The 72,089-nt window shown below is 42.6% G+C and overlaps 2 protein-coding genes and 1 non-coding gene across 3 annotated transcripts; all 3 read right to left on the bottom strand.

Annotated features, from left to right (window-relative positions):
• Positions 1 to 7,790: 7,790 nt before the first annotated feature.
• TRNAK-CUU (transfer RNA lysine (anticodon CUU)) lies at positions 7,791 to 7,863 on the bottom strand. The gene has a single exon. It is a non-coding gene; the product is annotated as a tRNA-Lys (tRNA).
• An 11,849-nt stretch (positions 7,864 to 19,712) lies between these two features.
• Positions 19,713 to 33,530, bottom strand: LOC146203953 (uncharacterized). The gene is made up of 5 exons (XM_084603755.1): positions 33,452 to 33,530; positions 32,710 to 32,771; positions 27,730 to 27,825; positions 21,169 to 21,195; positions 19,713 to 20,109 (listed from the first exon to the last, which is right to left on the bottom strand). The coding sequence occupies exons 1-5, from the start codon at positions 33,528 to 33,530 to the stop codon at positions 19,981 to 19,983; spliced, it is 393 nt and encodes a 130-aa protein (XP_084459881.1). The 3' UTR covers positions 19,713 to 19,980.
• Positions 33,531 to 52,904: 19,374 nt separating this feature from the next.
• Positions 52,905 to 58,201, bottom strand: LOC146203952 (uncharacterized). The gene is made up of 5 exons (XM_084603733.1): positions 58,129 to 58,201; positions 57,984 to 58,057; positions 56,654 to 56,746; positions 55,790 to 55,816; positions 52,905 to 53,045 (listed from the first exon to the last, which is right to left on the bottom strand). Exons 1-5 carry the CDS (start codon positions 58,199 to 58,201, stop codon positions 52,905 to 52,907), a joined length of 408 nt encoding a protein of 135 aa, XP_084459859.1.
• Positions 58,202 to 72,089: the final 13,888 nt, after the last annotated feature.

Here is a 72,089-nt window from a genome sequence, read left to right as displayed (position 1 = left end):
CCCCTTATCGAACACAACCAGCGTAGCGTTGTTCACCGGAGTTCTATAATTGGTTAACAGGAAAGTAAAGGCGCTGTATCTTTCACTCGCGGAATCTCGTTGACACACCATATCGTCTAGGTGTCCGTTAGCTTTAATTTTTAATGCAGCGAGCCCCAAATCCCCGCTCCGTCCTTCTGTCAGTTTCAAAGCAACGTTTTCAGCGCAACGTTTGAAAATGTTACGACGATGGCTCAGGCATTCCTTCCACCATCGGACAACCACACGTCCGGCTCTCTCTCTTTCTCTCTCTCTCTCTCTCTCACACACACACACACACACACACACACACACACACACACACACACACACACACACACACACACACACACACACACACACACACACACACACACACACACACACACACACACACACACACACACACACACACACACACACACACACACACACACACACACACACACACACACACACACACACACACACACACACACACACACACACACACACACACGCACGCACGCACACGCACACACACGGAAATGACTGTGACCTTGAATGAAATAAATATGACTGCAACTGCCCCGTGACTGGCTTCCGATCTTGCGGCGGCGCGAACAAATCTTCACTTGCCACTTGTCACTCTCTCGGGCTGTGCTTTGCATGCCGCCGTTGCCGGCTTCATCCACCTTCATCCATGCTCATTGGATCATAACGCACGACCATCGCATTGGCCTCCGGAGGCGCATCTAGCCGTAAAAAAAAATATTAGAACTCGCTAGCACTAACTTCTTCAGTCTACGATTTCGCCGACCATTGCCTGAAGCCTGATCTTAAAACAGTAGTTTCGAGCTGAAAGCGAAATTAATCTGGAAGTGCTAGCACACACCCTTCGCATCTGGGCGGCTAGCTAAATCGGCTTCATTTTTGCTGTAAATTTTATTTCAGCTTGAATGTCACTAATTGTACTTAACCATCTAAAAATCAACGCGTCGTTCGGTTTCCTTAAGTGCGTACGAAATGTGATCTGCGGTGAAAGGAGCAGGAGTAAGATGAAGAGGAAAGGCAGGGAGGTTAAGGCAGGGAGGTGGGTATAGAAGTTGTGGGTGAGAGAGGGATGGGTCAAGACAGTACAGTCACATCACAGACATGTCATATCACATTACGTCGCAGTCATATCACGTAACGTAAAAAAATCATAGCCTTTCGATCAGTCCTGTACTTTTCATAAAGCGGAGCAGTACCTGGGAGGCCTTCACCGCAGACGATCGCCGTGGCCAGGGACCTAGGATATCAATTTCAGTCAGTGGGCGTCCATCTAGAAGCTCCAGCGCACGGCATAGACACTGTCTTTCCTCACTGTATATGAGGCACACACAAAGAATGTGGCCTATAATCTCGTCGCACCCGTAGTTTGTACATGCAGGGCTGTTTGTCATACCTATCACAAAAGAATAAGAGTTTGTAATGCTACACCAACCAACAGGCGGCACAGCAAAGTTCCTTCACATCGGGGTAGGTCAGGTGCAAGCCGGAGCTTCAGGTCAGGGTCCAGGGATTTTAAGCGACAGTTGTAAACTGGCCAGAATTCCACAAGGAGAGGGTGAGTTCCAGCGCAAGTGCGCGAAGCCTGGCCGCTGCGTCTGCCCTGGAAAAGGGAATCGACACACAATCGCTGCCTTGGTGGGCTGTTCGTGCGACCTCGTCCGCTCGGAGATTGCCCGCTATGCCGCTGTGTCCTGGAAGCCATTGGTAGATGATGTCATGTCCTCCATTTATGGGTGAAAAACCACATAATAAGCTTAGGATGAGGCTTAGCGCCAGAAGAGCTGTGCGCGCAGGGGAATATATGTCTCGTTTGTTATAATTCTTTTACGCGCTGAGCAAAATGCGTCTGCTGCTATTCAAGCTTACAGTTTTCAGAAATTCGCAAAGCAGGAAAAATCAAATTTATAATTCACGTTAACTTTTAAACTCATTCAGAGATACTTGAAACTGGTGTGAGTACTTATGTATGCCCAAAATGTTTCCTACATCGGCATACTAGCTGTAACTTAACACATTTTATTTTCACGATTTCTGCGCTCATGTGGCTTACGGGGCATCACACGCTCGCTTTGTGATGATACAATACAGTAAATGATGTCGGAGCGCAAATTAATTGGTAGGATAAGCAGCATCGACATTTCGACAGCAACGAAGCAATGGAGTCGAGGGGTTAACCCGTGAAATAGCGAACACCCACACCCACACGCACACAAAAACCCGACAGGCATAATGTTAACTGCGGACTTCAATATCGCTGCACGGCAGTGTGTAACTGAGCACGTCATATTGCACTATCGTAGAGGAAGAGAGAGCTCTTAATTGTACCGGAAATGAGGACGTATTTAAAACTCGTGACATGTGCTTGTGCGGCGATGGTTACACGACAGGGAGGTGCCTGAGAATTATCACAAGGTCAGAAAGTGAGCGGCCTAAGAAAGGGATGAATAGTCAAAATAACAGATAAAAATGGTTAAAAATGGTACGCTTGAATTTCAAAACACGCACAATTTCAGGGTACCATGTGATGCAGATGGTAACTAACAGCAGACCAAGCGACGAAATTAAGGTTTGGAAATTAGGCACCAAGAGGTAGAAAATGTGAGCCATTCGCACATGCTATATGTTCGCATTAATGACAAAAAAAAAAAAAAAACATTTCACTGTACGGGAACCAGGCTTCTCCGCGACACCGCATATGACCATGATCTACCAGAAAATTCACGGGACCCCCTCCCCCCCTCCCCTTCCCCGTCGGGCTCTAATTAATGTCTCCGACTGCAAGGGCGGAGTGCTTCGGGACGGCTTATAAAAAGAAATGAAAATCGTATTTGTGTTTATGGCCACATGACCTGCCTAAGTTCGCATAGCATTTCCATCCTAGAATGGAAGTGTCGTGCATGTTTTCGTGTCTCGTGTGTATCGATGTAAGCAGCGCATGTGGTGACTATGGTGCTCGTTTTAAACTTCCAGCGATTGCGCGCATTCTTTCCAACTGCTTAAAAACTCCTTGTCGGCTGCGGCCTTTTCTAGAAGACGTTCCTACGTACGTTTCGCACTGAATTTTGATGCTGACTGTGGTAGGTTATAGGAGGGGATTATTAGTTAACTTCAGCGTGGATCCGGGCTGTATCGAAAATTATATTCTTTTCGAGGAAAATATATTGAAATACGGTGGGTCCTCAGGTTGGCCGATGATGAATGGGAGATATGTCTTGTCACACCTCTAGCTGCACGTTCATTTTCCTTTTTCTTTTTGTAGAAAACAGCTACTGCGGAGGCTGTGTCCCCTAATGCATGTTAGCAAACGTCTTCGTGAATGTAACCCATTTTAGCTTTTGCAGTGGCAAAAAACTGAGATGAGCTCTCTGAGCTACAAGATCGACGAACACGAAGAAGCAACCAAGTTAAGCGGCTGAACCCTTTTGGCTGCACTGCAGCCCAGTTGAAACCGAGCTTCCTCGCATATCTCTTTACGATATCTAAGAGCTTAGCTCGCCCTTTTCGTCTCAACTTATGCGGGCATGGGCTCTAGAAGTCAGCGTCCATAATCGCTAACAGACGCTTTGATAAGACGTCACTAGTTCTTGCGAAGCGTGCTAGGAACTCGCCTGAGCGCTGGACATTTCCCAAGGATTGCTAACTTGCTAGTGCAACGACTGCGTAAGAGCACCCAGTGGTGAGTCACGCTTCGTTCTTAGAAGGCCTTGTATGACCAGTTTAGTGTGTCGCATTACAAGTGCTCTCTAGATATATTAGTGGTTTGAATGAAGCGACTGGCTGGCTGCTCACAGCTTCTGAAATCTTTTTGAGAAAGCTTGTGGGAAAGTCAGGGGTCACGCTAAACGCGCATTCTCAACTTCATTTTTGGGTTACTCCTGCAATGTAGTACTACTGGCTAACCTAGCTTCTAGGAAATATTGCCGGTTTTTCGAGCTATTCAGAGAACAGAGCGTACATAAGTTTTTTTTTTTTTTACTTAATATATATATATTTTTTTTACTTTGAAGCCTCCTAATGCCACAAAACCACTCAACTTTCATTCCTATGCCAGAGCCTCCAAGCAAGCGTTCAAAACCCTTCTACATTTTATGAAGTCATCAAGGTTTTATGAATTATTCTTGTAAGACATCACGATTCCTCTCGTGTCCTGTCCCCCTACCTTCTGTGGGTGTCTTCTCGTGCGCTATCCACTATGTCCGAGTCTAGCAACCAACTAGCCAAATTAAACACCTTGGCAATAAAACACGGCCGCAGCAAGGCATTCCATCTTAATTCGAGCAATACCGACGTACGGTAAAAAGGAACGCATAAAAGCAATATCTCCCCGGTCCCAATCTGCGCCTTCCCATTTCCTGTCATTGGTTCCCTCCTTGAGTGCCCTGCGGCTCTGAGCCATTTTCGCATATGTCATCAATGTCTGTTCGACCAATGATAACAGCAGCAAAGATCCACTTCGCAAATAAAGTAAATCCGACATCACGAAGCATTTGCTTCATTTCAGATACACAAGTCAAGGTGCCATACAAAGTCACCATTTCAAAACTAAATTTTATATTGAAATAAATAAAATGAATCAACTTTGCAAAGCCAGCCCTGGAGGTGTCGTAATCATGTGAACACAAAGGCTATTTCGTCAAATTCAGGTTATGCCACTTTCATGATTGGCTGCAAGCCTAAATACATTTATGTATTTAGGCTCACTCCATTTCCAAAACAACTTACTTAGAATTTCCAAAGGCTGATGATTCAAGCATACTTAATTTTCTAATATTGGAGTTTGAATCATTTGAAGAACTTTATAATTGTCCAGGCACAGATATAGATACACTATGGCAAAGCTTCAAGGCCATTGTACCACACTGTGTTAACAAGTATGTGCCAAAAAAAACCAAACGAACAAATAGACATAACCCATGGATAACACGTGATGTTATTCACTCGAAACGCGATGTAAAACGACTGAAAAAATCTGTAAAGTTAAAAAATGACTCTCAAATAAAACAGGCTTACGAACGCCATCAGTGAAATGAAAGCAAAAATTAAGTCAGCTAAAAGAATTTATTTTTCAGATACCCTTCCTAATTTTATGAAACATTCACCTGGAAAATTCTGGACGTACCTTAACCCCCAAAAGCAAAAAAACAGTTTCAGTTCGCGAGACCAAAACGAAAAATTCGCCAACTCGTTAAACGCATATTTTCACTCCGTGTTCACAGCTGATAATGGCCAGATTCCGGTGGTTGATCATATCTGCCAGAGACCATTAGATATGCCAACGATAACTGAGGCTAGAGTACTGAACCTGCTACTATCAATTGATACGAAAAAAGGAACCGGCCCTGATAATATTCCTAACACTTTTCTTCACAGATATGCCGAAGTAACCGCCAAATACTTGCATTTAATGTTTCTTAAATCCTTATCTACTTGTTCTCTTCCTGAAGAATGGAAAATTGCGAAAGTAATTCCTGTACACAAAACAGGCAGCAAAAATGATGCTTCAAATTACAGACCGATCTCGTTAGCATGCACGGTAGGAAAATTATTAGAAAACATTATACTAAAGCATATCACTAGTTACCTTGACCAAGAGAGCACACTGTCACCCGTCCAACATGGATTCCGGAGAGGGCTTTCCACCATCACTCAATTACTAGAATTAACACATGATTTGTCCCAAAGCATTGATAATCAAAAACAAACTCACTTAATTGCATTAGACTTCTCTAAAGCTTTCGATAAAGTAACTCATAAAAAACTATTTACCAAACTTAGAACAACCTTAGGCAACGGCTCCATTGTCAACTGAATAGAGGACTATTTAACTAACCGATCTCAGTATGTTACAGTTAACCATGAAATTTCATCCACTGCATCGGTTACATCGGGAGTACCCCAAGGATGCGTCCTTTTCACCTATTTTATTTCTCATCTTTATCAATGATCTACCCACTAACATAAGAGTTAAAATCAAACTTTTTGCCGATGACTGCATTATTTATAATGAAATTAACTCTTTGAAGGACCACGAGGACTTAAACAACGACCTTCAAGACGTGAAAACATGGTGCAAGGATTGGCAAATGGAACTAAACATTAAAAAAAAACCGCCTTCCTAACTGTAACACGTAAAAAAAACAAATGTCCGACTTCACGTACAGCATAAATAACATACCACTAACAAGAGTTAATCAACATAAGTACCTAGGTTTAATCCTCTCACATGACCTAAGATGGGAAGCACATATTAACAGCATTGTATCTTCTGCTTTGAAACGGTTGTTCTTGTTGAGAAGACGACTTCGTGAAGCACCACCAGAAACTAAACTGTTATCATATAATACATTTATACGACCAGTTCTCGAATACGGTAACACAATTTGGTTTCCTTATATACGGCAGCTTATTAACAAAATCGAAGGAGTACAGCGAAAGGCAGTTAGATTTATATTTAACAAATATAGGATAACTGATTCGCCATCCTAATTGCTTAAAAAAGCCTCTATTCTTACTTTACAAAACCGCGCCAAACTTGCACGACTAAAATTACTCCACCAGGTATTACACAATGCACTAAACATAGATAGCTCGTTGTATATATCCTTAGATGAATGCAGACCTTCCCGCCATAAACACCCACAAACTCTCAAAGAATATTCTTTCCGTACCGAGTGTTTTAGATATTCATTTTTTCCACGTGCAACTACCGAATGGAACGGTTTGGATCCCCACATCACTAACAGCACATCGTTGCCGAAATTTGTAACCCTTCAAGAAGAACTACTACACAACACGTAAACCATTTCGAACCAAATATAACAAACCAATTACAATACTCTAAATGAAAGCTATTGTATTACAACATTATTTACCTTGTTTAACCTAGATATGCTGTGTATGAAATTATCACCTGCTACCTGTTTGTTTTTCTATATTCATGTATTTGTAACCTTTGTATCGCCATTATTGTAGTCATTGTTCAATTATATGCCCATCCTGTAAAAATCCCAATGGGGATTGACAGTATCTGAAAAAAAATTAATAAATTTATTCTCTCGAAAATTCCACGTAACTGTGTGTGATCATTTTAAAGCACGATAGTCGAAACAAATCACATCCTAATTTTATGCACAGAACTCGAGCAGATAAGAAAAATGTTCTTTACGATTTCTAATTTTACTTAGTACTGTTCACTCTATGTAGCTTCTTCACGATAAGGAACTTACAATGTCTTTCCTCGATTCTACGTTTTTATAGAATACGAGCGATAACATTCAAAACACTCAAAGCTAATTGTACCTTTAAAAATGAGTCTTCTTTAACAAGTTTTTGAACATGTGATGACATTAGCTAATTATGCATCAATAGAACTAAACTTTACCATTTCGACTACAAGCCACCCCATCAGTAACCGTCATGTTCAGAAATATTCCTCCTGCCATTTGTCTTTCCGCAGGACACAGTGCACACACACACACATATATATATATATATATATATATATATATATATATATATATATATATATATATATATATATATATACATAGGGAAATGAGGGTGCTCGTTATAATACATGAAGGAAAGAAGCCAACAGTCGGCGAGGCCAAGGAAAGCGTTGGGGATGGTATGTTTATGTCATTTTTTTTTTTAATGTTTACTTCGATAACCACAGAAATTAGTAATGTAATCTGTTTAGGGGAAAGATAATTAGACACAAAGTAGAAGAAAAAACAACGTGCCGATGGTGGGATCCGAACCCACGACCTCCGAATAAAGCGTCCGGTGCTCTACCAACTGAGCTACATCGGCCGCTGTCCCCCCTGCTACTTTCTTGGGTATTTATGGGAACACTCTCAAGGTTCGTATACAGAGAACATAAATACCCAAGAAAGTAGCAGGGGGGACAGCGGCCGATGTAGCTCAGTTGGTAGAGCACCGGACGCGTTATTCGGAGGTCGTGGGTTCGGATCCCACCATCGGCACGTTGTTTTTTCTTCTACTTTGTGTCTAATTATCATTCCCCTAAACAGATTACATTACTAATTTCTGTGGTTATCGAAGTAAACATTAAAAAAAAAAAATGACATAAACATACCATCCCCAACGCTTTCCTTGGCCTCGCCGACTGTTGGCTTCTTTCCTTCATGTATTATAACGAGCACCCTCATTTCCCCTTGATTGATCTGCTTGTAGCTTACGGGGGTCTCGGTTCTGGCAGTCTTGAAGCCATAGGTAGCGTAAGAGGGTTCTAGCACAGCTTTCGCCCTCGCTCTTGATCACGTTCTACGTGACGCTGGCGGTAACAAAGGACGTCCCACGTCCGCCGCTATGGCTGAGGGCGGCGCTGGTGAACACTCTCAAGGTTCGTATACAGACAACATAAATACCCAAGAAAGTAGCAGGGGGGACAGCGGCCGATGTAGCTCAGTTGGTAGAGCACCGGACGCGTTATTCGGAGGTCGTGGGTTCGGATCCCACCATCGGCACGTTGTTTTTTCTTCTACTTTGTGTCTAATTATCTTTCCCCTAAACAGATTACATTACTAATTTCTGTGGTTATCGAAGTAAATATTAAAAAAAAAATGACATAAACATACCATCCCCAACGCTTTCCTTGGCCTCGATGACTGTTGGCTTCTTTCCTTCATATATATATATATATATATATATATATATATATATATATATATATATATATATATATATATATATATATATATATATATAGTTGCGCTCAATGAGGTAGTTAAGAAAGTTTAATTATGCAAAATCTTTATGATTCCCTTTAGGGCCAAGTGCACTTCATTAAGTTCTAAAGGAGGAAATTTACAATCGATCCAGTTTTTTCTATTACCCTACCTCCCACGTGATCGTTTTTTCCAGTATTTAAAGAAAGCCCGCAAAATATGAAAGATTAGCACATGACATGCGGTCTTGCGCTACCGTATTGCAGCGCTTCCATGCGCGTTTTGAATTACCGAAGCGTGCACTCTCCAGGTCTCGAAATGTGCGGCCACCGGATGCACTATCTGCATAGTCTTAAAGCTGCGTCAGCATATTCTGCCGGAGCGCAGAAAGCCCGAGACACGATCAGGGATATGCAATGGGCCGGCCACCGACAGGAATCTTAGAGATTTTATCGCACTGACGAAAAAGGCAGGCTTGGTTTCTTTGTGTCATGGTGCAGCCCGTAAAAAGAGCGGCGGCCGCTCATGTGTACGTTGGCAAGAAAAACTGGGCACGTTGTTTCCGAGCCCCTTTCACAATATGAAGCTAATTTGGCCCGAAAGTGAATAATTAATAATTTGCAAAATCTCTTAGTTAAGTAACCAATTGCGTGGAATCTAAAAATGCTCTGAGGAGCTCTACATGACGGAAATGATGTACCATTGGTTTCTCCGGGCTTGGCTGTACGTTTTTAATTCAAATTATTGAAATCCTTGGTTCAACTTACATGAAACACCCTGTGTGTGTGTGTGTGTGTGTGTGTGTGTGTGTGTGTGTGTGTGTGTGTGTGTGTGTGTGTGTGTGTGTGTGTGTGTGTGTGTGCGTGTGCGTGTGCGTGTGCGTGTGCGTGTGCGTGTGTGCGTGTGTGTGCGTGTGTGTGCGTGTGTGCGTGTGTGTGTGTGTGTGTGTGTGTGTGTGTGTGTGTGTGTGTGTGTGTGTGTGTGTGTGTGTGTGTGTGTTATCTTAAGGATTTGCTTTTGCCTTTTGTTTTCTACGTAAATTTTAATAATAGTAATGCTTTGGAGATAATCACATCATGGAGATTCATTTGAAGACTGCAACCTTTGGTTAGGTACATTATAGGCGCAAGGGCAGTGTTTGCGAATACATTATTTGGTGAGTACATGCATTTTGAAACTTAATAACATATAGCCAAACGTCAGGATTTTGTCTCATGCCAACGAACGCGTGGGATGTTTCCGCGAAGCAAGGTAAATAGAGGAGACATCTCCTGGCCTCACCTTGCACGCGATATCTGTGTGGAACCATTCTGTTGCTGCAACGCAGTATTGGAAAATAAAAATAATGATAAGCCTAGTATGACAACAGTGTCCTGAGAAACTATCAGGACTGTCTCTGCGCCGTTGGGGCCAAGCATGGGGCTCCGATTGCATGACTGTTAAACTGAAGTCTGCCGTAGTACCAAATCGCGCAAACAAAAGGGCTTTGAAGCCAAGTACCCTACGAATGTACACTTAAAAGGCTGAGGAACACCACCGGCATATTCACTCTCGAAAACAAGAGAGTGCCTTGCGGGTATTGCGGCATGAGTTCTTGAGGCGAGATATGTCACGTAGCGCTTTATATCGAAGTTGCGCGCAAAACAACAACAACAAAACACACAACGCTGTTGTTTTCCCGTAGTAAATTTTCGGTCCTTTATTTTACAGATGTCTCCTCGCCAATTGGTACAAAATAAGTAGGAAGAAAGAAAAGATTGAAGCTAATTAATAGCATCAGCTAAAATACGCAAGAAGGCAGTCCTCCTGAATGCTGAGCCGAACGAGCTAAAAGTTGGAATGAAAACTTTTGTGCAAACTCCACTCACCAGCCTTGCAACAAAAGGGGGAGAAAAAGAAAACAAGCGCAGCAGGTAAACTGTGACCGTTCTGCGTGAACGTCGCAGCTCCTCCAGTGAACAAAGGGAGTAGACTTTTGTGTGCCCCGGTTTCTCTTCTAAGTACACCGGGAGAATACTGTAATCAAAGAAAATTTCCTCCATTATGATAGGGGCTTCTATATAAGTTGTCTGTTTAAACTTGGTTATGATAGATCCAATACCGAATTCGTTACCGAGGAAGCACGCGCGCGGTGTTAAACCGGACGCGTTTTATCCATTGGATTGCAAGTATCTGTATGCCATCTTTAACGTATTACTGAATCACACAGAGCCTGCTGCTAAAGCGCTCTATACAACCAAATTTTATCAATTCTATTTTATTAAATATATTTATTCATTTTTTCTTTAAGTCAGCGTTTATTCGCGCATCCTGGTGCGGCTTCACAGCACAGATAGACGCTCTATTCTTTCCGCACTGCAGCAGACCAGGAAAGCTGAAAACTGGTGAAAAAAAAAATGGAGTATAGAGTTCAACGTTCAAATAAAAGCGGAAGCAACTTCATTTCCACCGATGCTTCGGGCACTGAATTGTTGTGGTAGTAGAGATTACGCAGAAAGCGGTTGGAGAAAAACTGCTGTGTTGAATGGCATAATTGTGGTTAGTGTCACTACATCGCGCATTGAGAAAACTAGACAGAAAGAAAAGTGAAAGAAGAGAGAAAAGAGCTGGGTAGGTGTCGCAGTGCAGAAACCGCATTGCTCACTTCGTGCTTCTAGAGCCGGGTCGCTCAACTGTCAAAGTGACACGTAACCTGGCTGGTTGGTGCAATTCCGTTTGGGTGGGCCAGCTTGATCTTTTGGGCACGCACGTGGAGAGACAGACTGGCAACGAGTGAATCCTGCCTGTACCTCTACGTCCGTGCCTCATGGTGGAACTGGTCCTCCGAAATGTCACAGTGGCTAAGTGCCTTTGTGCTTCCGGTGTAATTCAGAGGCTTGGGTCACGGCGAAAACGAGAAAACAGCCAGACAACGAATACGTCTGCTGGACGAATCAGGAACCTTAATTTTGCGGTTTGTAGGTTTGGGCATGCTTGTACGATAACCTTCACTGTGTGGAACTAGATGACAAGGAACAAGCCGTAGAGAAGGCGTTAATGAGGAAAAGAAAGGTGCCCTACTGTTTTACTCTAGGTTGACACCCACGCCTAGAATTTAAGTAATTAGTGATCAGGAGGGAAGAGAGGGGTGAGAGTGGGGAGAGAAGAAAACGTAATGTAACCATGGTGCAATGGCCGTTGAAAGAACGGGATTGTGGGTATGAAATTATGGCATGGTCGCTTTAGCTGGTCGCTTGACGCGGTTTAACTTCCGTGACGTCACCTCTGACATTGCTATCCTCCTCTGGATTCCGATAGGTATCCTGACAGCATGAGAAGCAGAAGAGACAGCACGTAAACGCATAAACGCGCAGCCACACATACACACACTCACTTGTACGCCTGTGTGTGCAAATGAAAGCAGTGGCAAAGAATATTTGTGCAGCATTTAACTTACCGAAACGAGAGTCATCTATCACCCCGCCGGGGTGGCACAATGGTTAGGGCGCTCGACTACTGTTCTCAGGGCTGCAAAATCGAATCCCGGCCTCGGTGGCCGCTTTTCCATGAAGGCGAAAGCAAGGCGCCCGTTAGCTATGTAATGTCAGTGCACGATACGACCCCAGGTGGTAGAAATTTCTGGAGGCTTCCTCTACGGCATATGTCATAGCCTGAGATGCTTTGGGACGTTAGACCCTACAAACCAAACTGAACCGAACCATGGACAGAAAGGCACGAGAAATCATTGAAGCCTTGCACATTGTAAGTTGGGCCTGATAGGTATGTTAGTGAAGCATCGAAACTCCTGTATAAGAAAGAGCTTTACTTTCTTGGTTTGATAAGGTGATTTCGTTGGGTATAGTGCTTTGAGTGTTTGTGGCGCATACTTTTTGCTCTTGAAGGAAGAAGGTTTCGCTCCAATAAATAGGTTGTTAGTCTGAGCTCGCCCTGTTTGCTTCTCTCATGTATCTTGTCCCCTGCTCAGTTTTATGTTTTGTAATCAGTCTTCTACCGTTTTGCTGTGCCTCGTACACCTCTTTCCTTCCTGAAATGTGATTCCTTTGTTCTGCTAAATTATTTATTTATTTTTTATTTATTTATTAGAACCTCAAGGGCCCCCAGATGGGACATTAAATGAGGGGTGGGCACTTGAACGGCGGTTAACAATGGTTTTTGTGAAGTGATTACAAAGATGATGAGGCTTCTTCGATGGCAGTCTTGAAATGAGCAGGGTCGGAGATTAGGGCAAGGCTGCTCGGAAGGTCACTCCAGTCGCGAGCTGTGTACACGAAAAAAGACTTCTGGAATGTAGTAGTGTGGGCACGATGCGGGATGACGCTGTTAGAATGGCCTGTGCGGGATGTTCGACGTACAGGTTGGATGAGCTGGCTGTCACGAGGTGAACTATGAAAGAACTTGTGATAAAGGCAGAGGCGTGAAATTTGGCGACGGGAAGCGAGAGAAGGAAGTTGAAGTTGAAGCTTTAATGCAGATATGCTAGAATATCTTGAGTAGTTTGATAGGATAAAGCGAGTAGCACGGTTCTGTACAGATTCAAGAGCTGTGATAAGGTTAGTTTGGTGAGGATCAAAGATAGCACTAGCGTATTCAAGTTTAGGTCGCACAAGTGTTTTGTAAGTTCACAGTTTGAAGGAAGAAGGAGCCATACGTAGATTACGACGAAGGTAGGCAATTGTTCGGTTAGATGAATTTATTATGTGGTTGACGTGGTACGTCTATGAAAATCGCTAGTGAGGTTAATACCAAGGTATTTAAAAGAGTTAGTGAAAGTAACGGCAGAATCATTAATTTTATGAGCATGCGGAGTATAATTTCGCCGGCGATGGAAATAAAGTAGTACTGTCTTTGTAGTGTTTAGAGACATTAGCCACGTTGAACACCATTGGTGTACGCTAGTAAGATCATTTTGAAGGACAGCGGTGTCGTCGGTGTTAGTTATATGGCGGTATATTACACAATCGTCCGCGAAAAGGCGTATGGTAGACATTACTGTGGAAGACAAGTCGTTAATGTATATTAAGAAAAGTAATGGGCCCAGGACTGTGCCTTGAGGTACTCCTGAAAGAACAGCCGTGCTCGGTGAATTGCGCATATGTTCAGGTACCTCGTCAAATTCGATGGCTCAAGTTTGTCATCTGAATGCTGAAAAATGGCCTTCGCCCCTTTTTTTTTCTTTTGTTTTAGGGGGTGAGTTGAAAAAGCTTCGGGCGCTTGTATCGTTAACTTGTAAATCTAAGCAAAGCTCTGTCATCTTATCAGTTACTGAGCTTCCTATCTTGGGATTAACGGTGGTCTGACTGAGCTGCTATTAGGGTGCTTACGGATTGCTGCGACGTCCGCGGTAGGTAAGGTGTGTGTAGACTTTGATACTGTTGGTAGACGCGCAACCACTTGACAGCAGAGCGAGCAGCCGCGCTATACAGAATGCTCGAGTTCTGCCCTCGCCCGAGTTTTGCCCGAGTTTTCGCAACGGCAGTCGGTGAATGTAGATAGCACGGACATCTCGAAAGCAGCACACGTGCTTCCTGAATAAACCGCGCGCTCGCGCTGAAACTGCGCGCACGAGCGAACCCTGTGCGTGCCGCTCCCTCGTTTCATGTATAGCAGACAGAGAAATGGGACGCGCAACCACTGCCGCTTATTATTTAATATCATGACTTGCCCACTATATGTGCACCCACTCGATGGAAACCGCCCCGTTTTCGGGCGCGTTGAGGGCATGTCACCTAATTCAGTCCTCATCTTCTACACACTCGAAGGAAAAAAAGTGAACATGCAGTGCATTCTCGCGCCAAACCTTTCCCTTCTGTTCAATACGTTAAAGGATGACGTATTGGTCAAACATTTAGGGGAATCCCTCAAGGTGGAGTTGGTTTCTAATAAGGGAGTAAGGACTCATTGACATCCACCCAAGCGCAGCCGTATGTCAACGAGTCATTACTCCCTTATTAGGATAACGTATAATACACTGAAGCAAGATGGAAAGCTGTGTGAGCTGGTAGTTGTTCATCGTGGGGGGAACAGAGCGACCTAGACGAGATAAAAGAGGGAAGATGTCTGTGTGATCTTCCTGCTTTTGTCTCTCGTCTAGTTCATGATGTTTCACCAACAATGAATAATGTATAGTATAAGGAATATTTTGTTTAGGTAATCATGTGTTTTAGTTTTCTGTGCAAGCAAACTTTGGTAAAAAGCAAAGCGTGAGGCGAAAGCCAAAAAGTTGGCAGTATTAGCCTTGAGTGGCGTCAGTCAGACCCAGCATGCTATCGCCTAAGCATGATTATGTTAAGTACAATTGTCTTTGTAGTCTCGCGAGGTTTGTGGGGTGTATTTATTCTACATACACGGAACTAAAGGTTAGTTTAAATACTGGCATGGTCAATGAAGCAACTAGAGTATATAAGTGTTAGCTAGGAAAACAAATGAAAGAGGAAGAAACACGTACTTTAACTCGGTTAGCTTTGCGCTGAACGTGCAGAAGCAGGCAAGTTTTCACCGGTTCTCTGCCACTGCCGTACACGGTGAAGCAGAACTGTTCGCACGTGACTACACGAAATTAGCTTTCAGAGCCATCGCTCCATTCAAATCACGCGCGCAGTCTTCTAGGCCACGTGGTAAAGGGAGGCTATATCCCCCATGGAAATTGTGCGCATCATGTGGCCGTAGCGTTCCCTAGAAGACAATGCAAAACGTAACAAATTACAGGTTGTTCTAAAGCGCATTCAGAGCACATCTTGCACACTATATATAAAAGAATCTACCGTAAATCACCTAATAAGAACGCGCTAAGATATTTCGTCTATGATTTACCTGAACAAGTAATGCACTCGGTGGAATGGAAACAAGTGAAAGCGACGCCCAAGTGGTGATAACTTCAGAATGACTCTCCAACAAAATGATATAGCAACAAAATTGGAAGGCGTTCCGAGGGTTGAATTTCATATCATGACAGCATTATAGTTAGTCATCTGAAGGCGTCGCCAGAGCTTGGGGAGATGCCCAGTTTAGCCAAACTCGGAGCTACCTGTATAGCGCGGCAGATGTGGCATACAATATTCATAGACATAGCTTCCCGACAGCTCAATTAAGTAGTGAAGGAAGCAAAAAATACAGACAAGCTTTTCAGATGGAATTTGCGAAATTTGGTGATAGCTTATATTAGCGCTTCCAGGTGGCACCGCCATCCGTGAGCACTCCAAAAATGAGCCCTTGCACAATTCATCTTTCGAAGTGGAGTTTACCAGCTTGCACGGCCGCACCATGAGGATGCATTAATGAGCCGCTCATGGTCATTACCACAGCGTTGGTCAGAGTCAATGGGGTCTCGGACTGAGGACTCCACTTACTGCTACAACACCCTCTTCATCCCTCAATAAATGTTTGGTTCTGCTTCTTCCAACATTTACTATATAGCTTAAATGAGCTTGGCTGCAGGCCAATTGGTTGGACATTGTAAAATTAAAACTGCGGAAGCAGCAGGACGCCCTGTGTTGTCTTCTTACCTCCTTCCTAAAAAACAAACATTTGTTTGTTTTTTATCATTCTGAATGGCGTGCAAGTAATACGACACTCGCAAGGCCTGAATTACAAAGTGCCAATTGTTTCTTCACCTTTGTTTCAAGAATAAAAAAAAAAGAAGGTTACAAACTTTTTAGAGATACTGATATGCACGCAACACCAATCAGTCTTCAGCACCCCCATGAATTGTAGTGAGGTAAAGTTGCCCTATTAAAACAAGTTGGGATAGGTCTTCCATCCGGTTTCCATATTTCCTCTATTTGCACCATGCACAGTGGTATGTAGTGAAAGGTGCACCAAAGCCAATGATGCATAAAAATGTCCTTTAGTGTCCTGCACTAAACCTTGCAATGGAGGGGGGGGGGGGGGGGGGGGGAGCCGTTGCCTGATTGAGTGCCTGAAGCATTTGACCTAAGAAATAAAGATTTCGGTGGCCCCAGTAAAGGAGTACTATGCAATCACCGAAGCCGATCATCGTTCATGTTTAACTGCCACTCCCTGACGTTGTGCACTGCATGTAATTGCGTTCACCAACTATCATCTGCGCGCTATGAATCCTCAATGCAACGCTATCTCACTTCCCTCTTAAAATTATTAAATGATCTCACAATATTATACTGCGCTAACTCTAATGTTTCCAATCTCTTTTTTCGCCTCTCTTTCTCTGAAGAGTGACCTTAAAACCCTAGAAGCAAACCCTAAGGGAAGTAAAATTAAGCATGCTAGAGGGTACACTTTGCAAAAGCTAAAGCTACATCGGCTATAGCTTTTTGCTGTTCTCAAGCACTCGCATTGCTGTCATCTGGCACCAGAATCTTATAATACTGTTACTTTTTGTCAGTGAAATATTATTACATTGTTCGGAATGTCGTATTTGTTTGGTTTGGTTAATGTGGTTGAACAACCGAAAGGAACTAAGGGTATGGATATCGTCGCAGTGGAAGGCTCGAGTTTATTTCGAGCGCCTATCTTTAACGTTCAGAGGTTTTGCACAGTACAAGGCCCGTCTTGCGTTTATTTTTCATCAAAACCGGCTGCCGTGACGAGGATTGAACTCTGGTCTCTTGGCACAGCAGTCGAGCGGGACTCAGCCACAGCGGCGGCGCTGTTTTTGTTTTTTTTTTCGCAGATGAATCTCTCAACGTTCAGGTAGACAACGTCAACAAGGTGACAACAATACATTCCCGTGCTTTAATACGCAGACCTCATGCACTTACCTTCGAACCGATACTGCTGGCCGGTGCTTTCACCCATAAAGGATATGGCGTAAGTATCAGTGGTTATTTGGTAATAGTAAAATTTTTCGTTGAGGTGTTTGTGCTAGGCACGCATTCTATGCTAGGCACAATCAATCAAAGCTATTCGAAAGTAATATTATGATTTACTGTATGACTGGTTCCAGTATTGCTGATTCAACCTTAAATACTGTTCGCAGACTATCATCTACCACCTAATCACTAACCTGACAGCAGCCTCTAAGCGTCGAGGCTGGGAATAGCACCCGTAACTGATGTAAATAATGCACCTGAGTTAACACAGCTAACTGATAAACTTTGCAGGTAATCTCCCCCTTCCTGCTCTCCTTCTGACATATTCACGCAGCATTTTTATGGTATCGCTCGGTCGGCTGTTAGCCCCCACAAGTGTATTCACCTGCATGTATTGACATATGATTGTTGAATATGTAAAACTCTAGCAAGATTTCAGCCTATTCGTGACGCAGTTTCGCCTGGTAGCCATCTCTCTTAAGTTTATATTTTGTAAACGCACGGCCGATCTAAAGTACAATTTGTTTTGGTCGTATTGGAGCTCGCTCGTGCTATTACGCTTTCTCTTCGAATCATTCAATACCCAGCCTTTCGTTCTATTTGTTTTTGTTATTCGTATCATTTCGGCGTCACGTCCATGAAGAAAAAAAAAGGACGATCTGCCTGACTCTTCAATATGCAGCGACTGATCTCGCTTCTGTCTTTTATTTATTATATTATTTCAATCCTTTCAAAAAAGATATTTACAAGGCACTGAGTTACATCTGACCTCTCATTGGTCATAAAAAAAGTATGTGCCTGTTGTCGCATTGAAATGTACCATTTTTTTATGCCATGAAGCGCCACACAATGGAACTACCCTTATGCCTCCACGGGCTTCATCTTACAGCAAGATCACCGACAAAATACGTTACAGATTTACTGGTCCTCCCGTACAGTAAAACTATATGGTAACTTCGCCACTCCTTTTGTGGGATCTTTGGCGCCTTCAAGGTATTTATCACAAATAACAATAAACAAACAATTTATTGCCTAATTTATTTAGAAAAATTGCGACTGCAAGAAAATTGCAAAATGCTCTTTAACCCAGCTTAAAAGTATGTTTCTGACTCATTCAGACACCTATCTCAAATTCGAGGCAACTGTGGAATAGAGTAATATGTGTTACTAAAGTATTCATAATGGTGCAACCTTCCAAACACGAGCAGTTTAAATCTTGCTTTTAATATTTTTCATGCACTCAGACTGAGTACTTATGACTGCCATAGAAAATAAATGCGGCTTGATTTGCCAAGGATCATTAAATGACAGCGGAATACTTATCAATAGATGATGTTATGAACCTGTATTATTGGCGCAAAACATTAACGTGTGATTAATGGCAAAATCATCATTTAAAGTTTGTCCTATGCACGCATTGAGTAGTAAAGGGTACCACAGAAAGCCAAAGGGGTGCCCTTTTCAACAATAGCAGAAAACCTCTAGCGTCACGAGGGACAATCTCCTAATATATCGATAAGGTGCAGTGCTTCGATATGCGAAGAAACTGCGTTCATAAAAAAAAATTCTCCCTTCAAAATAACCTCTTGCATAACTTCGGAGCAGGAGGAAGGAACTATAACGTTATGAGTGTAGTTAGGAAATAATAAAATGGCCTGCTGCAGTGGCTTAGAGGGGCTCTACCATTGCGCCGAGTCACCCTGCCGTATTCAAATCAGGCCGTAGCGGCCGTTTTTCGATGGAGGCGAGACGGAATAAGACGCTTGTGTGTTCTGTGCGATTCCAGTACGCTTCAAGCAAATTCAGATGCCCAAAATATTCGGTGACCTCCACTAAGACGTACCTCGTATAGTCTAGTCGCTCTGGGTCACTTAAACCCCATAAAAAATATTAAAGTATTGTTTACGATGCAGCACAGATTTTTAACATAACTTGTAACGCTCTTTCAGCTTGCACAAGAGTTATGCAACATTATTTCAAGGAATCTCTGCTACCTACAGTACCAATGACTATGAGGCGGTAGAAAAGTTCACACATATGTCTTCCCCACAATTTACGCCAGAGACGTAAGCATGACGTCCCAAGCAGCGTGAGGAAGGGACAAAGAAGAAAGATCCCTTCTATTGACTTCATTCATGCCCAGAGGCCGATTGATATTAATTAAGACAAGTTCAGTCTACTCGAGTTGAATTTTATTTCCTATATCTCATGCAATGACATGACACTTCATGGAGCATTAACACTTCGTGTTTTTAATTGCTCTTACATCGTACATGACGAATTTACTTTTTGTCCCTGCCCGGTGAACCTTTATTGAAGAACTAGAATAAAAATTGCATCGTAATTGTAGTTCATGTCGTGTGCAAATTTCATAAACATAAGGGGGGGGGGGGGGGGGGAGTGAGCCCCCCGTGAGCTAAAGAGGGGTCACCGACCCACTGAAGAGGCATCGCTCAGAAGAATATTTTGCCCATCATTACGATGAACTTCTGCCACATTTCAAGGCCCACGTGACGTTCTTGCGGCGGCCTTCTTGCTTCACACTTCTTGGCCGCATTGAAAAGCTCCAGGAAGTACTTGTACTGCGAGGGCACGCAACATCAAGTGGCTGTAGAGAGCAGCTGTTTTACTCAGACAATACAAAAGCGCCTTGCTCCATCCACCAAGAAAGTAAAGGTTGTCGTTGTAGACCAGTCTGTACCCTCAGTGATTCAGAATAGCTTAGCTGGCTGCTTTTTTTTTTTTTTTTTTTTTTTTTTTTTTTTGCACCAGCTAAGCTACGATGGCCTGAAGTCGTTCTTTTTTTTTTTTTGTTTTTTTGCTGGCTATGAATGGCTAATTCAAAGGCTTTACATACGATTCGTTTGAAGTTATATAATATACATTTTCTTTCAAAGATTGTTAAAGATACTTCAGCGCGGTCTTTTTGGTGGATTGAACGGCTGGTGTAACAATGGTTGGGTGGTAGAGGCTAAGTGGCTATAAAAGAAAAATGAAATTAGCTACGCAGCCTTTTTATTTTTAATATAAGGGCACTACATTGGTTTGTGAAACGGACGGTCTTCGGCACTGATGTAGAGTGCGGTTTATAAAGTTTTTGAATAGACATTTGTGTTACGAAACATCGATCGTGAGAAAAAAGCGCTCTTGAGAGCACGCAAAGTTGGCTTTGCCGCACTGCACATTGCTACATTGGCATTCCTGTGCATGGCATAGTTATTGAAATCACGCAAGTGTCCTCTACGTTACAAAGCACGTTAATTGCGTCTGTATTTCACTCAAGCGGTGCCATTTTATTAGTGTGTAGCGTGGAAAACCCAGCTTGAAAAGCTTCCAGAACTGTTTTCTTAAGGTTTGATATCACCAACCATGATGCTGTTGGTGAAATAAAAAATAAAATAAAAGATAGTGTCGCCTTTAAGCTTGGCAGCCTTCCGCTTCTCTACCTAACCCTTCTACAGAAGACAAAGTGCAAGACTGTTGATTAGCCAGTTTTAGTTTCTAATCGTCTTTCTAATGTACTCTGTCCCATAATTACTGTACGCCCTACCGTACAACCAACCTGCACAAACTGCATGCGCGGTTTTGCGCATGCGAACTAAAAAAAGTGGCTGTTGAAGAATAATGTCAAAAATACTTACCGGCATAGCCGTAAATGCTTTTCCTTTCTGGAAAGAAAAAGATGAAGTGAAAGCAGTTTACATACATCTGCATCCTGTGGCAATTTCATAACGAGATCATGGTTGACTAGTAATAAAAAGAGTGTTAATTTAACGTGAATGCATTGTTAATTAAAGTGTCAAGGATAGATTAGGATGTATAATTTTAGAAACAAAATTTTCTGCCACTAACTTTTTAGATAGTTTTAGACAGTAGCAGCACAGCACGAGCTTGCTAACATATAAGCAAGGAAATATTTATTGAAGAATAATATAATGCACATCCTATAGCTGACGTTTATTATACAAAGTAAGCTAAAGGACGGATTTATTATCAAGATTTAGAGGGAGCAGTTACGAAGGCGATTCAGAATGCCAGAATGCTCTTTGCATTTTTGAAAACTTCATTCTTGGGTACAAAAGTTCTCCATTCCTCCATTTAAAACCCTTCCATTATATTGCCTGCATCAGCGCTACAACATCTCTTCACCACAATCGCTTATCTACCCAAGCGCTCGCGTGGTCTTCGAGGCCGAGGAGCCACGAAGTTTACGCTAAAGTGACTAATCCTCTCTACCAGCCAGCAACAACCACAAAGTTTCAGTACGCTGAATCCATTTCTCCAGCGGTCATTCCTCAGTTAAGCTACTTCTTTAGAGCGCAGATTTGGCGCCCGTTCCTGGGTTTCGCGTCGGCGTCGACCGCGTCGTCTTCGTAACAAACTCCGCCCCCCTCTCAGCACCCCAGTTCGAGCCGGCGCTTCGGCAACCGGAGCCTTGCGGGAAGTGGGAGGGGGGAGGGTATACTCAGCGGCGAACGATGGGGGCAGGAGCGCGCGCAGCAACCGGAGAACACAAGAGAAAGAGGGGGGAGGGGGGGGGGGGTCGCCGGATTCAGCGCTTGCAGCGACTGACTGATGCCGTTGCCGCCGCTAGAGAGTCAAGACAGCGTGGCCGCGTACAACACCATCGCCGCCATGCAGAAAGAGGAGGAGGGTTCCCCCCCCTCTTCCTGCATGACGGCGGTGCTCTCCGATTGCCGAAACGCCGGCTCGCTATCAGCAGATCACGATGCGTGCATCCCGTTCTCACTCGCGTGCATCCCGTTCTCACGAACAGTCGCTGCTATCTGTTCGTCGCGCGAAGTTCCTATGGGCCCACGCACTGCCTCCCGCAACCTCCCGATAACTCAACTGCTCTCTTCATTTCTCCGACCACAAAGCTTTTCACGACAGCCAAATACAGTTAGTGGAGTGTTTCTTGAGGAAATACGTGTGAAAAATAAAAAAAAAGTTGTCTAATTGTGCATACGTGTCTTGCTCGAAATCTTTGCTTCAATCTATCCCAAAGATGAAACAGCTGATGAGCTGCGCTCAAATTTCGCATTAGGAAGTAACGTAATCGTGGGCATTCTTTTTTTCTTGAATTAATCTAATAATCATGCGAATGCACCTTAACATGCCATTAATTGTAATTGAAAGAAACTATAATGAAATATAAGAAACACAATTATTCTGTTCGAAAGACAACTGTGCAAGTCGGAAACATATCGGTGAATATTTCTGATAATAGATGACTTTCCGCGCTTAGTTTTTCCGGCTTCTTTTCGACCATGTCACTCAATGGTGAGATAAACTTCAAAACAATTATTCAGCGATTTACCTTGGCTAGGCACGAATATATATACTGAGCAAAAAAATTTGCACTCGTTCACCTAAGCTTCCACCTAAAACAGCGCGCATAAAACACGAAACCACAGAAAAGAGCAGGGCGGACAAGAGCGCTCTTGTCCAGACGGATGCGCTCTTGTCCGTCCTGCTCTTCTCTGTGTTTTCGTGTTTTATGTGCGCTGTTTTAGATAGATCGCTACCAACGAGCCCAAACTTCGACATTACTGAACAGCTAAGCTGTGCTTCATTTAGGTTTGCTTCATCACGTCCTGTCATGTTCAGCTACGTATTTAACATATGTATTAGAATGTAGGAAACCTAATTAAGGCTTTTAGTGCAACATTGTCAGAGGAAACGAAGACGACGACATCCGAAGTGCAACGCGAAATGCTGGCAGCTTAGTGCGTGAAGAATCCGGCTGCCTGTTCAACGTTATCGGCTACTGTACCGAGCCCATCAGGTGAATTGTTTTGCCATATAGTAGTTTGCTGTCTCTTTGAAGCATACAGTGACACTCGTATCCTTATTATTCTGTTTGTCTGTCAAGGGTTCTGTTTGATTGTACCCGTTTTAGCTATGTTATTAGTGTGACACTCCACCATGTCTTCTAAAACTGACGACGTTCATTTTGTAGGTAAAGTTGTTCCATTTGAAAAAAAAAAATGAGATGGTGCAGTGACTTAAGACAACCTACTCTTTGCTACTCTTTGCCTTCTACCTAGAGCCACATTTTTTGAGTGCACTGCGAAACAACAATATCCGTGGTTTTGTTGTCTTTAGTAATGAAGTAAAAGTGCTTGCGTACACCGGTGATTTCGCGTTTTTCTGCATTGATAAACACAGTATTCACAAAACTATAACCATTACTGAGCAGTTTGGCATTGTCTTTGGCGCTCAAAAAAACAGCTCTAAAAGTTCGGGTCTGTTTTTAGGCTCATGGGGAATCGATGCCGACTCACTGTGTTGGAACTGAATGGTCTCGTACGTGTCTCCTTTAAATGGCTTGGAGATCCTCTCCATGCATTTAGGTCTAGTGGGCGTAACTGGACACACCGGGTCTCGGCCCTTCAAAGCTATGCTCTGACTATTGTTTCGCACCGGCTATGCATTTTTGGTCGAGCGAAGGCCTGCAACACATTTCTGGCAACAAAATTTATTATGTTTTGCAGGTACTCCATTGCACGAGGCACTACACCCAAAGCTTTCACTGAACGTTTTCGACGTTCATATGATCCTCCAGGTTTGACCCAATGCGGCCTGACAATATATTAAGGCCGGTTTCTGCTGGTGGACTATAGGTTTGACGCATCTCTGTCGAACAGTTATTTACTCGTTTCTTCGTTTCCGTAATAGCTCTCATCCATTATCAGAGCATCCTTGTACACTAACTTTCTGGACCTTCTTCCCAACTTAGTGGTCTCTTCCAATTTTACTCATCTGCCCTTATTATTTAGCTTTATGAAAGAAGTTTACAATTCAGTGCGTTTTCTGGCAGTCTGCATTTCTTATGAGTACTTACTTTATGTTTCACGCAAACATTTATACAAAGAATTGATGATAACGCTGCTCCCGCCTCCATTTTATCGTTCTGTCTACTCAAATGTATGGGGATACACTGAGAAAAGTACGTAAAATGCCGGTTTCGCTTTGTACTAAAACTTTTTTCTTTAACATTTATGCCGAAGTTCTACCTGTTAAAGTGTGGATCCCCCCCCCCCCCCCCCAAAAAAAAAAAAAAAAAAAAGTCAAAAACAAAAACAACGAATGATTGTTTCTTCTGTCGGCCATGTGATACACCTGAAATCATCGAACACTGCTTTAATGCCTACAAAGACCAGATACTATTTTGGGACGTTCTACAAAGGACACCGAAGAAAGTCTTTTTTTGAATTCTCACAGTGTGTGTTACTTAAGGGCTACCCAACAGCACCATAAACCCTTTGACGTAATTTTTCTCTTTGGACTGCACAGCCTGCGGAAAATGCGCACGCTGAACCGGAATGCTGAGCTTCATTTCCCGCAGTACTAATTTCGGCCAGATGGTGCACCATCTGAGAGACACTTGCGAAGACAGTGACTATCGACCGGACTGGCTCTCATTATTTATGTGTTGTCTTTCTTTGCCACCATTTTAGTGGAGTTATGTTAAGACGTGTTTTAGTTGTGTGATGTTGTATGTTTCAGTTGAACTTGTTCGGCTAGAGGATGGTTACTTTGTAAATAATGTATATAGCTCTTTCCTGCATTTAAACGCGTGTAATAAATACCTTGCGGGGAAAAACATTACAAGGGTTCAACGCTGCTAAACCAAATTTTGAGAGAAAGCATTTGCTGCGGGTGACCGAGCGTTCTTTTCTTTTTCTTCTTCTCAGTCCACATATAAAGCCCCGCTTTAACCAACCAATATGAACGTGCCTTAGTGGCCTATAGGGGTAACTTAAATGCCAGGGTCCTAGCAAGCTGATTCTGACTTAACCGTTCATTGTGAAACGAAAGACCCAAGTTGGCAGCTCCTGCCAGCCCGTGTGTCACGGGCGGTGTGACGTCATAGCGTCACGTGGGTAAGACGTAACTGCGACCGGGTCACGCGAAGGCTTGAAAGTGCGAGTAGTATTGCTTTCGCAATAAAAACGAGATGGTGTAGTGATCTCGCGCAAGAGGCAGCGAAGCTAATGTATTTGCCTCGGTCTGAGGTCGGACCCCACCGCAGATGAGTTTAATTTTTTTTTTTTTTTAGAATTTGAAATGCTAGAGATGGCTTGAGAGCCAACACGTGGAGATTCCAGACTGCGGGGAGTAATCTTTCCGCATTGAAAACAGATTGGTAAACACCGGTGGCACGTGGCTTCTTTTTCTTCTAATTTTTATTCTATTGTCTCCATTATTACATTATTGTTTCACACTGACCAGCAGCACACAAAATTATTCTCAGTGGTTTCCTTGTTCTCAATATCTGCTGGCGCCATTGTTATAATAAACATCGCTGTAGCACTTTAATTAGAATATCAGCGTTGCGGTGCTTCCATTAACGCCTTGGATACTGTCGGGGGCACCGCCGTGACCCTTATGTGACGATGGCTATTTCTGCAGACATGCGCTTTAGTGCTACTCAGTGTTTAACTTACAATTCGTAACTTTTAATAGAACATTTCTCGATCAATGACAGGGGCAGGAACCCCGTCAAGCTACTAGTACAGTAGCTTTTTGTTCCTGCCCTAGTATTTTTTGTACAAAATACTGAATAAAGGATTTGGATTTGGAAATAGTTACCTTGAAATAAAGGCAGTAAGAGCGCAGATTTAAATAAAATTTCTGTGGGTCACTATGTGCGTAAAGTTGTCCTCTTCCTGCCCCTCACTGTTAAAACTGATTTATTATATGCGCACCTCACCGTGCTCTAAGCGAAGCATCTATGCAGTAGGCACACGGTATTGGCCTGACGCCAAAAAGGGTCACGAAGAACCTTCCGTGAGTAAATTTAAAGGAACAAAATTTTTCTGGCCCCCCGGGCCTAGCGTTCATCATTTTATAGAAGGAAAGAACATTGTGTGCTAAATAGTACTCAAGCACCTACTGAGAGAAGTGTGAGCCCTTACTGAGATTATTTTTACAAATTAGCACTACGCACGAGCTGCTTCTTAAACGAGGACACTGAAGAAGCTAGTCATACCGAAGTCAAGGAGAAAATTGGGAAGTTTTATTTTGTTGTGTCTTAAGTGAGGTAAAGAAAGGGTGCTGGTAATTGAAAAAATAATTACTTCTGGCTCACGAGAGCAATTAAACCGTTAATAGGGATTCAACGATCGTCATTCGCATGTATGTTGCGGCTGTTTACCAATTAAGGTGGTGGTAAACCTTATCTCGGCTCTGTTCTATATTTCAGGGCAAACTATACATTCACGGTAACAACATACACACCACTTCTCCCCTGTCTGTGATTCTTGGTGTAGTATTAAGCGTAAATTAGAATTTCTTCTTGAATATGCCATTAGCAACAAAGAACTAGAATAGTAAGGACAACGAAAACATTCGGAAGAAACGAGCTACTAACAGTCGCTACCCTTGATAGTTGATTGTAAACAATACTAATATATATGTATATCATGCTGTCGATAGTTCTTGTGTCGTGCATAGTCCAACAGTGCAATTAATTATAGCAGCTGAATTCGATTCAAATTAAAATCACTGAAGCTAAATTACGAGGCTAACCTTTGTTGAAGGCACGTATTTAATTCAGGGCAGGTGGCTCGAGGAAAAAACTTCGTGGAGGGCACTTAAGACTACTTACGTGCTTTGACTGCGAAAGCTTTAATGTGTCATCATGAGTCCTGCTGTGAGGTTCATTGAGCACACGACATACATATAAACTCGGGCTCGTTCCCGAGCTGTAGAGAAGTGCGTTGCGTAGCCTATTCACCAGCGTGTCTGGCTCACAACCCAAAGGTCGTGTATTAGAATGCCACCTTTAACCAAAGATATTTCTTTAAACTAAATTAATCACTTTATAAAGCAAAATAATTTGAGGTACACGGTGGTCTTTAATTCGCAGGGCGTGTGATATGTTTCAATCATTTTAATTCCACGCGTGACGTTCAGTATAAAGTGAGAGTTCTGTGTTTTAGAAATTTCCTCCTGCGCCAGGTCATGCGGCTGTGGCGTCACCGGGTTTCTGGACACCAATTTTTTTGGACATCGGATATTGTTCATGATTCCCTACATATAATTCTTTTACATAAGAATGGACACTTCGTCCAGTAGGTATAGTGTTCCGAGCCTTACAATACAAGGCTGCCAATTTCAGCGCCTCAGCAGCGTCTGAACAGCACCTGCTCGCGGCGGTTTTCTGCGAAACACTCAATCGGTGGCGAACTTACGAAATCGTTGTGGTGGCTGCGGCACCACGCCAGTACGAAGCATACATCATCCGTGCAGTGCGTCTTGGTCAAGAACTTGCTGAGCAGCCTGCGAAGCTGTGTCGTGATAAGAAGAGAGGAAAAAAAAAACAGCTCTATTTAACGCCATAAACGGTTCACATCTTGCGCATGCGTGCTGTATACACCGTCGTTGAAAGTGCAAGTGCGTTGCTCAATTTTGTAGAATGAAAAAGGATTTCCGAGAAGCCGCCCGGCAGATTAAAAATAAACGGGGGGGGGGGGGGGGATAATAGCGGCACGTAGCTTGCCATATGGCAAGCATAGTATGCGCACCCATCGAGCTCTCGGGTAAAAATATCTAACTGTTAGCTCAATCCTGACCTGCAATTTTCATGCATTTCTTTGCACATGTGTCACCATATGGTGAAACAGATCAGACTTTTCTTTTTTCTTTTTTATGCATGTTTCGCTAATAAGCGATTGCACGTTTTCCGCACTAAGAAGACAGTCTAGCTCCAGAGACAAGTATTAATGAAATATCCTTGTAGATGCTTCCCATGGATGGCCTTAAAGAAGGTGGATATTGTGATTTTGGCAGGAATATAAATATTTGGTTGACAGCGAAAGTCAGGTCAGAGCTCACGATGGCGACACATTGTGCTCAAAATCCCAAGATTACGTGGCAGTCGGCCTTCATGGACAAATCATTATTTATAGGCAGAACTGAATTCAATACAAATGATTACTTCTGCTGTAAGAACCTTCAGATGACCTTCTTTTGAAAATGGTCAGCCTTTCTATTATTTCTTTAAATATTTTGACAACGTAAAATTTCGCTACCTAAATAGGCAGCTATTCCTAATGACAATGACAGGAAACACTGTTATTTGATAAATATTCTCAGCCTTATTTCTGGGACAATATTTGAAAATAAATGAGAGGATAAAGCTGTAGACTTCATAAAACCAATGTACCCGATTTAATTTAGCGCTCGCTGTTTCTTTCCCCGTTGCCATTCACCGTGTCTATGATGTTAGGGTTTGCAGCGGCCGACTACACCACGAGAGCTATGTTCGCATTTCACACAACAACATAAAAAAAAATTTTCCCTGTCATTATGAGCGCCCGAGTCAGTTATACCTTTATTTAGGCAAGGTACTCTCAATTGCAGCAAAATGAGTATGGTCAATAAATACAGCGTCCCTTCAAACAGTCAATAGTGTGTGGACAGGTCGAATATTTCTCTTTCGTATTTAACGTTTGGCAGCCCTTATGCTCTTCTAATTGTCATCGCGCCGATCACTGTGATGCTAAAACTGCGCCTGGACAAGTCTTACGTAAGATCTGATGGACCTCCCAGGCTATGTTTGAAGAACAATGGTACGTGCGATAAGGGTGTAAATTGTTTACACCCATTATTAATTTCCTTTGCTCGCCGCTGCTTTTACCGCCTTGTGTAAAGGAAACAAATAACGTTGGTCAGTTACACACTTCGGTTTTAATATACAAAATATGTTTGTAATCCGCAAACTTTACTACCTTGTTTTCACTTCAGTTCAGTCGTTCAGTCGTGTCCGACTCTTCGTGACCCTATGGACCATGTCACGCCACGCTTTCCGGTCTCTCACTATCTTCCTAACATCACATAACTTCATTTGCAGTGCCTCGAGGATGCCATCTAACCATCGCGATCGCTGCCTACCCCTTCTCCGGCGACCCTCAACCTTTCCCAACATCAAATTTTTCTCCAGCGACTCCTCTCTTCTAATCAGATGACCAAAGTAGCTGAGCTTTAACTTTAGAAGTTGACCCTCCAATGAGCAGTCAGGGTTTATGGTCGACAATATCGACTGATTTCATCTTCTGGCCGTCCAAGGAACTCTCAAGAGTCTTCGCCAGCACCACAATTCAAACGCGTCAATTCTTCGGCGGTCAGCCTTTTTCACAGTCCAACTCTCGCATCCATACACCACAACTGGAAAGACCATAGCACGAGTTATACGGATCTTAGTTGGCAGACTAATGTCTCTGCTCTTTACTAGGCGGTCAAGGCTAACCATTGCTCTCTTGCTCTCTTTCCCAGAAGCAGGCGTCTCCTAATTTAATGGCTGCAGTCTCCTTCCGAGGTAATCATGGAGCCCAAGAAGAGAAAATCTGTCAAAGCTTCCACTTCTTGTCCATTGATGCTCCAGGACTTGATAGGGCAAGACGCCATGATCTTTGTCTTTTTAATGTTCAGTTTAAGCCCAAGCGTCTCACTCTCTTCTTGTACGCGCATCAGAAGTCTCTGGAGTTCCACTTCACTTTCTGCCATTAAAGTGGTATCATCCGCATATCTAAGGTTGTTGATACGTTTTCCAGCAATCTTCACTCCAGCTGAAGACTCGTCCAGACCGGCCTTCCTCATGATGCACTCTGCATATAGGTTAAATAGGCAGGGCGACAGTATGCAGCCTTGCCTCACTCCTTTCTCAATCAGAAACCAATCAGTAAGACCATGCCGAGTTCTGACTGTGGCCTCTTGCCCTTCATCCAGGTTCCTGAGGAGACAGATGAGGTGAATTGGAACTCCCATCTCTTGGAGAGCTTGCCACAATCTGCTGTGATCTAAGCAGTCAAACGCTTTCGCATAATCAATAAAGCAGAAGTAGATAGGTTTCTGGAACTCTCTTGCTTTTTCCATGATCCAGCGAAGGTTGGCAATTTGGTCTCTAGTTCCTCTGCCCTTTCGAAACCCAGCTTGCACGTCCGGAAGCTCCCGATCCACATACTGCTGCAGCCTACCTTGGAGGATTTTCAACATCACCTTGCTAGCATGCGAAAAGGCGCGATCGTGCGGTAGTTGGAACAATCTTTGGCACTACCTTTCTTTGGAATGGGGATGTAAACTGACCTCCTCCAATCCTGTGGCCACTGCAGGGTTGTCCAAATCTTCTGACATAATGTATGCAGAATGTTAACAGCGCCATGGTTGATGTTTTGAAGCAACTCAGCTGGAATGCCATCAATTCCACTAGCTTTGTTCTTAGCAAGGCTGGCTAAGGCCCATTCAACTTCACTCTTCAGGATGCCCGGCTCGAGATCAGTAATCACAACCGTCTTATGTTGGGTTTGCACATTCGGGTCCTTCTTGTACAGTTCTGTGTATTCCTGCCACCTCTTCTTTATCTCTGAGGCTTCAGTGAGGTCCTTGCCTCGTTTGTCTTTTATCACGCCCAGCTTAGCACAGAAGCTTCCTTTGATATCTTTGATTGTCTTATACAGAGCTCTTGTGTTCCTTAATTGGCTGTTGTCCTCAACTGCTTGGCACTGTATGCTCAGGAAGGCATTCTTATCTCTCCTTGCTATTTTCTGAAAATCCGCATTGAGAACCTTGTATCTTTCTCTTTCCCCCATAACGTTTGCCATCCTCCTTTCCTCAGCTATTTGCAAAGCCTCTTCAGATAACCAGTTTACTTTCTTGCATTTCTTTTGCTTTGGAAGTACCTTAGTAGCAACTTCTTGTATTATATCACAAACATCAGTCCACATCTCTTCGGGCTCTCTGTATTCTAGATCTAATTCTTGAAATCGATTCCTCACTTCCACAGCATATTCTAATGGAATTTGATTCAGATCATACCTGAAAGGCCTTCTAGTTTTCTGCGTTTTCCTCAATCGAAGCTTAATTTTGGCAACAAGAAGCTGATGATCGGTGCCACAATCGGCCCCAGGCCTTGTTTTTACTGCTTGTACAGCGCTTCTCCATCTCTGCCGGCAAAGAATATAATCGATCTGATTCCTGTACAGACCGTCCGGTGAAGTCCATGTGTACAGGCGCCTCTTGTGCTGTTTAAAATGAGTATTCGCAATGATCAGGTTGTTTTCTTCACACAAAACTCTACTAGCCTCTGCCCAGCTTTATTTGGCTCGCCAAGACCGAACTTGCCTATAATTCTAAATATTTGTTCACTCCCGACCTTAGCATTCCAGTCTCCTATGAGAAAAACGACGTCTGATGATGGGGTGCGGTCTAAAAGGTATTGTAGGTCTGCATAAAATCTCTCAACGTCAGCTTCTTCAGCAGTAGGATACACATAATTATACGGGCTCACATGCAGTGTCCTGGGCGCCATTTTTCAGAAGGAAATATGACTATGAATTTCAAGGTTGAAATGGTACAGCATATAAGGGCTGCACGATAGCAAAATCGCTATCTTTACAGTCAATACACCATTAGGCGGTTGAAAAAATATCACGTTTTAATGGAGTAAAATGTTAGTTATCTATTTCCACATTAAACAAATGAAACGAAATGCACTCCAGCACACACTCTCGAAAACATTTGTCCCCATTGACTGCTAACGCTTATTTGTTTTCGCTAGTTATGAGCGTTGGAACTATTGTATACACCTTATAATCTTGTCCGAGAAAGGTAACATGTCCTAGCCATGTGCCATACTAGAAAAGCCATCAGTTCTGCCTTATTAGCTTTATAAAAATGTGACTGTGGTACATGACAGTTTTAAAAAAGTGAATATAGAACCCGCCATGTTGAATAGGGCATTCTGATTTCCCGGGGACACTGGTCCGTTATCGGAATACTACTAGCAGAATGCGCGGAAAAGCCCAACCATTCTGTTTTTGAAGCTTGGCGCTACGTACATGACAGGCAATGCATGTAGTAAGAGTAAAACCCCGATGCAGTCTGTGTAGGTGGTTACAGTTCTGTAGTTACAGCTTGGTGATAGGCGCCTTGCCGACTGAATGTACTCGTACAATATTAGAGAAGAAGAAAAAAAAATACAAACGCCCGCCAAGTTGAAAACAAATTTTGCTTATCTGCTGACCTCCCCTGTCACCGTACGGTGTAGCCAGTTTTGACGGCAGAAACATTCTAAAGCAAAATTGATTGGGATAAAAAAAAAAAAAAAGCACTTTCAGGTATAGGCGTGAAACACTCTGTGTTCATAAAGAAATATCTTCTTTTTTTTTTCTTACAGAGGGAGTGGTCTTCAGACGAATGCAGTTCATGAGAGAGCCGAGTTCTGGAGCAGGTCTTCCTGGATGAGGAAATAAAATAGTTGTGTAAGGCACACGTGAAGTCATGATGAGCAAAAATGAGCTTATGTTTATTCTAAAAAAGAATACCGTAGCGCTAGAAACAAAGAGGTACACGAGCATGGGTTGCAAGTCTCGTTTTTACCCTTGTTTTTAAGTCAACAATGTTTAGGATATATGCGATGCCATGTTCATTTCTAGCAATTTACTGTGAAAGAAAAATATTGAGGCTTTTATTAACGGGCTTCAGATATCACACGTCGCGAGAATGTCAACGCACACCATCTTCATGTGGTACATGGCAATTTGCTTATCCCATTTGCTGAAATATATGCGCTGCGCATTGATGTATTAATCCTATAGGTAAAGACGCACAAGGAATTATTTGATTATGCGTTCTTTCATACCTGCATGTCCGAGTTTTCGACATTGAGGTCCTCACTGAACACATTTCCAAACATTCAATGGGTTCAGGTACTAAATGCTTGGCATTTGGCATATTTAGATTTTTGTTCAACCTGGAAGCTTTCATTGCATTTAACTGTTATATTCATCTGCTTCTGCGTACATACCCTGGTTGTCGTCGCAACTTCGATCACTTTTGATACATTTTTGCCCACATTATCTTTAATTATTTTTATGCAAACTGAAAATAATATAAGAATGAACAAAATCACCTTACCACATAAGTCGAGTGGGTCTGATGTAGCAAGACATAACACAGCCGACATAAAGACAGCAGTAACGAAAGTCGCCTTCATTGTATCTCGATTGCGAGACCGCAGAATGTACCGTGTGGATTGGCAGCGATGTTACACGGCTCTAAGAGTGGGCCCTCCACCATAGCCCTTTGACCTCAAGACCGAGGCGCCAGTTGGGCTGCTGATGCACCAAAACGCGTCGTCAACAGGAACGTGGTAGGGCCAACCACTGGCGCGAACCCACTCCGCTGACTTGGACCTTGCTGATCAGGTGGCACACATACTCCTAGTCAGCTGTCACGTGGCTTTAGGCCGGACTCTTCGGATAGAAAAGGCGCCTGTGAGTCTGCCGATAAGTGGAAGGAACGCTGTTCTTAGGTTTGTTTATGTATCCTAGGTCACTGACCTGGAACGCAGCATCCCTAACAAGGGAGCTAGCTCCTGGCTTGAAGGGTGCGCGTTGTTTATGTTCATAGGAGCCCTATGCTCTGACGCCAACACGGGCTTTCGAGTATCTCCAAATAATACGAGTGCGCGCTCCGCGAAGAACAAAACAGGCTGGGACGTACACATCCATGACATGTCATTTGACCATTCCAGTGGCAGCGCCCCACTGGCAAGTGCCTTTGTTACAAATTTCGCCAAGGGGGATGGCCATCCCCATAAAATAAATTCTTATATCTCCCCAGTTAACGCGGCTATAAGTGCGAACAAGATTCCAGACAGGATCATCACGTGGTGCACGAGTAACTCTTATGGAAGTCGACTGTTAAAGTGATTAATAGCAAGCTTTCTTCTTCAGAGAAACTGAAGAGCTTGCTTCAGTGGGTGGTTTAGAATGAGACTCTGTTTATCTTTCTGACGCGATTACCTCGCTTCTTCCCGGGTTCAGAGTTCCCCTTGGGATCTTCAAGTGGAATGCGCCATTAATCAATACTCGGGAAGCAAATTTAATAATTCGAGCGCTAAAACTATGTAGTATTGGGAAGTTTTGGGGTTTTATAACTCTCACTCATGCTTGAAATATATCCGTTAATTTCATGTCAGCGAAATGGTACTTTTAATGCTACCTAAAATAGAAATGAGTACGAGGATGGCAGTAATTAGGCTTCCGGCTTAATCGTATGCGGATGCACAGTGGAACCATTTTGAAAACAGTCATAGAAGCTACTGAAACACACATAGACAAATGTTTTACGCATTCCCTGCAGCTCAAACGGGGTCCGAGCAAGAATGCACAAAGTATTTTGTCGTCGCAAAATTTGATCTTGTGGCTTTTTCTTGGGTATTTATGTTTGTCTTGAAGCAAACTACGCATTTATTACAGAAAAAAATTCATTTAAATTTTTACACGGTTTAAGATTCAAAGTCATGATGACCACTAAAGAGCAGCACCCCGTGGTTCCCCATAAAACTCTGCCGATACACCGTAGTTTACCTGAAAAATTGGCCACGATTACGAAAATGCACGCATTCAACTGTTTGCTCTTTTTTCGCTAAGCATTAAAACTCACTTCTTTAAGCAATAGTAGAGTCCTTTTCGTTGGATTGCTCTAATCTGCTGATGCAGGTCAACTTTAGTTAGAACTATGTGCTCTTCAGTATTACCGGTCTGACGGACACTTGAATCACTCATCAAGTCGTGACACCAGAAAAAAACCTGCGGCTTAATAGATCTTTCAAAGCTGCATTTTAGTACACACAACCGATTTAAACAAAAGCTATCGGCTTCTTTAGACTCGTGTCACCCCACACCGTACAAACATTATAGTTGCGGCCTGCTAACAAACTTTGTTCGCTATAACTTTCCTCTTTCGATTTTAATACCTCTCCTGTCTTCTTCATTCTTTTATTTCCTTTTTTCCTATCTTTCCTTCTTTCTCCTGTTCGTGTGTTGCGTATTTCGCTGTCCCGAACATGCCGTCGACGGCAGAACAGTGCACTTCGCAACCTTGACATAAAGTTAGCATTTAAATTATTTTTCTTTGGTCGCATTTTCATTAAGCTAACGAATAATGTTATTTAGTCGCTCTCACCAACTGCCTCCTTGCTGACTTGATGAGGTTCCGATTTTGTCACACTGGCCTGAGCGGATGTTTGATAGCCTTCGACAGGTGTAAAGAGACAGTCATCAATCAGCCTAATTATACGAACAGTGTAAGAAAAAACATGATCAGTTGGCCTTATGTTGTTTTAGCAGCGGCCGCTACCTTCCTCATCTCATGTGCCCACTGACTCCCTGTCCTGCCAGCTATGATTTGCTTTCCTCACAACCCACCCTGCTACATTAACGGGCCGTACGCTACTTTCCGTTTCAATAACACGCGCTGCCCATGACCATTTCTTCTTTATTTTAGCTAGAATGTTTCGAATCGTTTCTGTTCTCTAGCCCACTCTGCGCTCTTCCTTCTTAACAGCATCCCTGTCATTTCCCTTCCCTTAGCGTACTCCGTGGTAATGAATTTATTTTCAAGTATCTTCGTTACCCTCCACGTTTTTGCTCATTGGATGAGAACTGATACAATAATTGTGCAGTTTCCTCTTGAATGATGCTAGCTACTCATCGTGACATCAGAGAACATTCCAAATACACTCTTCTTTGTTAGTCTGCAAGCCGTTGGCTCTTTTGATCCGGACCTCCGATGTCCACCTCCTATTCTACCACTTACAATGCTTCACTTGCCTATCGTGAATTGGTACTAGTTTATCAGATTTTTGAAGAGTGTTTTAATTTGCTTCGTACTACATTTTAGTCCCACAGTTCTTCACCTGTGTGGTCGTCACTATTCATCTACAATTCGTCGCCTAAGCTTCTTATGAGGACAACGTTATTGTCAGGTATAAGGTCACCAATGTATTCTAAATTGGCTTTTATCCTCGCCTCTGCTTAATCTGATTTTCTGAATGCTTGCTGTCAACAAGAGTGAATAGTAGCATAAAGATCGCGTCTTCCTGCGGGTTATGGAAGTAATAAATAAAACTCCACAGGATTGACTATGAGTAGCCTGATGGTTGCACTGTTCTTCAGAAACATCGTCATTATGTGTAACCGAGTCCATTTCGACAGGAAGTTCTCAAGATTCGATTCTCCCGCAAAGCCTTCAACTTTCACTCTAGAAATACTTTCAATAGCCGCTTGTGTCGACACGGGTAATTATTAGCCCAGATAGCTTGGGCTAACAATTACATGTGTCGAGGAATTTCGATTTTTGAAAATGTTTGAAATGCGTAGCATTTTAGAAACCGCACATGGCATAATAAAGGCATTGCTGGCTAACGCAAGGGCTCAGTAATGAACTCGCGCACAGCAAAGTGAGCACGTCATCTTGTCTGGTATTATCACTGGCGTACGCCGAGATGTGTTATCTCGACTTTGTTTTCGCGGCCTGCAGCGCCTTCTTCGGTGATTATTGGTGATCGCAGTTGTGAACCGGCATGGCGATAATGTAGCAGGCAGTGCAATCAGTGCGGTGGCGCATGCTCTGATGCAGGCTATCTTAAGCCAAATGTTATCGGTAGGCGTCACACGTTCAGGCAGCCCGTTCGAGTGCTCTAGACAGACGTACTGAGGACCGTACATGGCCTACGGAGCCAGGTAATGCCCCTTCCTGTCCTACAAACAAATTTACAAGTTAAATCATGGTTTTATATTATGTAGCAAAATTGTTCACGTTTGACAGTTTTATTAGGGAAACGTTCAAGCTTGTAGAAGCGATAGCGCCTTTAACGCCGCTTTTTCATTCAACAATCTTTATACTTTTCTTTCAGTTGGTTATAAGAAAAGAGAGTGCATCATCTGTCTCACTTTTAAGTGCATAACCAAAACGTAATTATGGCAAGGTCGAACCACCTTTTCATTCCTAGTTTTTTATATTTTTCTTTCAGTTGTTTTTTTTTTTTTTGGGGGGGGGGGGGGGAGGGGGGGATAATGCGCAGTATCCATCTTCAGTCAACACCACCTAGACTACTACAAGGCCTGTGCAAGCTTATGTGACGTCATCGTAGTGAGATCATACAGAAAGTTGGCTTCACCCTACACGGTCGCGCTTTTTCTTTTTTTATTACGCTGCTCTGGAGCTACCTGTTGAAATTTTTAGTGCTAGCCAAGGGGGGGAGGGGGGGGGGGAGAACTTTATACTTGTGTTACCTGTGTTATCTAATATTGCCAATCTTATGATGTATATGAGAAGTTTGACACAATCCACCTGGCATTTATTTCAATGGTAGAAATGAAGTTGCGAGGAAATTTTCACCTTCATTCAGAGTTACGTGAATAAACATTAAGACAGGCACAAAATTCATCTGAGAGCCCATTTATTGTTAAATGGGTAGATAAAGCTAAGAATGGTAGGCAGAGATATTGCTCAGAACAGTGATCTTGACGACACTGCTAACCAACTTGTGGTGAATACTTGTAGCTTGTCGTGAATACCAGACCGCTTTCACGGAAGTGCTGGCCACAAAGCTGTAACGTAAACATAAAAAACAATGCTTAAGCTGGGAGCAGCGATTGCCATCAGTATATTAACGCAGCGAGCAGCTAACTCAGCTTTAAACAAGTCATTTACTACGGCAACTACGATCACGTGGCCACTAGCGAAATAAAATTGTTTACATAAGAAAATAATTTAGGTTGCAAAACAATTTTGTTCCGCACTCAAAACAGGACGAATGCTACTCGATTATTAGTAGCTGTGCTGTCCAAATTGTGTACTCTATATGGGCACGCCTACGTTTTAATGCACTGTCCTAAATCAAATAGTGGTGAATAGAAGCCCGAGTATTAGGAAGCAAACATGAACGCTTTCTTACCACAGTGCACTTCATCGGTAATAAGTTTTTCCAAGGCACAGCCTTTGTCTACGCTGCATTTTGAACCGAGTCCGAAGGAAACTTGTACACTTGCGCTTTGATCCAATGGCATAGAGCGACAGTTAAGCGCACAACAACATCCAGATATTGCAGATACCTTGCTCGCAAGCGCCTATGCAACGCGGATTAGGAACACTGCAAACGCAGGCTGAAAACACGCACACTCAGGCCGAGTCGTTCTAGATCGCCTTGCCTGCGTACGCTTGCGCTCGGCGCCGCCGATCTATCCCCAGATCTCACTGTCGTGACGTAGGACTATTGGAGAGGGGGGCTTGCGCTGGCCTTCTCTTAGTCTAGGGGGTGTTGCTTCCAGTCAAGCTTCAAGCTAAGCTCAAGGTCGTCCGGAAAAGGCTCAAGGCTGATTGGATCCAGTGAGGCGAAGCCCGAGTAGTAGAGCTCACACTCTAAAATTAGGTTGTATATGACAGCATCCATATAAAACGAAAGCGCGTTAAAATAGTATGATCATTGGGCATTGAATTAACGTTTACAAGACGACAATTGCCGAGAAGGAAGAAGTCGTCCCAAGCGAAATGGGGTTCGAGGTCAACGCCTCTGCTGACGTGGAATTGTGTAGCTCCTCGGCCTGCTCACACGCTGGTCGGCTAAGTATTGGGTTGCTGGTCCTGGCCTACCCCGACGTGAAGAAACTTTGCTGTGCCGCCTGTGGGTTGGCGTAGCATTCATAAACTCTTATTCTTTTGTGATAGGTATGGCAAATAGCCCTGCATGTACAAACTGCGGGGGTGGCGAGGCTATAAGCCACATTCTTTGTGTGTGCCTCATATACAGTGAGGAAAGACAGTGTCTATGCCGTGCGCTGGAGCTTCTAGATGGACGCCCACTGACTGAAATTGATATCCTAGGTCCCTGGCCACGGCGATCGTCTGCGTTGAAGGCCTCCCAGGCACTGCTCCGCTTTATGAAAAGCACAGGACTGATCTAAAGGTTATGATTTTGCTGTTATGTTACGTGATATGACTATGACGTGATGTAATGTGACATGTCTGTGATGTGACTGTACTGACTTCACCCATCCCTTTCTTACTAACAACTTTTATATTCACTCACCCCTTTCCCCCAGTGCAGGGTAGCAAACCGGTTTCTTTTACCGGTTAACCTCCCTGCCTTTCCTCCTCATCTTCCTCCTCCTTCTTTTCTGTGGCTAACGCACGCGGTGAGATTGGTAATTCGAGGAAATGTCGACGCAGTCTGGCGGCCAAGGGAGCTCCCTTTGTTCGGCTTCCTTTCTGTCTAATAATCTGCCCTTGGAAGCTTTTCAGAGCTCCGGCGTCCACAGCATTCCTGTGGCGCTAGTACCTAAGGATGGTGGCAAAAATTAAAATGAACAATCCAGGGGCTTCGTGCTGCTTCTCAGGAAGTCACTTCCTTCTACGAAGGAAGTACTGAGGTACGCCAATTTGGTCGCGGCGGGATTCTGTGCCGTTCACCTGACCTGACATTTTTAAGCTGCTCTTCGTTTGCATCTCATCCGGTAAGTAGCTTCATTCCTTCCCATTTGGCCTGCACACAAGGTCTGCTTCAAGGTGTAGATTCCTTCTTGAATCCAGTAGAAATTAACCCTTGACCTTCTCTCCGCGGTAGGTGTTGTTGCAGTCTATCGCTGCAGCCGGGGGGTAAATAATGTTCAGGTGCCAACAGAATCGGTAATCGCTACTTTTGCGGGTACTGTCTGCCCATCAGAGAACTACATTCACCTCATGTAGTTGGTATCACAGAAACGTAGCGGCATGATGACATATTGGACTCAGAATTCACACCTCCTGGCTACGTTGCTGTTCGCAATGACCGACGTCGCACTAAAGGTGGTGACGTTGCGTTGCTTTTTCGGTCCTACCTCAAGTTTTCAGTGTTGTCACCCCCCGATGACATAGAATCAATCTGGAGTAATACACTCTGAAGGGCTAGTTGGTTCACATTAATTTAACGAGTAAAACTGCGCGAAAAAGACGGGACGTAAGAAACACACCGGCACAAACAAGGCGCAGACTTCCAACTAGTTTTATTCACGAAACAGCTGGCTTATATAGCCTCTCAACAAAACAAAAACACTATCGAGAAAAAAACGCTCGACGGTTACAACAGTTTTACTCGTTCAATCAATCTGGTGTAAACTTTATCTGATCAAAACACATGTCGTGATTGGTGTCTACTATGGCCCGCCAAGTTCCTCTGTAGATGAACTTGAATATTTTAGTCGGTACATTAACGAAGAGCAACTCAGTGTGGGTAACCTTATCTGCATGGGCGATTTTAACGCCCCCGGCATAAATTTGCCTACCTTAACGCTTTTGAAAGAAACATCCATAAATAGGAAACTACTTTCCTTTTCACTTTCATTTCACCTTGTCCAGATTACTAGTAAACCCACAAGATGCGAGGCTCTCCTCGATTTGGTTTTCGTTAGCTCTAAAATAACTGGAAAGGGCTACAAATGTGACGCCGTTGAGGGAATCTCCGATCATAGGGCCGTTCTTGTTTCCTTAAACATTTCGATTGCTAAACAGAATTTTGGTTTTTCCACGTTTCCTGACTTCAATAAAGCTGATGGCATTTCAATAACGGACACCATGGCTAATGGATTTGAAGAATGTATAACACTATAAGTTCTACATGTGATGTTAACGCATTGGTGAGCTATTTCGAATCCTTAGTTAAAAAATGTATACAGTGTTTTATCCCTCTCAAAACAAAGCAGAAAAATATAAAAATTCCTTGGATGACGCGAGATATATTGCATCTTACGCGCCGTGTACACAGACTTAGGCGTACAAAGCGTTCAAACAATCAGGCAGCCGTGACACGTTTTATCAAAGCCAAACACGAGCTCCACTAAGGAATTTTTTTCTTCCGAGTGCAGCTACAGGACCTTCTAAAGACTAACCCGCGTAAGTGTTTTTCATCTGTCTTACCACGGTGATGCTACAACTACTACGATGGTGATTAACGCTGAATCTACAAATGAGCCATTTATTATATCTAATGCATTTAATCAGCACTTCCACTCCGTGTTGTCTTGTGACAACAACGTCATCCATCCAGACACCATTCCTCGTAGTGCCGTGCCAGTCAAGGATATCATTATTAGTGAAGAAGGTGTTTTAAACCTAGTGTTAAAACTTCATACCAAGAAGTCTGCTGAGCCTGATGGTATCCCGAACTCGTTTTTAGTACGCTACTCACTATGGAACTGTCGCTACCTCACTATCATCTTCGCACGTCTCTTGCTTCCTGCATAGTTCCTTCATCCTGGGAAATGGCCCAAGTTCTTCCTTTATTCAAGACCGGTGACAAGCAGAATATATCCAATTACAGACCAATATCTTTAACCCCACATGCATGAAAAACATTTGAGCACATTATCTACAAACACGTTGTGGAATACCTTGAATCCCATAATTTACTAACAAATGTTCAACATGGCTTCAGAAGGGGTTTCAGCACTTTGACACAGTTCAATGAATTCACTCATGCCATTTGTTGTAACCTCGATGCGGGAAATCAAATAAAAGCAATATTCATTGCTTTTTCGAAGGCATTCCATACGATTATTCCCTCAAAACTGATTTATAAACTTGACGCCCCCCATCCTGAACAATCCCCAACTTCTCAACTGGATTTCTAGTTTTCTCTCTAATTGTTCTCAATTTGTATCTTTTAACACAGCTAATTCCATGGTAGCAGAAGTACCCTCAGAAGCTCCACAGGGTTCTGTGTTCTGTCCATTGCTTTTCTTGATTTTTATAAATGATTCGCCTGTAGCATCACCTCTAACATAAATTTGTTTGCTGACGATTGCGAGTTATATAACAAACTTTCCTGCTTTCAAGACCACGTAGAGCTTCAAAACTCGTTTTCTGAATTTAGCTCTTGGTGCGCGACATGGCAAATGACGATTAACGTCCGTAAAACATTTGTTATGACTTTTACTAATAAAACGGCACCTTCTATATTTACTTACAAAATTAACAGTAACCCCATCCAGAGTGTCCATGAGTACAAATATCTTGGTCTCGTCTTCAGACCTACTATGCCATGGTCCTAACACATAGATTTAATAACCTCAAAGGGACTTGAAAAGTAATAAAAAATACTTAAAAAGTTAGGATACCTGCGTCGCACATAACGACAGCTCCTAGGGATACGAAACTATTAATATATAAATCTCTAATACGTCCGATACTTGAATATGCTTCTCATGTATGGAACCCGCATAAACAACGTGAAATTAACCAAATCGAAGCAGTCCAAAAGAAGGCCATTCGTTTCATATGTCACAGGTTTTACAGTGATTTTTCGCCTTCAGCAGCACTTTCATCACTAGCCTTGAAACCGCTCTCAGTTCGCTGACGGACTGATTCTTTAGTTTTCTCATTTTATTGTTAACTTCTCTTGCTGGACCACTTAAAATGATAACCTAACTCCCGCGATACCATCCAAAACGAGAAATCACCACAACCTAAACATAAAGCCTTATTTTGCCCTCACAAACACTTTTAAATACAGTTTCTTTCTGCGTGTAATCGAATGCTGAAATTCCCTTCCTGGTCATACTCGTTCTCTTCCTTTAAACTCGTTTTTAGCGACTATTGAATAATGTTTTCCGCTTTTAACTATGTTTTGCTCGTTTTGCTCGCATTCTCTGTTACTCGCCTTTTTTCATTTCCTTGTTTTTGTTGTTTTTTTACCCACCCTTGCAATAGCCCAATATGGCTGCAGTATATACAAATAAAATAAATAAAGCGTGGGCTTTGATAATCCGTGAAGATCCCCTTCACTGAAAAACATTTTCATTTGCAAAATTATCGATCATTCTGACAAGATCGACAGTCAAGAGGTGGTGGGTTACTAATTCTAGTTTCCTCAAAATTTTGTCGTAGGGCTAAGATTTCTTTTCAATATTCTACTTTAAATTCTTAATTATTGTCAGAAAACCTTGAGTCCGCACCTCCGCGCAGACAGTGCGTGCGCACCTCCAGTCCTATTTTACAGTACTCAATTGGTTGACAGTTTATGGTGGCACCTCTAGCGACTATATGCTTATCATGTTTGACGTTAACTGCCACTTAACTCCGCCGACCTCTCAGTTGAGCTCATATGTTAATTAAAACCAGTTTTCAGTCACCTTTGAGTCCTAATCTTGCGTCAGTGATTAACACTACGGAAGAACTAAAATTACAACGCTTATGCCAGGCCATTGAATCCTGTTGTAAGAACTTTGAATTCTTGGTGCATGCATCAAAAGACAATACCTCTACAAGATGGTAGAATGCAGATTGTTCGCGTGATTATAGAAGAAAAGCTGCATTGAAGAGGCTGCTTCACAGCCAGTGCCCCGAAAATTGGCATACTTATAAATTTTTTTGCAGCGACTTTTAAACGCACACTCACACAAACGAAAGATGATTATGATTCTGAGCATTTCGATTACCTTTCAAAATCGAATAATCAGCGTGCACTTTCAGATTTTCAAAATCACGAAGGAAGATTCCTGTTTCAGAAAATTTACTCTCATGTGTTTCGACTCCTAAAGAAGCTTTCAAAACAAAACAATACAAGCAATTGCTAAAGGATTGGAAAAGGGTTTTTTTTTTTTTTGTCGACACTTCCTTTATAGGCCCAGTAGTACGGTTAAGTAGGACCCTCAAATTACACTTTCTGAGCTTTCTCCAATAGTGGTGACATTGCGAGCTGCTGCTCTTGGCACTGATGGAGTAATATAAAAACGATAAAGAACCTCTTTGAGTTGTCTCCAAATTCCTTATTAGAGCAGGTAAATCACTCAATCATTCTTGGATACCTGCTGCATAAACACTAGCCAAAGTGATTCCTCTACTGAAGCATAATGGTGGTGGCTATACTTTGGACAATATTAGAACAATAACATTGCCATCCAACATGGTAAAATAATTGAAAGTGTCGTACTTCTACGTGTTACAGAGTTTGTGGAACAAGAACATATTCTTAGTCCCTGTAAAACGGATTTTCGCTCAAAATGTTCAATATGGAATGCGCATATCGATCTTGAGAGTCGAATTTTCCTTGTGCGGCGCCATAAAATGCATGCTGCTTTGGTGACACTAGATATAGCAAAAGCTAATGACAATGTAGAACCTAGAATTTTATTGCAAAGATTAGAGACTGCGGTTTCCGCAATATTTATTTGTGTGAATGTCAGCATTCCTACAAAACAAACAGATTTATTGTGCATTAAATGGTGTGCATTCTGGTAGATATGAACAAGCCAGAGGTGTTCCTCGAGGGGGAAGTTCTCTCGCCCGTGCTCTTTAACATTTTATTGAGCTCGATTCCCACTCATCAAGAAGTTCGCACGTATGTTTATGCGGATGACATTGCGTTCTTCACGGCTGCACCTGACACTCAAATCCTCAATGGGCTCCTGCAATCGTAGATGAGCTCCCTTCAGAATTGGTTATGTAACTAACAATTTAAATTAAATGTAAAAAAAGTGCACTGTCCTAGTTTTCCAAATTAAGGATCCGGTAAATCTTTCTCTACATTTTAGCAACAAGCGATTCCTCAAGTTAAGTCTTTGGACTATCAAGGTGTCATTTATGATTATAATCTGACGTGGAGGAATCACATTGACCATGTTGCAGCAAAAGGGGCTTGTGCTGTGGGCATGTTGCGCAGGTTAAGCAATCCCAGGTCTTGAATACAGCGAGATGCGCTTTTAATGATGTATGGTCTGCATGTCCGACCAATTTAAGACTGGATCTGTTTTGTTTTCTGGCTCTCCTGCTAACAAAATTTGTCCGCTCGTTCTTTTGGAGCGAGAAGCACTTGGGTTAGGCCTTGAGCTCCCCAAATTTGTGGCTGACAATGTACTTTACCTTGAAGCCCGAATGCCCCTGTTGTTAGCTTGATTACAATTTTTGACTGTCCAGACGTATCTAAAGATATATGAGTCACATTTCCATCGTTCCCTGTTAGTATTTTGATGTCAGCCGGCCTCCTTTTTTGGACATAACTGGCCTCGGTTTCATACCCCGCAGGTAATACTAGTGCAAATTGCAAAATTTATTACAACCTTTAAGCGTAATCCTCTCTAACATCCTTCCAAAAACGTCATTGGATCTTCGGTTCAAATTGTCTATGGTGACATTTTCCCCAATAACGCAAAACTCTTTCACCTCGCATTTTAAATGAATAATTAGAATATCATTCACAAAATCTTCCAATTAGCATAATGATAGCAACTGATTCCTCTCAATGTCATGAAAAGGCAAGGGTTGGAATATACTGTCCGCTTCAAGACTGGACTTTTTATGTTCGTCCTCCGGATTTTACCCCAATTTTCCAGGCGAAGTTTGAGGCGGTGGTGCTTGCTCTGCGCAAACTAGACCCACCGTGCTCAGCAGTGGCTGTAATTACAGGCTCTTATTCTTTGTGCTCGTCGCTTTCTTCGCGTACGGATTCACCAATCTTAAACACCTTTCTTTCATTGCTCCCTTCACATTTGAGCCTCATACATATGGTGTGGGTACCAGGTCCCAGCAATGTGACAGTCAATGAGATTGTGATAGACTGGCTAAAGAGTCTCTGAATGGCCCCGTGTTGTCTATCCTCCCGGCTACAGAGTACATAACAGCAGCGCGATTTCGCAGACGCTCCTTATTAGGCGCGCAGACTGAATGTATTTTAACATCGCATGACTACTTTCATTTGAATTATTCCTGGAGTAGGAAGCCATGTCAATCAAGACAGATTGAATTCTCTCTAACCAGGCTGCGCTGCCGTATTCCTCCTCTAGATTTCTATATGCACAGGTCTGGTTTGGCGCTTACACCCATCTGCGCATTATACGGGGAACCAGAATCAATAGAATATTTCTTGCTATTCTGTCACCGTTTTACCATGATGAGAAAACGGTATTTAGAGAAGCCGTTGCAACAGCTGGGTCTTAATTTAAGCAGCCAGATTTTATTATCGTTCGGTGCCACCATGCTTGAGTACAGCCACAGATTGTTTTTTTTTTAAATCATTCAAAGCTTTTTAATAGAATCTAAACGTTTTCCTCGGTAATATGCTTTGAATTTTTTAATCTGCAGATAAAAATCCCACAGTGTTCACCCCCTACGTGCGTGATGAATTCTTCTTTTAATTTTGTTTTTTTATATTGTATTTTCCTTCTCTCTTCCCAAGCAATAATTTCATTTTTGCGATGTAATTACATATCTCAAAAACAGCTAAATATCTCTGCAACCCAGTTCTTGGCCGATTCGCCTGTGTGGGTATGTGCTATCAATTTAGAGAAACAACAACGACCGTGACACGGGCGCTTCTTTTCGAGGGTTGGTTTTTTGTTCACGACGCACTACGTGGTGCATCCTCTGCATACTTGGAGAAATGACAAGACACACTGTGGCAAAGTTTGCGCCAAGGCACGTAAAGCGCAACAAGAAAGGCTCTTTCTGTTTTTTTTTTTTTTTTTTTTTTGCTCCTTTGTTGCTTGCAAATCGCACGATGGTATCATGTCCAGTCGAGGATAGAGATGCGCTGGAGTGGTGAATATCAAGGGCCCTGTTTCGAAAAAAACAACAACAAAAAAAAAAGGGGGGTCTTCGGTGCCGCCAAAGTATCGATCGTTCTTGACCGGATAATCCTAGAAACCTTATGAAAAAAATATTTTTTTTATTTGTACCCGTCAAAGGCGTCTCGAAGGCACGTTCATGTAATAAAAAAAACGGCAGCACATAAAAAGGATCCCAGCGTGCAGAACTTGAAAAGGAAAGTCCATCGAACAACTGCCACTTGGAACAGCAGAACAATGTCCTCGCACTGTGGGCAGTACTCTCAGATGGGACCAACAAAGGAACTGAAAGTGCACTTGATTGATCTGAAACCGTCTATTCCTAGTGTCCACAACATCATCGAAGCAATTGAAATGAAAGTCAGGAGGCAATAGTGGCGTTCAGAACAAAGCTCCGTTTGTAGTGACATTTTTGCCATGAGATCCGGGTAGTGTGAGGTGCAAGCGAAGCAATGCTTACTTTTATATTCATTAAAGTACACTATACAAATAGACTACAAAGTTAGTGCTATAATGAATCAAAAGTACGTATACAGTAAAACAAAACGGCGCTTAGAACGCATGAAAAGCCACACGATAATGTTGGGAGAATTGGCACAAAAGAGCACTGCGCATTTCTAAGTATCTAGTTCGTGTGCATGCTCTCCATACAATTATGCTTATACCATGGAGGAGTTTGGTTTGCGAAATTTAGCACCCCCAAGCGATTCGCTTTATGAGAAACTCCGTAATGAAAGGCTCAGGTAATTTCGAAGTACCAAACCTATCTAGACGACATTCTTGTTTGGCATCAAGCCGAAATATGGTTTAGCTCTGGTTAACCCTCGTTGAACTGCAAAAGCAACGGCAGAAGCTTCTTTTGCCTGCTACATTATTCCCCTATCATGACCTATCAGTGTAAGGTGCTACATTATTGGGGACACTTAAGCTCATATTTAAGGGTATGACGCGAGAGCGTAAGCTACCAGCCCATAAATAAAGTCACACTTCAACCAAACTGTATAGACGTGCCTGCGTGTTGTAGGAGTAAAGAGAATGCAAACGATTCTGGCAGGCCGATTCTGATATCATCCTCCCATATGAAAGGAGCTTCCCGAGTTGACAGCTCCTGCCCGTAGCATCGGGGCAGCGTGAATTCAAATGTCAGGGCAGGCTGACTTTTTTATGAGACCGTAGCTACGCATCCTCATGGCGAACCTACGCTCTTCACGCCTCTTCCCGGCGTAGCTGCAGCCACCCGGGTTCTTGAAAACCTACCGCAGTGTAGCTTTTGCTAAAAAGAGTAATCACCTGTCTATATTGGCGCTGTGCCACCTGTCTATACCAGTGCACAGCTGATGACGCTTGACAGAGTGAGGGTTCCAGAGGCGTCCACGGGAGTCACCTTGAGAGCGGGCGGGTATGGGAAGCAGTGAATCTGCATTAAGAACGCTGAGCTGAGGGTGATTTCGGATTAGTTTTAGTTTCATTGCTGTCAGCTCCTGAGGGGGGGAGTGCTTCGTAGTTTTATGCCGGTGGAGTTGCAGCCGCTGAGGATGGACGTCGAATCCGCGTTCTTGTACTTTACAGTGGCTCAGTCACCGAGACAGGGGCGGATGATGTTTACTATTCGTATGAAGCAAACATGGTGTGAGAACTCTGCAGCAGAGCCCAAGGGCTCTGGTAATTGAAAATTATTTTTATTGCTCACATGGGCGTTTGTGTTATTGGACGTGTAGCGCCGGATGATACTCTTTATCTCATCCACATCCTGATTGCCCAGCTTCTTTAGGTATTGGGTAAAACGTTCCCACAAGCCCAGAGCAGTTTGTCCTTTCTGCACGAGATGTGAACGCTCAGTACCACCGCGCTGATGGCGCACCTGGTCATGTTTCTCCAGTTCTGAGTACAGCGCAGGAGTTTGCATGGAAACAGGCAACGTTGTCATGAGAAACCTATTACCGCTTAAACGGCTCTTATAGATCTTGCTGTCAGTTAAAGCGGTGACAAAGGTTTTAACGGAAGACATAGGCGCAAGGGGATGAACTGCAAATAATGATTGATGAGCTAGACAGGAAAAGTAGAATGGTAGGCTTGAAAATCAATATGCAGAAGACTAAGGTAATGCTCAACAGACTCAGGAAGGAACAGCAGTTTAGGTTAGGTAGCGAAGCACTGGAAGTAGTAGGCGAATATGTCTACTTAGGACAGGTAGTAACCGCAGATCCGGACCATGAAAAGGAAATAAGAAGAATAAGATTGGGATGGAACGCATTTGGCAAGCACTCGCAGATTATAACTAGCAGCTTACCGGTATCGCTCAAGAGGAAAGTATACAACAGCTGCATCTTACCTGTACTCACATATGGGGCTGAAACGTGGAGGCTAACCAAGAGAGTTCTACTTAAGTTGAGGATAACACAGAGGGCTATGGAACGAAAAATGGTAGGGGTAACGCTAAGAGATAGGAAGCGTGTAGAGTGGGTCAGAGAAATAACTCAAGTTACTGACATTCGAGTGGAAATCAGGAAGAAATGGGCATAGACAGGACATGTAGTGCGAGGAGAGGATAACCGATGGTCGCGTAGGGTAACAAACTGGATTCCAAGGGAATGAAAGCGTAGCAGGGAGCGGCAAAAAGTTAAGCGGGCGGATGAGATTAAGAAGTTCGCAGGGGTCATGTGAATGCAGCTAGCACAGAACCGGGTTAATTGGAGAAATATGGGAGAGGCTTTCGCCCTGCAGTGGGTATAGTCAGCCTGCTGCTGCTGCTGATAATGATGATTATAGACGCAGTAAATATGCTCTGCGTCCATAGGGTTAAGGTAAATATATGACTGAATCTTTCTGCATCGTGAAATAGTATACTCCTCTCGTACCTGTATGATGTTATTTTTATGCATATTTGAATACAAGAAATTGTTCAAGCGCTAGTCCCCAGCGTTTCCTATATGGCGGTCTGGAATCGAAGGCAGTTCCCAACCGGCTTCATAGGCTAACCGCGCATCGTATCAGACCACGTCGTCAGAGCTGCCGGCTAATCTGTTGACTGCGAGCTCTACCTACCTGTTGGTCTTTTGTGCGATGACTAGTGCGCATAGCTACCTTTCAGAGCAAAGCATTTTGTATGCTGTGGTTTAAGCATTATAAAACCCATCTGGCCCATGACGCGGTTCATGCCTACTTAGCGCTGGGCAAAATTTACTAGTGCCAAAACAAATACTTCTTCTTTAAGATCGTGCCACATACGTGAGCAACAATGCTTTAACGCACTTCAAAACAAATATCGATTGCACGGAGTGTGGTCAAACGTCTACGCGTCCATAAAGTGCTGTTGTCCGCAACAGGACATGGAAAAAACTGCAATAGAATTTGCACATCAGTAAAACGCCAGGTGTCCCTTAACAGCAAGCAGCACGAATATAATAGAATCCGTCTGAAACGGTCTCTTGTCCGAAAGGGTGAAGAACGTGCAACTAGTCCTTCAGCTTGTGGACAAGCTTCAACAATCATTTAACAAGGAAAAAACGTGAGTGTAAAGGCTTGCGATCGGTAGCATGAATACATTCATGCACATGAAGTTATTGCACAAGGCACCAAGATGCCAAGAAGCACTTATCGTTGACCCACAAAGAAAATAAAATAATATTGAAATCGTTTCGCGCTTTTGTCTCGGTTTCTGCAAACCCAATAATCTTTATACGCCTGAGCTCAAATTGCGTTTAAATTAAATTCTTTATAATTTCTAAAAACAATAGTTACATCTTTGAAATGTTGAAGGGATAAAAACTGGTTCAAACTGATTGAAATATTACCAAGAACCTCTGAATCTGGCAGTCAGCGGTAAAACGCACGTGTACTGGTTTGAGCAAGTACAAAAACAGCGTACTCAAATTATCGAGGGATGTCAGGAGTGCAATTACAGATCCAAAGCAAGGGTGGTACATTCAATTACATTAATAACAAGCGGGAAGAATCATGACAAGTTGTGTTGAACTTCTGCCGTCCAAAGGCGGTAAAACTTTAGAAGGCATTCACTAATGCATATCCTGGCACATTTAAGATACCAGTTCACTGATAGGAAAAATCAACTGAGGGAATGCCTGCATCCTCGTATGAAACTGTTTTGTACTTATGCTTTGGTTTCATGCTATTTCCTTCTCAGCGTGAAAATTTTAAGTCGGCGCAGCTGAAAAAAAAAAAAAAAAAAAGGAAACTACATTTTGGTTATCTACTCAAGGCCTCGCCTACGTTTAAAACATGGCATTTCGCGAATTTGTTACAGCTGTGGGCGGAGAAGCAGCTGATCACGACCGCCATTGTGGCGATTTGGCCAGTGCTGGAGAAGTGACAAGTTTGAGCTCTTGTAACTTGATAAGGAACAGAATAACGCTTCATGCCTTTTTATACCCTTGCTTGGCTACGTCTTGAGAATCATTTGAAGAATTTCGAGCATAGTTAAATAAGCGTTTTTTTGCAGTTATTTTTTAAAAATAACTCATATAATCAAATTGTTATATAAGGTTTCGTGGTCATACAGTGAAATATGCAATATTTGGCATAAGATTTCTGATGCTACCCCTTTATGTATAAGAATTAAAGTTAGTGAGATTGATTACTGCACAAGTGCCTGTTAATTCAGAAAATTTGATGAACTTGTGACTTCTAGCCGCTGAGAAAATAATTTGTAAACAACGCCTAATTGCACATAAGTGTACTTTTTGAAATTTTCCTTGCCCCTCCCCCCCCCCCCCCCCCATCTGAAGCTTGAATCTACAAAATATGTTAACCATGGCTTAAATGACTTTACTTGTTTACGTCATTGCAAAATTGGACACCGCGATGTGTGCGAAAACTGTGCCTGTGGCGTGACATCGTTCTATTTTTTTCCTTAATATTATATTATAAAAAAGTAACTGCCCTTTTAACATATTGAGTACTACGTGCACAGTATATCAAAAAACAAAAGAAAATAATTAGGCAGTTTGATCTCTCGTGGGATCACTCAACTTTGTTTTCGGCTAAATGGTAGTTCTATGATACAATCAATGGTTTTAAAAATTTCGGTGCCATTTCGGAGCCTATGACGCGTCCTGTATATTGAGTAGTACTTACCTACGTATATTAAACTTAGATATCACAATTAATATCCGCAACCAACTGACACACGAATGTTTATTTTCTACTCAAATATTTATTGTTCAATACAATATTGATTCTACTTTGAGGAACTACCACATTCAGTGGCTTTGCTGAAACAAGCCTTCCAAAAATTTCTCTCATACCGTAATACCTTTGATGCAGAAGATATGTCTGCTTAGTGTACCCATTTGAATTGAAAAAAATTTTGCCGAGACATGAAAACGACCAGAAAGAACGAAGACAAGACATGGGCGCTTGTGTCTCGTATTTGTTCTTTCTTGTGGTTTGCATAGTTCGGCGCAATTTTCTTCAACAATTCAAGCATATACCAACAAGCCCTGAAAAAAGTGTTAATTTAGTGTAAGTACATAACTGTCACAAGCTGAAAGAATGCAGATACAGGGAAAGAAGCTTACGACCCATATAGGCAGTCATGATACCGCGCGTAATCAATAAAAGGCTCCACCTTTAAATAGAAAGAAACATGGGAAGAAACTTTACAATTTCGTAACCTCACGAGTAGCATTACACATCTATCAGTATAAGGTGTCTTACGTTTGCAGAGCGGAATGATGTATTTTTTTTACACTGCTGATGTTATGTCATCCTTAAAAGACACAAAAATGACACACAAATTGCATCCCGTGCTATACAATTTCTTCCTATAGTGGAAGTTCTAAGGTGTCATGCGGTCTTTCATAAACAAAGAACTATTTAGCCAATAGAAGAGAACCATGATAGATGGCCACGTAGAGCAAAGGGCAGTGTGCTTTGGTTCGGCGAGCGTGTGCTGCGCAAGATTGACCTCCTGTGTGGCTGTCATTTCTTGTTGCATGTGTACACCTCCTCAATATTTCTTTCTTTCCCTATACAATGCTATTTGTGCAATGAGGCACGTCGAAGAGACCATCTCCGTAGTCCGTGCCACCCTGTTGTGTCTCCTTTTTCTGAGAAGGTGTAGTGCAAAACTTTGCAAGGCAACGAATTTCCCGCATCAGGTGGTCGGCCTGCAATCGTCGTAACAACCGATTAGACTCATATTTCTGCATTTCATATTTCGCACACTGTTTCGAGGTAAGGGGTATAAAGACAAAAATAAATAATTTAATAAATGTTTGAAGAAGACATTGTTCTTTCATCTTAAAAGTAGGCGTGACAGCATACGCGCTCATTTTCTCAATTCTTCCTATTCTGGTGATACTTTGATCAGATGCGCTACATTTATCACACGCTTCTAAAGCAGAACCTGTGTGAAGTAAATGCATTGTCTGAAATGATCGCCATCGTGATGAGCTGCCGGCTAGTAATATAACGTGAACCGTATACCTCTCTGAGAAGCTGTCAACATGCACTAGTGCAAACCATATTCGTGGAGTGGGTGGAAGCATTCAGTTTTTTCCACTATATTCAACTTTTTTATTCAAGTTACCCCTAAAGGCCCTCGAAGGAGGGTTTTTCATGGAGGGAGGGGGGTGATACAACTATAATAAGCACTATATATTTAGCAACAACAAATACCGCAAGAAATATTATTTAAACATTAGCCATGACATTAAATGAAGGAAAAAAAAAACGACAGCAAAATATTCGACACATTTCCGCCACAGCGAAGTAGCGCTTGGAATTTTTTATCTACATATATATGAAACATTTTTGAATTAAATACTATAAGTGATACACTTAGACCGTTAATTGCAAGCACAATAAAGAGCTATAATCAGTGTCCCCGCTACGCCGCTATTTAAAATCGTTACTTGTTACCATAGAAGCCAGAAGACAACATTCACAGGCTTCACAACGGCAGCTAAAGACAGAACAATTGGCCAAATATTTTAGACGAATAAAATCTTCAAGGTTGTCTTAATAATTACTAATGAAAGGGCGCTCTTGTAGTTAGCTAGAATAGCAGCTTGGGCATGTTGGTTATGCATCTTGAGGATAACAGCGCGGAACACAGGACGGGAGCTCCCGTCCTGTGTTCCGCGCTGTTATCCTCAAGCTCTTGTAGAGGTGCGCCAGGGCAACATGCGACCATTCAGGGCATTTTTCACTCTTGTTTTACGTGCATCCTCTATAGGTGAGTGCGCTATTGTAGGCATTTATATACGCAGGCCGAGAAATTATTCACCAAAATATATTTAAAATTATTTACGGGCTAGATACAACAGGTAAATATATCTGGCACTGAATGTTCGCCTCGGAATTTTTAAAAATGACAGAAAAAAAATAAATTTTGAAAACAAAACTGCTTCGCAAAGACGAGAGTGGAATTCTACTGCGCGTGTACTAATTCAGCTCTTAATATGAGCGCTGATCCTGCGTCGGTCCTGTGTGTGAGAAAGAGCTAATTCAGACATTTTTACCTCGTGAACATTTTCTTGGAAGCGACAACGGCTCATCAGCTTTGGTACAGGTGCTTCTCGCTGTCAACATGCGCAAGCGATGCCCTCACTGAAAGAACACCTTCATTAGCGGCTGCTACTTTGTGCATTTTACTGTATACACGAAGTTGGCAATTTGGCGCTTTCGAGTATGCGTTCAATTTTATCATTTTGCAAATATAAGTAGACCGACCTGTCCACATACACGCTATATGGCCCACTAGACCCACTGCACGCGGCACATGACGTTTAGTTGGTTCGTTTGTCTTCGTGCCTCATATGTAAGATGGGTATGTCAAAGAACGGGACTCCCGCAGGGGTGGCGCAGTGGTTACGGCGATCGACTACTGTTCCCAAGGATGCGGGATCGAATCCCGGCCTCGGCGGCCGCTTTTCGATGGAGGCGAAAAAGAGGCCGTGTGCTGTGCGATGTCAGTGCACGTTAAAGAACCCCAGGTGGTCGAGATTGCGGAGTCTTCCACTACGGCGTCTCTCATAGCCTGAGTCGCTTTGGGACGTTAAACCCCACAAAGCAAACCATAACCAAACCAAAGAACGGCACAGTTAGACCAGACTGAGGTATTTTTCATTGAGTCGCGTAATAATGCAAAAGCTGTCTTTCTTATAAGCAGACAACGGCCCAACTCCGCAAATCTGCTAAAAAGCTAGCAATCAGCTGCTGCCCTTGCGTTGCACAATCTCTACAGAAGTCCAGGATATTGGGACACCTTTTAAATGTGAGGAACCTGGGCGATTTGTTTAAAGACACTATTATGGCGCGCGCTGTTAGGAGAGGTGCAAGCTTCCGATACCAGAAAAATATTTGGTTGTAAAGTTTTTCCTGCCCTCACATCGGGCAAGCTAAAACTGTTAGAAAAAAAAAAAAAACAATACGCAGCGTTTTTGAAAATATTTGAGAGGCAACTGCGGAGTACTTTTTAATGTACTAGTAAGTAAGGTAAGGTACTTTTTATGAGCATCTTGATATCAATGGCCTAAGTTTCCTATTCCCACTGAAATGCCGCTTCTGAAGGTTGTCCTGCGCTCACGATGAGTAATTAAGATTTCCATTGAAATCCAACGGGGTGTGTTCTTCAAAAATAATAGCGAAAAATCTAGAAGTCTGCATGCCGAGGCAACACCTGGAGGTATATTGATTGTTATCGTGATGTTAGACAATACGTGAAAAAAAAATATTAAAAACCTCTTTCCCTAAAAAGTTTAAAATTTCGAAGAATTATAGTGAAAAGGGGGTAAAGCGCACCACCTTGGTTGATTAGCCGGCGTTATCTGCATGTTATGTTAAGCTAAACTACACTGATTTAAAAACAGAGTGAAAGGTGAAAAGTCTGCTGGTCGTGAGTACTGACCGTGAGGTAGTTTGCGAGCTCGGTTTCCTGCAAGAAAGAAAACAGGCAGTTGCAAGCTTCCAGCCGGTTTTACCACAGTATACGGCATCAGAAAGCGGCATAATGAAATAGCGGAAAACAGAAAACACAAAGCTGTCCCTACTTGTACAAGGCACTCCGCAATCTTGCTAGTCTTTACTGACCGTTTGTTTATAACATCGAAAACAAAAAATCGAGACTTCGGTATATACTCCCTTTCAGTTGAAACCAATCCTTGAATAGACACCTAATAAGTTTGAAAAAATAAGATGAGTCCCAGCAGGACACGCTGGTAAAGACAATCCTCTATGTAAGCTTTCACCCGATACACTTCACTGAATCGATATAAGAGAAGTCTAACTCAAAGGGATTAAGAAACCATTGAATGATTACATGTCTAAGCATTTGAGTCTTTATCACGCGTTTTGGGTCTTGAAATAGGGCTAATGTTAGAAATATTAATATGATATCGATAAAAAATTTTTCAATCTAACAATGTTATCCATTGTTTCTCCGGTTGCCGTCCACTCCAGTGCAACTGTTCATTTTTTGCTTCTTTAAGGAATGATTTGAAGTATATAATGATTGATAAAATAAATTTATTGCCGCAATGCATTCTTTAATTAACTACGACACGGATGGGATCTTTTCGCCTAATAAAACTGCCATCTTCTTGTACCCCAGTGGAAGCGGGATATTGAGGACACAATTTTTTTCCCAAACTAAGCGTTCTTGGCTTCAATACAGAAAGGCCCTGGGATAGCTGTAACGAAGGTACGAGAGCCTACTTGTATGTGGGTACAAACACGAGACCATTACAACATTACGATCGTAACGGCGACTCACCAGCTCTCCTCTCTGGCACAGTCTTTCGACAAGACAAAAGTCATCACGGCATTGAAGCATGTCTTTCTTCAGGTGATTGAGTTGTTGTAGCAACTGCAAATTCATTCAAAACTTTGTACATTCATTCGTTATGACATTGAGGCAAGCAGAAGCGTCAAGATCTCATGCATGCTAACGAGTTTCTGTTGTTTTTTTATGCAAACAAGCGTTTTTTACTCTAGAATTAAATCAAGCTTACAAACATACACCTGTCGTTCAGTGCTCAAGCATGAGAGGAAACAAATGATGCATGCTGGAATTGGCATATGTTTTATTTATTTTTTTTTACTTCAGGGTAGGACTTGAAAATAAATTTAACATATCAAAGATGCGGGTAACATTAATTTTGAAAAAAAGAAGTGCACATCTCGCTCACACTTTCAGAGCAATTGTGAATAGAGCTAACAAAAGGTAGTGATTCATATCAGTGTACCAGTCTTAGGGGGGGCGGGGGGGGGGGGGCGAAATGATTAGGGCATCCCCCACATCTTGAGCCGATCAGGGGCGTTAAACACCTTAATTCAGGTCGATTATATCAGTAGCGCTTCCTGAAATGTGCTGATATATATATATATATATATATATATATATATATATATATATATATATATATGCTTTACGATTTTATTAATCTTTTCTTCCTCATATTGATTAAAAATTAACATGTGCATGAAAGGATCTTCGTTTGCGCACATGCAGTTCGCTCCTCGCTAAATCCCGAATACAATAATCTCTGTCTTAGTTATCCGACCCATCCTCATTAGCGTGCAGTCGTAGTCTACCACAGTGCGTGAAAGACCACCAGGGATAGATATAAAGACCCGTTTCGAGCAAGCCGCACGACCATGATTCCTTAGCCTTGACGTAGAGTGTCACCCTCGGGGTCAGTGCATCTCATTTCCATTCCGATCACCTGCAACTTTTGTCGACTCGGTAACGTAGTGTACGTGGCACACTTAATAGAAGCTTTTTTTTTTCCTAAAATGCTTCTTATGTTGATGTGATTTCATCTGCATAATTCCATTGCAGGTAAAACAATTTTTCATACTGTTTTCATATTGTATAATATCAGATACGCTTACAGCAAGCTGTACAGGCTAAGGACTTATAACACCAAGTGCGTGCGTATTGAATTCCACGCAAATAGTTTGACCAAAACGGATCGGATGCTTCAAACATGATTTTCACAAAATGTTTATGCTCCAAATCTTTCAGTTGCCAGCATGCTGTTCATCTATGTGACAACTTAGCACAGAAAATAGCTTTAACGAAACTCCTAATCTTAACTCACCAAGTCTGATGCAGCCCCTCTTATGCAGAGGAATAGAATTCCAACGTGAAATCTTTGGTGTGGCAAATCAGGAGCTGACGGAGAAAGAAAAGAACAATACTCTCCACGGCGAACATTGGGCAAAGTGCGAGGACGAAATTCTTACTGCACAAGTCTAGAGGTGGCCTCAGAGCTTGGACGGCTCGCAGCAAGAGCGAAATAAGAATGACAAATATCATCTTTGCACACGAATGGAAAGTTTCCCGGCGATCTTGGGCGTGGACGGAAAGCCACTGTTTTGAGTGAAATGTCTTCCAGTTGACGTGACCGCAAGGCTCAAGTGGATGCTTCACGGATAGCTGACTGGAAGCAAGATAACACCAGCTGAAGCAGCCACCCTGAGACCTGAGCGCTCTCTGGCAGAATTGAGAGGAAAGTTACAGTTTATTAGAGGAAAGTGAACAAATACGAAGAAAGGGCAAAAGCAGACACATATTCAGGACCACCAGCGCCAATGCACACTTAAACAAGGAAAGCATTCGTGTATGCAGGAGTGGAACTGTTGGAAGGAGTGGTGTGAAGGAGGGAGGAAAAGCAGTTCTATTTGCACGACGTGCTTCTTCAACTTTTTCCGTGTAGAAAATGGCGGTCATTGTGATTTCTAATGGTAAATTTCTTGGCCACTGTGTGAGTTCTGAAAAACATTCAAGGGGAAAAGCAAGCTACTGACGGCGTTAAGACTGTTCGCGGTCAGCAGAGATGCAGCAAATGGTGGGAGTATATGGAAGACTGACAAAATAAAGCAAGATCGCCAGCGCGAATAGCCCTGTCCGCTGCTATCACGAAGGTGAACACTGGCAGCCGAATGCGCTATAAGTTCATATCTTGCTTTCGGCGCAATAAAAGCAAGCACCATTTGCTTCACTTATCTTGTAAACCTTGAGTGTCAAGAAATTTGTATCTTTTGAGCATGCGATGGTAGCCTCAATCCTTTTGAAACGTCGTCAACCGTTCGGGACGGTAGTGTGACGCTGAGGCAGAGGATCAAGTAATTGCTGCATATCTCCGCCGCAGCATGAAAATTGAAAAATTGTACCGCCTTCGCAACTAACGTACGTTTCCTTAGTGCAACTGATGGAGGGTGGTTTTACCAATCCTACCACTGCAAACTTCAGCTTTCCGCTAATTAGGCACTGTCAATGTGGCTAAATTTGGAAGTAAAGAGGGGAACCAGGACAGCGATATAAATAATAATTGTGGCGCTTATTACTGGCCCGCAGTAACAATGGGCTATCGAGGACTCTTAGAGGAGGACTCAAAATAACTTGACGGCGTTTGGTTCTTTAATGAGCTCACACGGGCACCCTTTTGCGTTTCGCCTGCATCGAAATGCGGCCGCAGCGGCCGGAATTGAGCTTGGGTCAACAACTACGGAGCCGAGAGTGATGATCACGAGCCACCGCGGCAGGTTAAAGGACGGTTAAATGCGCATCTAGGTCATATGTCGCTTCCCAGTTTGCGTCTTTAATTTTGCATTGATGTCGTTGAGGCCGTAGCACGATCTTCAAGCCTATAGTAGAAAAGACCAATGTTTCCATTCCTAGCTTTCCATCTATCAGTTCTCTTTGTTGCAATAATTTCACAGCAACTTTTTCAGCGACAAGTTTTAACATGAAGCCGCTAAAAGGTAGCACCGATGTCTTTTCACTGTCTCTCAAGTAATTTATGTTTAGCCCCACCGCGCACTTTTCCCTTGTTCGTAGCATGCAGAGTGCAGATGTTTTTAATTAGAGCTTAACTACGAGGAGACTGCACAATAATGCAAGATGCACAATATTGCCAGATATTGGAGGGAATTATCGAGCCTTTCGATTCGCTTCAAAATCGTTGTTTTAAAATTTGTCTTTCAGCCGCGCTGAGTAGAATTAACATTGCCATAGGAAACAAAAGAAAAAAAAGGAACGTTTTTGACGAACGCAAGGGCGTTTCAGTTGTAAAAAAGCCAAACCTCATGAGGGTACAAATGTAGATCGGTTGCTATAGTGAAAGTTAGCACTATACTAACGAAAAGAAAGGCATTCACTAAAACGCCCTTTGAAAAACGCTCTTGTCCGTATTTCTACATACAGTTTTGGTTAAAAGCCCTGAAGCCTAAAGATTTTCGTCTCAGCCGCACAATGGAGCCGTCACACCATCATCAAAGGCCAAATCACATATGAAATGCCGGAACATGATGTCTTATTGCAGCAAGAAACTGTCTTATAGGTTTACGCGGTTTTTTAATCTTTAATGATGTCATGAGAGCTTAATTTTTCGGCTGAGACGAAAACTATTTGGCTTCAGGAATTTGGACTAAGATTGCACGTATCTTTTACTCTGGCTCTGTTCCCTCTAACGTCATAAGAGTACTCGAACTCACTCTTTCTTTAGCGGACAACCTATTCTGAATGAATTACAGGAGATGCCGTGTTCACATTCATACATTATAGATCTATTCGTGAATCCAATCTACTCACGCCAACTCCTCCTTCTGTGTCGAGCAGGCTCAGTACACCAGATCAGCTTCTCCTTATTTCATACCAGAAAGCACGTCAGTTGTCCGGCCTCCGCAGCACTATATTTGGTGTTTTTTTTTCTTTCTCTATCAATCCTCCTTTATAGCACGACATTGTCACCTCTGAATAATTACAGGTTTAAGCTATGGGTTGCACTGAAAGCCAAAGGATGATGGCGCATTTCTAGTTAATGACACTGAAAAGTAGCATTGACTGTCCGCCGGCTGATGTTTTCTTCATTGAAGTTTAAATAGAAAACAACATTGTAGACATTCCTTGTCATGCTTCAGTGTTGCAAAGGAAAGTTTTGAAATGGCCATTGGTGCCCGTCATTGGCACGCTGTGGTCGGATCCTTGTCGAGATAGACGGAGAAAAGTAGATCAATTAAAACATTCTTTTCTCAAGTCTTCTTTATTAAGAAAGGAAAGTCTTCATTGTTTTTGTTTTCATTTTCAAACCAGCTTCATAATAATATCTATTTTCTATACGGAAGAGCCTCTCCGAGCCGCAGTTTTTGGCCACTTCCGCTGCTGGCTATCTTCAGCTCTCATACTCCAAGTTTGAAGAGAAATCTTGCACAAATAGGTTAATGGTATGCCGTCATCTTTCTTTGCTTCTTGAACGTGATGTGTCTGAAACCCAATAAAAAGAAACAGCATTGAAATCAAAGCCTTTTTTCACTCTGTTTTCATGGTCATTTGTTTAGAACACAGTGAGTGAGCCTCGATCTTCCCTCACTATGTGTGCAACGAGGCAATAACTGCTTTTAACGCACACCTTGCTCCGCTGGTAGTCGAGGCTTATGCTCAACACCCCGTCATCGTTAACATTCGGGTAATACCTTATGGAATCTGTACCTTATAAATTATTTCCTTACACCACGACCGGGAACGCACCTGCAACAGTGGTCAAATAATGGAACGCCACATGTGACTGAGCCAGAATGCCAGCCTTGGTTTTGTCCAAATCATTGATTGTGCACACTGACAGTACAGTCTAAAGACTATATTGAAGGTTTATGTAATCAAAATGACCAGTAAACAAATTTACACTTACAAGAATGTGTCCGGTGATACAGAAAAGGAGTTCTCTGCACGACATAAACGAAGTCGAAAACAATTTATAAGAATATTCTAAACGAAGCGTTTCGTAGGCAGAGGACGGCACTTTTCAGCAGGAAATATAATTTATTGCGCTCCACTGGGAGCGCGAAATCGTAGCGTCGCACCTGCGAGCAGCAATACATCAATGAATTGTATTGATATATTGGAGACTAATTTTTTTCTCCGCAGGTCCGGCTCGTGGTGTCGGTAGCATATTTAGCTCTCAAGGATTAAAATGCTGGTTACAGCAGCATTTTCGCTCCGAATACAAGAGGCTTCTCCTTCGAAATCACTTGCAAACACAAACAGGGAGGGACCCTTCGCCCCCGGTCTGGTACCAAATCGCACCATACGTGAGTGCATGATATAGGACTAGAGAACTCTTCATACTTATGTTCTACTCAGGTTTTTTTTCGTCATTGAAATGACATGTGAGCTTCAAGTATTTGGATAGATACCGGCATTGCAGCAATATCATAAACACTAGTCATTCTTTTCTTCTGCCAATTAAAAAGTACCCATTAGTTCTGGCCATTTAACTCTAGTGAAAAAATATACTAAACAAGAAAGTTTCAGGCATGTCAAAGTAATTGTTCTGCGACGACTTGATGCTCCCTGCACCCTGACGCGCCGAACGACCACAGAAGCTTCACCATTCTCGTTCGAAACATCTTTATTATAATCTGATCTCTTGTCCCAAACTATCGCACATTTAATACATTATCTAGAATAAAAAAGGCTTGTATAGGGTGCACATTTGCTTTTTTCAATAAATCCGTTCTCAGGTAAGTGCGCCACAAAAGCGCACTGCTATTTGTTTTTCTTTTACAATTCATATGAATCATCGAAGGAACTAATTTTAAAGATAATCTCAAAATAATTTGAAGTTTGTTTAGAGCTGCCTTAAACATCACTTTTACAGGCAACAGCATTTAAATTTCTAATTGTTCATTCTGCACTGCCCGTCTCTCACAAAAAACTGGAAACTGTTGTCTCATATTTATGGTCAGATAAATTATGTGTGGTTGGAATACAAAGTGAGCGTTTGAGCAACTTTCTTACGGGCTTAACTGAAACACCTCATCTTGAAGACAGTGGCATATTTCTACTGCCTCTTAGGCAGAGAAAAGAATTCTCTCCGAATTCCCCCCTTTTTACATACTCGGAATCTTAAAATGAAAGTGTAATTTGATAGCGTACACTAGAGTTAAGACTGCTTACGTATTCACGCAGCGTTGTCCGTTAAAACGATGGGAGAACAAAGGCTTTCCATTTCTTTCAGGCTCTCTGCTGCGAAAAAAAATTCAAGCACACATGCCCCTAATGGTTATACAAGACAAAGGAAACGGCCAAACAGATCGTTTCGTGTACAATTGATAGATATATATTGCGTAATCAAATGAAATTACAGGGAAAATGATTGTACCATACCCGACTTGTCAACGGGGTCTCCCAAAGCAATGGCAGTCAGTGCACTCACAGCTGCTGAAATCAGTAGATACGGCATCGCTGTGCAAGTAGCCTCTCAAAACTAAGTCTAGTGAAATATGAAGAACAAAACAAAAACGCTGGAGCACAGTTCTGCGGTATAAGCTAGCTTTATAGGCCTATCTACTTGAACGTGCGCATTTGACTGTGTCGGCCACAGTACAATGGCCTGTTTTGCTTCTCTCAATCGTAAGAGGTCGCTGCTTTCTTCCCAAGGGTGTTTCTGACGTGGCTGATAACAGGATAAGGAACAGCAGAGAATCAAAATCTTCTAACGTTGCTGAGGTCGAATGCTCATGGTCGAAGGGAAAACATGCAGTGTCAGTTTGTAAACATACAAAGCTAATCCACGTGCGAATCATAAAGACGGCGTGCCGTCGAGAACAAAAATGCTACAACAGCTTATCTTCTCGCACGACGTCCTTGTCGGCGTAACAGACCTTACATTTATCCATAAAGCTTTTTTTTCTCTGGCTTGTGTGACATTCTTCGGTGGCTTGGTGGCAGTGTGGATCGGCTGGCCCTGGGTTGCAATATTAAATCCTGATCACGGTGACTGCATATTTATTCAGGCGGACAAAACACCCTTATATTTGTGTTGCGCGACATTAGTGCAGGTTAAACAGCTCCAAGCGGATAAAAAACATTTGGAGCCCTCCACTGCGGCACTTCTCTTAGCAAGTATGTAGCTTCGAGTCTGTTAATCCCACATGTCACATTCTGCCCAGCACACACCCTTACCTTTTGAACATGCGAGAATTCTCTCTGACAATCGTGTCACAAGGCTTTCACTTCGGAACAGCATTGATTTGCTGCTGTCGTCTGCTCTAGAGAGTTTTATCTGAACCATTTTGTTAACTGCAGGACATCACAGTCAATAAACTCACTTATACAAGCGAGCCAACGCAAGATGTGCTTTTTATGGGGAAATTACCGCACTGAGCACATGCGCTCGGCGGAAGCAAATAAATTGTAAAGTGGATGCTCAGAGTTACTTGAAATCTTTCGGCTAGTTTTGATTAATAATCTACTGTGCGTACCTGAACTGCGTTAGGTCGTACATTTTCTGACCCTCACAAGCGACTTTAATACGCAATAGGGATACAGATGGAATTTTATAGCTCTCTTTAAGGACTTCTAGTTTGAACTCCATAATCTCCGAAGAACTTCGTGTTTCTATTTTCGCTACTTTTTCAGAGACTGTATGTAGCCTACAATTACGGAGCTTGTTTTTTGAATTTTCTACACGACCCTTGAGTCCGTAATTATGATAAGCCTTGTTAACCTAGTGGTTTTTCTTCGGAAAGTTTTGTGCCAGATGGTTACGTTACGTTTAGCATCAGCTCCAGTAATATATGGTACATTTACTTATTGGATATCGGTTTCTGTGCGAAACTGTATACCAGGTTATTGCCGTCGCCCATCTTTCCGGTATTTGCGGTGATCTTTTTGTTTGTCCGTTTTTTTTTTTGTCCTCATATGTTGGAAGAATCGTACCTTAATATGTCCTATCCCTATCAACATGCATTTTGGGGTAGGTGGCAGAACACTAAACGTTTCTCTTGATATGCGTGTAAGTTTGCCAGAGAAGTGTCTTCTACTTTGGAAGCAGGTGCGGGTTCTGATTTTATATCAAAGCCAACCAAAAGTGTGTACAAATGCAGCCAAGTGTATGCTTCGTAGTAATTAACATTTAGGTACTTACTTTAGTGCAGTTAAGGAGAAATCAGCAGCCCATATTTCAAGATTTATATGCAAACGTTTAAGAAGTAAAAAATCCAGCAAATACTTGAAGAAAAAGCGCGTTTTGTATCAAAGGGGTTACAGATATAACCATTTGAATCAGTAAGTTTTTCTTTTAACTGCAACTTTAAGGTTATATCTGGTAGCAAACTGCATAGATTTCGCTTATATATTTAGCATATATAGATGTCTTTATATGATAAATACGGGTTTTGAAGCCGAAATCATAGCAAGGGAAGAAAAAAGACTAGAGGACTCCTGGCACTTGTGCGGAGCTGAAATAAAGGGTATCAAGGAAATCCTCGTTTCCCCCCTCATGTGTAATGTGCAACAGTGTGGCCTGCTATTTTGATGCCAACCAGCATATTTCTTTCTCTTTTTATTTGTTCCTTGCAGCCACCGGGTACACTTCGGACTGGCCCAAAAAGCAGCGAAGAGTGTAGCTGTTGTCAAGTCAAGACAGCGCATGGCCTGAGTCACACGCAGGGGAAAGGGACAGCCAACACAGCATCTGCTCCGGGGCACAGAAACAACGCAGATAAGACAACGGTTTCGGCAGGCCCAAGAGGTGTTCTAACAGCTGTGGTCTTCCTCTGACCGCAGTACAGCCTCAGATAAATAGCGCAAGTCGATCACTTTCACACCTGTATACGGTTGGTTTGCGAGTCCGTGAGAACTGTACACTAGCGGAAGCCGTAGCCTCGTAAACAAAACCCGTTTTATACTGCCAGCAAGAAACGAGATAGGGCAGAAATTATGACGGTGACTCGCTTTGTCTCTTCAAGGAACATCCATGAAGAATTTGTCTAGCCATACATATAAACATATATCTAGTCAAGCTTTAAATATACAAGACTGAAAGAGGCTAAAGGAAGACAGCATCCTAATAATGCAAAAGAATACATATTTTGTTGGCCGTTCTGTTTCCTAACTTGACTGCAGATATAGTGTATTAGGATCCACTCAAAGTTTTTTAGTTTATTTCTTCCGTAATCATTTTTTCTTTCCAGTTTTCTTGGCATAAAACTCTGCCAGAAGAAACCTGCTGCATATAAGTGCACCATTACAGTCAGTAGCTTCGCTTCTCGGTGTAGAGCATAAAAAAAAAAACTTACTCTCATTTTTTTCCTTCTTTTCGAAGCGGAAGCTTGAATATTCGGTGTGTCAGCCAAGGTCAACCTCTCCAGCCGATTGTCCTTCAAAAAGGTGATGTGACTTTGACCTCGTTAAGTGTAGATGTCTACCATTCCATGGTGTCCACCCAAAGGTATACTGCGCCCTCCTTTGCCCAAATCTAACTTAAAAAAAAAAAGAACGTATTGCCGGCGGCGGCTTCGTTTCGATAGAGGCGAAAGGGGGAGGCGTCCGTATGCTCTACGAAGTCAGTGCACGTTTAAGATCCCCAGGTGGTCAAAATCACATCCTGGCCCTTCACTACGGCACCACTTGCTCTCTTTCCCCTTTCACTCCCACCTTCCTCCCTCCCCTTACGGCGCGGCTCAAGTGTCCACCCAGATGTGTTGCAGATATTGCGCTTTTCCTTTCTTATAAACAAAAACAAATACGAGAGCACTGCAGAATCTGCAGTGTGTTTCTGCTGCACACGGTACATCGCGCGCCCCTCGTCGAACAGAAGCAGAGCTCCGCTGAACGCATAAAAGCTCACCGGCGTTCTATAATAGGTTTACAGAAAGGAAAGGCGCAATATCTGTCACTCGCGAAATCACGCTGACGCATCTCGCGAACAGCACAGCAACGCTAGGGCTTACGCATTTCTCCAGTGCAGTTTTCGTTCTTTTACAATTAAATTATTATTGCGAAAGCATTACTATGTTACGTCGGCAGTGTTGCGTGTACAAAATATGTGTAGTCTTGTGTCGTTCTCGTAAGAGTCAGGATCAAACGAGTGGTTGTAGTCGAAAGTGGATGGTGGGAGGATGCTAAACAAATTATGCCCATAGGATGTAAAAGTAAAGTCAATCAAACGTCGAAATTGCCATATGAATAATTTCGACGTCCAAGGGATGTGACATCACGCTAATCAGAAGTGGATTAGTTTCTGACTTAGCGATCCAAATGAATGCGTGATAGTGACCATAAGTGTGCAATAAGTGTCAATCAAATAAAAATATAATTAGGGCGTAAAATATAAAAAAAAAACAACAAACGCGCAGAATGGCTACGCATATATAGTGAAGTCACGACAGTGCGGTTGCCATGCGAACCGCCGCCGGTAACGTCGTAGCGCAGCCGAACACGCCTGACGTCATCGACGCCCGGCGGTGCGCCTCTCTAAGCCAGGAAAGAGGTGGTTGACTGCCACCGTTACATCACATTGCATCCTGGCAACGCATGACGTCATGACGTCTGGTGGCGCCACCCTCTTACGCCAGTCGATCTGTCGCCGCAGGTTCCGCATGATGCGATGATTAAATGTGTGCTGGGTGGACGTGTTGAAGTGTAACGGTGGGAAGAATGTAACACAGAACGCTAGACAAAGAGTAAGAAATAGAACCAAGAGATATGAGGAGAGAAAAACGAGGCAAAGAAAGGCAAAGGGGGGTGAGGAGACGTAAAGCGAGGCCGAGGGACAAGGAGTGTCGAGGTGGGGTCAATGCTTTCGCATTCCTCCAGTGTAGATTCTGCAGTGCTCTCAGAATTTATTTATTTGATTAGTTGACACTCATTACACACTTCTGATCACTATGACGCATTTACTTGGCTGATTAAATCAGAAATGCATCCACTTCTGGTTGGCGTGACCTAACGTCCCTTAGCGTTGACATTAGTCGTATGGCTATTTCGACGTCTGCTTGATTTTACTTTAACATTTTTTGCTCTAATTAATTAACTAATCATACTGTTGACATATTTTATTTAGTATCCTCACAAGTTCCTCGCTCGATTACAGCCACTTGTTTGATCCCAGCTCTTTCGAGATCGACGCAAAACTGTACGCACGTTCCGTGCACACGTTTCTCACACACGTTTCGCACACACGAGCATTCCGACATATCTTAGTAATACTTTCGCATTAAAGTAAGAAAGAAATAATCGCCGATTGAAAAGGCGGTGTTACACGGGCTATTGCGGCAACTTTCAAGGCGGAGCGTAAGCGTCTCCCTAATTCGAACTGTCAAAAACATTCATAACTATGCTTAATACAGCTTTCACTCGTATCACTAGGATCAAGACATACTTATACCCCCAAATATGCTTCAGTAATAGGTCCAACGTAGAAAAGAAGTATATTCAGATACACAGGGTCAAGGATAACACATAGATTTGCGTCAGTGTTAGCGTAAAACAACTAGGAGAGGATAACCCTTTACGCCAATGGCAGTGGGCTGAGAAATACTGGTTTTGTTCATGGTTTAGGTCATGTTTAAAGGTTAAATCAATGGCCTGGTCAAGTTAAGATCAAAGGTGAGGTCAGGTCATGGTTGCTCATTGGTCAATCACATGCTAAGGTAATCCCACCCATAGTTTAAGTTACTCGCGAGAGGCCCCGTGGTTGCGGTGCCTCAAAACAGTTCAGCCAATCAAAACGAAGACACACGACGTTCGACGGTGTCCGATTCTCATCTCACCCTTTTATATAGAAGCAGCTGTCTGAGGTGCCTGCTAATTCCAAATCGATCATTTCATGTGGTCTTGTTGGCGTCGCAAAACCCGACAACCTAACAGTTTCCCCCCGTGTTACTTGCCAACAACCGCCTGCCAAATACATGCTGGTGGGTTTTTGAGGCTGCGGATGCTATAGGGTCCCGGTGGTTGTTATTGCAACTACCGGGCGTAAGATGATAGGATGTAGATTGCTATATGGCGAACGCTAATGACATAATTCGCGTAAATGTCATCACGAAACAGCTTTACTTATCAGAGCGATGGTACATATAATTTCGATTGATTTCGATTGCTTGAGTGATTCTATGAGTGTACTTCTAAGAAAAATAAAACAACCTTTGCAGAAAAAATTAATTTAGTAGCCACTAGCCATGCGTTCAGAACCACAGAAAATTTAGTGCTTGATTGCATGTAAATTTCTCTCTGTGGCCTTCTATCTTATTTTTTATGTACCTATCTCGACAGAGCCTTTTCGACGACTGTCCGCCTCAAGTATACACGCTTCACACTTTAAAGCGCAGAAGATATACCAGAGGCCTCGAATATCTGTGGGAATATCACAGAACGGTTACCTCGTGCGATACTGTCATTACTGAATGTAAGCTGTGCAACCAAGTATGTCATTTGCAGATGTGAATTCTCAACATTATATGAATAGGTTCCCGCTCCCAGATGATCTAGTTGAAAAGCTCGTTGGAATTTTAAGTTTACCCCTGCAGGCACTCCTTGACCAGCTATAGCAGAAGAAAAGCCTAGAAAAGGTATTTAGAGGACAAAAGCGATTCGGGTGAGTATTACAGCTTTATCTCAGGGAAGCGCGATCACGGCTGTGGAAGAATACAGGGGGCGTAAAAAAGAAGCCATCATGGCGGGTGGAATCACGATACTGTTTATGAAATAAGATTAGGCGAACAAAGTTGCATGGAACTAATAGTGGTTCCAGCTCGGCACGTTGTTTTATTGCCAACACACTGCTGAAACGTGAATTACCGGAAAAGATGGAGCTAGCAGCACGATTTTGCAGGCATTCAATTTTGTTTATGATGTATGCTTACTCAGGACCCCATTTAGTGGAAGCGTATTCAATTTGGGGGGGGGGGGGGGGGGGGGTGAAAGTGTGATAAAAGCACTTTTTTTTTTTGTGTGTGTGTAAGGGTGCGTACCTCAGATTGCCCCCAAAGACCGAGTTTGCAGTTAGTTGATGCTAGTATGGTGCTAATATGTTATTGTCAAGTGAAGTCAGACTGAAAACGAACTCAAGGTACTTGTAAGCGGTCGTCCGTTCTACGCGGTAGGAATTGGGGTGGAGCGGTTGGTAATTGTATATGACGTTAGCTTTGTTTTAGATGTGTATATATTTGAGACATTAGCGACAAAGAACAAGGAGTAGTGACTGCATCCAAATACGTTTGTAAGGAATGTCACTCACGTCATGAGTAGCATTACGATATGTAACACAGTCAGCTACGATTAACCTAATCTCCGGCGAGACACACTTGGGCAGGCAAATAATAAAAATATTTTAGCGCAACCTTTTTTTTTTTTCTGAGCAATATGGGCAAGGAATCAATGTATTCATAACTGAACACTGATGAAAATGCGTAGTTGTGAAACTGCGCACACTCGGTTTCAATGAATTGTCCGCCATTAGTATATTAGTACTATCTATCAGTACTAATAGTACTATCAGTGCTCTTATTACAATTTCAGGGTGGGAACTGTAAAAACTCTGTTTAATGACCCGCCAAAATATATGAGAACTATTGATTATCATGGTAAACTGGTCGTGAGCGAAGAAATGTTAATTTAAGCAGTTAGTAATATCCTTTACCATGCTGGTTATACTTGTTCCAGGATGACAGGAGGCCGGTCTTGACTGCTTGGCGGTAAAGATGCTCTTTCTTACCGTTAAGACGACGAAGGCGACATGCAAACCAAGGCTCAATTTTATGATATCTGATGGTCATGACTAGCACACACTTCACGAGGTTAGTGGGCGTGGTTTCGAACGATAGCCAGTTTTGGATCAATGAGCGGATGAATAATAACTCAGAAAAATCCTCGAAAAATGTTGGCAGTTCGGAGGAATCCGATTCAAATCACCTCGATTGTAGCATCTAATTTTCTTCCTAGTAGTTTTCATTTTACTGGATGGTTGATTCATGCACCCGATGAAAACGTCGGTGTTGGAATAGACCATTTAAATCGAAGGTATCAGCCCGAACTTCTGCGTTACTTCTCAGCACAAGGTCGAGGATGTTTGCCGTGGCGAAGGAGATACGCGTATGGTCATTTATGAGTTGAACAATTGAGCGAAAAATCTTAGCAGATATGAAGGGTGAAGAGAAATTCCCTATCACTGGAGTTAGCACAAATATAGGCCAATCACTGTTTGGAGATAAATTAAAAATATATATAACAGGCCCCTTCTCAAATGGTTCGATGCCAATACACTTACCTCCCCCCCCCCCCACCCCCCCAAATTACTCTGTAGCCCTCCATAATGGCACATCTTTCTCTCATTCCACTCTCTCTGCCACCTACCTCCCTTCTCTTATGGCTCTGTTCAGGTCAGAACTTTAAGGTGCGCATAGAAAAACGGACAGATACTGCGCCTTCCCATAAAATAAACCCCACGAAATCACAAATGATGTTATTTCGTGCAAAAAAACAACAACAAACAATGCTATTCTGTTGGCAGAAGCTATCGCATGAGCTTTGAAGGAAATTGAAATATTCAGGAATTAACAAATAATCTCTACTCGGGGCAGAGCAATTTCCCGCATTCTCACTGTTCTTCATTCAAAAATATTTAGCTATATCATATTTTATTTTGTCATGTATCAATTGTTGTTCATCTGCTTGGACAACAAATACTATGGTAAATAAATTTCACTCTTTCAAAGAAAATTTTTTAGGACCGAATGTGTTAAAGATTATAGATGTGTAAGAATTTCGTGATTTTTTCATCATGTTACTTCTCTTTCAACATCAGCTTTAGCGTTGAGGGCGCTTCGCTTCTCAAACAAAACAGCTGTCTGTGAGTACTCCTGCCATGGCACATGGCTATCATCGTTTTCTCTAAATGGCCACAAGGCGCATGTACACATCCAATAGTCTCTTTGTAATTTTAAACACCCACAAAGAAATAAATAGCGCTACAAAATCTACATTGCGTCGGTGTTTTATAGTTATGTTCCTCGATGTTCTCTTTTTTTCCAGCTTACTGATCAGTTGTTTCAGTTTGGTAATTTATTTTTACAATTTTACCCTTTAAAACCCATTTACTGTATAATGAAATATCTGTTATCATTTAGTTAATTGCACGCATAATCTTCTAATTTCCAACGTCTGTCTATTATTTTTGAGGTTAATATATTTACCAGAAATATTTTACCACTAATTTTATTTGAATCGCTGGCCCCGTTTGATAACATGTACAACATGTGTCAAATATTTGCTTTTTGATCTATGCGAAGAATTAGTGAGCTGCGATGCCTTGTGAAAGCTCCCATGACTTCGTCAAGCTGCGTATACGTCGCTTTTAGCCGAGATAGCAGGCCCGAATATTCCGAGAAATATAACTTAATCCAATCGAGTTTGTGCACCA

Source organism: Amblyomma maculatum, chromosome 1 (assembly GCF_055883805.1).
Source record: "Amblyomma maculatum isolate TAMU_Amacu chromosome 1, ASM5588380v1, whole genome shotgun sequence".
In the NCBI taxonomy this organism is placed as follows: domain Eukaryota; kingdom Metazoa; phylum Arthropoda; class Arachnida; order Ixodida; family Ixodidae; genus Amblyomma; species Amblyomma maculatum.
This window is presented reverse-complemented; position numbering and strand designations above follow the sequence as displayed.

Excerpts from the sequence above, each read along its gene's own strand:
- LOC146203953 (XM_084603755.1), bottom strand. The coding sequence starts at position 33,530 with ATGAAGGCGACTTTCGTTACTGCTGTCTTTATGTCGGCTGTGTTATGT. Across the intron at positions 27,826-32,709 it reads GTCTGAAGACCACTCCCTCT|CTTCGCAGGCTGCTCAGCAA; the intron begins GTAAGAAAAAAA and ends ATCACGACACAG. Across the intron at positions 21,196-27,729 it reads GCAGCCACCACAACGATTTC|AAAGGAAAAGCATTTACGGC; the intron begins GTAAGTTCGCCA and ends TTTTCTTTCCAG.
- LOC146203952 (XM_084603733.1), bottom strand. The coding sequence starts at position 58,201 with ATGATATTTGTCATTCTTATTTCGCTCTTGCTGCGAGCCGTCCAAGCT. Across the intron at positions 58,058-58,128 it reads GCCACCTCTAGACTTGTGCA|CTCCTGATTTGCCACACCAA; the intron begins GTAAGAATTTCG and ends TTTCTCCGTCAG. Across the intron at positions 53,046-55,789 it reads AGCTCGCAAACTACCTCACG|GCCGACCACCTGATGCGGGA; the intron begins GTCAGTACTCAC and ends CGACGATTGCAG.